Source organism: Hibiscus syriacus, unplaced genomic scaffold (genome assembly GCF_006381635.1).
Source record: "Hibiscus syriacus cultivar Baekdansim isolate YM2019G1 unplaced genomic scaffold, ASM638163v2 tig00117005_pilon, whole genome shotgun sequence".
In the NCBI taxonomy this organism is placed as follows: domain Eukaryota; kingdom Viridiplantae; phylum Streptophyta; class Magnoliopsida; order Malvales; family Malvaceae; genus Hibiscus; species Hibiscus syriacus.
In genome coordinates, this window is record NW_024063519.1 from 2,472,369 (window position 1) to 2,538,784 (window position 66,416).

Here is a 66,416-nt window from a genome sequence, read left to right on the forward strand (position 1 = left end):
ACAATTTTTTTTAAAAAAACTCTTAATATCTCAATATAAAACTCTAAAAATAAATGAAAATAATGAAAATTTTAAATTTTAATGGTTATATAAATTTATATTTCTTCCTTAGGTTTGAATTAAATTATAATAAAAGATCAACGGATAAAATTAGTTTGTTATTAGCACATACGTCTAACTGAAAAGTTGGATATATTGCCACTCTCTTCTTGCATTGGAGAATGGCTAATTAGTAATTGCTTCATTTAAACGTTTCTGTCTTTTGTCAGATAATACCTAAACTTGCCATAAAAACAAATTAACTATAAAAAAAGAAGACAGCTCCAAATCCAGATACGATTGCATTAATTTCATATCCTTAAAACTATGTTGTGAAAACAAGGGGCGTTGAGGAAATATTGACCAGTGAAAGTGGTAGAAAAGGCCTATTTGTGATATAAGTGCTTACATACTATTTCTTATTGATTTTAGGTGTTTAAATTTTTTTAAACAAACAAAAATGTCCAAAAAATATAATTATTATATGTGTCCAAACACTGATTCTTCAAGCCTGACCCAAATGTAATTGGGTGGGCTACTCGAATCCGAACCCCTGTGGCTAAAAAACCCAATCATGGAATTATAACTTAAGCACTTCTGATTTTTTTTTTCTTGGAATCATGATATATTCAATGCTGCTTTTTCAGATAAGTTGATAGTATTATATCCAAACGAAAATCAGCAAGCTGCTACAACAAAACTTGAGTATCAGCTAAAATACATTACTTAGTTCAAAAGGCCTCATTCTTATTCGTATCCCAATTCCCTTCCCACTAGCATGACAATTTGACAATCCTAAATACACCCCTCCATATTTCAGCTTCTAGAATAGACCATATGCCTATGAATTCAAACATGATTTTATTTAATTTTATAAAATTATTTCTTCTTAAATTGTTAAAATAAATGGGAAAAAAAACCGTGGTCTATAAAATGATATTACTAATAATTATAACCGTGTTGATGGTAGATTCAACCTACTCCATCCATATGTCCGTTACATTATATATATGTATATGTATATATATAATAAACAGTTAATGGTTTTGTAACTTTAATTCGTCTAGCAATGGATAGAAGTAGTAAAATTTAAATATTAAAAAGATTGAGTAATTATATTTGATCGACCGACAAACGCCTTACCTTTGTTTTTTGATATTCTATTAAGCTATGATTTTTATATTCACTCATGGTTTTTTTTGCCCCAATACCCCCATGCGGATCAATTATTTGGGGGTATTGGGCCTACCCAAAACTTATTTTTGGAGAATTATTTTTTACGGTGCACTTCGAACTCATTCCTTGGATATTATTTTTAATTGGTCCTTACGTAATGGGCCCCACATGAACTATTATTTTATTGGTATTATAATGACTCGTCACGTCGAGGTGACGAGTATATTAAAAAATATTTTTTAAAAAAATTAAAAAAATGAAATTTAAAAAATTTAAAAGGGGGAAAATTAGGGCAAACTCGTTATGTCGACGTGACGAGTTCGTTCAAATTCAAAAAATACTAGTTGTTTTCTAGCCATTTGTCACGGGCATGTGGGAAGCAATGTGCAACATCAATCACTTGGAACTCATCACCTTGAGGTGATGAGTTCGACTGACCATTTTAAATGTCTAGTCGTTTATAGTCGTTGAGTGTAAGGCTAAAAATAGGGATTTGGAGTTTACGTTTTTCACTAAAACCTTAATCTAAACAAATGAAAAAGAAAATCATATGTTGTGCGAAAATCTCGAAAAATGACAACCCGAGAATATATGCTACGCTTGGATAATGCCCATGTATCGTAGATCCAACGCGCATCGGACGGCGATGAATGAAGTATTCATAATCGGGGGATGACCACTAGAGAGCCACATTGGCGGATGATGACATATCTGCAACAACCCAGTCTATTTCTGGTGATATTTTTATGTGGCTTCAAGCTATATCCAATTTTAATCAAGGCTCTGATCGAACGTTGGTAGCCCGAGACGCAAATGTTCCATTTCCCAAGTGGTGAAGTGACGATTACTTTTGAAGACGTCATTTACCAACTCAGTGTTCCGGTGAATGGAGCCCCCGTGGTGAGGCAAAACATTTACGAACCCGCGACGTTGGTTTACAAAGTTTTGGGAAAATGGCCACCATTCGACGTCATGAGAAACTATCAGGTAATGATAACGTGGTTGGAGTCCTAATTTCGAGTCACAGACGAGTCTACCGAGGCAGACGTTGTTTTCGTGTCCCGAGCATTTATTTTCCAAGCGATCAGAGGGATATTATTACCTGGCAAATCCGATAATTTGGTGCACACACAGTGTCTGCAATACTTGGAAGACTTCGTTGTGTGCCATAATACCAGTTGGGGCTCGACAGTTCTAGCCTTTCTGTATTAGGAGCTTTGCAAGGCTACAATTGTCCAGCCGGGTCGAAAAAACTGATGTAGGAGGTTGTTTGATACTGCTACAGTCTTGGGCTTGGTATATATTCCCATTTTTTACGCCAATTATAACAACCTCGGTCGAGTTTCCATTGGCTGCAAGGTAATTGTTTAACTTCATTTATTTAAAATTTATTTGAATTTCATAAATTTAATTATTATTTTATTTGTTTATGATTTTTTTTAAATATTTTAGATAGTGCCATAAAATCTTTGAGACGAAGTTGTCGAGTGTCACTACACGAGATATATGGATGATGATTGACATCGTCAGGATTTGCAGTATGACATACGATATTTTTATTATTTTTTATAAAAAATTTAGCTTTATATATACGAACTTCGATATTTAATATTTACAGTTTTCTTAGCTTCTGTATTTCGACGAGGAGATCGCCTAGTTATTGTCGGACGATTTTTTTGAAGGATCTCACTTGTGGTGTACCGTGACGTCGTTGTTGCACCAAGCGATTGTTGAGTGGCACGTCACTGACAGAGTGATGCGACAGTTTGTGTTGCACTAGCTGATCCTATGCTTATGGTTGTTGAAATGAATGCGCTCGATACAATCAATACGCGTGGAAAATATACCGAAAATTGGCCGGTGAGGCACGCTTTGTACATTGAGGAATGGAATAAACATGACAATCATCATGCCGCATGCGCCAAGTCCAAGAAGAAAGCATCGTCTTCTTCTGCTTCCTCTTCAGCATCTGCCGCTGAAGAGTACTATTGTGCATCCCATACCAGTTTCATTTTCTATCATCCATTTCACACTTCAACTGAGACTCAACCGAATTAAGTTAGAGGTTCATGGGATGCACCGCAATACACTCAAGGATCTTCCACATAACATGCTGTTGCGGGTGAGTGGGACCATATCCTATATGGCCACCAAAGCCAAGTCGAAGCATTTACGGTGATGATGGTGTCAAATGTCATAAATCAATCTCTATATTTTGAAGGTGGATCGCAGAGTGTGTTAAGTACACCTCCTCGACAAAATGATGACGACTAGACCAAGGCCTACAACCATTACGTACTCGACAAACCTCATGACATTATTTTCTACAACTCCTCGGCATCGTCAAAAACTTAGAAGAGATAGATAAACTTTCTTTGTAATTTTCATGTGAATTCTTGCAATTATTTATTTTTTTAAAATAATAAATTCAATTTTCTTTTAATTTTATTTTTTTAAAATTTTCTCGGTCGAACTCGTCACCTCGAGGTGACGAGTTTCAAGTGACCGTTGCTGCCCGTTGACCAACGGCTAGAAAATGGATACTATTTTTGAATTTAAACAAATTCGTCACGTCGACTAACTAGTCATTATAATACCAATAAAATAATAATCCACTAAGCGGGAACTTATTAAAAATAATATTCAAGGGAATTCATCATCTCAAAGCGATGAGTTTAGAATATATTGTAGAAATGCCCAATACCCAAAAAAAAATTGATCTGCATGGGGTATTGGGCCAAAAAAAAAAAACCCTTCATTTCATTAGTAATATTTTTCTTTCTTTCTTTTGAGTCTCTCTTTTACTCTCTCTTTCTTACCTTCTAAATCATATTAGAATTAGATATATAATTTGCCAAGAAAAATATTAGGAAGATTGGATTTGTCAAAGCGGTGGGTCCTGAAATGCGTTTTTTATTCGGTCTTGTAGATGAATCTCCCTCGTCTTCTAGGAGGCATTTGGGCTAAGATTGCAATTTAATTAAAGGTTCGATAATAATTGTTTAACCAGATAAATGGCTGCTGAACAGTTTACTCCAACCCTTAAAAGTTATTAAATAATATAAACAAAATTATTTTAATGGAGGAAATGAAAATAAATGATTTATCAATAATGTGAATTTATTTATTAATTTCGAACTATGAAAATTGTTTTTAGGTAAAATTCCCGGATACTTTTCTTGGTTGTACCAAAAGCCATCAATGTGCTGGTTTAATAGTCGTCGTCGTCATCAAATATGAGTTTTATTTCGGAAATCGTTTAAATCACCAGAATAACCTCTCCATAAACATGATGAACATAACGTGAAAAAAAAACAATAATTTTAATATAGCATTACTAGGGGGTGATTAACGAGTTGAGTAGTTTGTCACAGCTTGATAAAAACTCGACTTGAGACCTTAACGAGTTTGTTCAACTCGACTCGATAAGTTCACAAACAGTTTATTAATTTTTTAATATAATTTTTTAGTAGATAATTTTTTTATAAACAACAAAGATTACTAAATTATTGATTAATATTTTACTGCACTAAAAATCAAATCTTATTTATTATTTTAATTATTTATGGATTGTTATTTTAGAGTTAGACTTTGAAATACTTCATAGATTTTTTGATAATTTTTGGTTAAAATTATTAATTTATGATTATATTAAGTTCTATATATTATTAGTATATTTTACTTATAGTTAAGAAAATAAAGTAAAAATTAAAGTAAGTTTAACGAGCAACGAGTCGCGCAATAAATTTTTAACGAGCACGAGTGAAGCAAAATTTTAACGAGTTTAACAAACAACAAGTCAAGTCGAACAATAAATTTTTTTAACGAGCACGAATAAAGCATTCTCCAACTAGCTCAATAAATATCTCTAATAATTACTATTTCTACTCTTGTAATAAAACGACTTCATTAAATTGACAAAATATTATCTTCATTACAGCTGTGGGATTAACATTAAAAGAGGAGTTGATCCCACCGGTGACATAATATGTGTAATTGTAAATCTTCTAACTAGTGTTTTTTAGCAATCATTTTAACTAAATTATTAACTAATGTGCTCCAAGTGTCATATTTATTGCCTTATATTTTATAATATATTCAAAACAATAAACTGTAAACATTGGTTATGGCAATTAATAACTCAATAAACCTGTGTACGTGTACAAAGTGACGAATACAATTTGAACAAAAGGACATGACAAAATTTTGAATTGATGGAATGGACTTTAAAATCAAAACACAAAGCATGACAGAAAAGTTTCTTGCACTCTAAAACTTGTAGCTCTACTAACAAAATTTATGTCTTTCCCACAAAAACATAATTTAATATTGTTATTATTTGCTAATTCAGATAAATCTATTAATCAACCAAAACAGACAATCGTAGTCGTGTTGAACGGAGGAAACACAATCAACATACATTTTCTTGATATTAGGGGGGGGGAAATCAAATGAAGGTTACCAAAGTACACATATGCAATTTACCAATAAAAAAGAAGTAAACCTAATTAGATTTGTCTCTAGACTGATAATTTGACTTAATTTGGAGTTGTCCCGCTCAGATTTAAAGGGTAAATTATATCATTAAATCAAAAAAAGGAAGTAAACCCAGTTATCATATTTGCCTCGTGTGGTGGTATTTGTGGTATTATTTTAAGAGGTTCCCTCGTGTGGTTGTGGTCTGCTTTCTGTGCTTCTCTCCCCATTTGCTCAAATCATAGCATAAATTATTCTCTAAGAAAAAAAAGAGTGTTTTTAAGTTTTCACGAAGCTTAATGCAAAGGTTTATCGAGATTAATAGTATATTACAAATGAAAACATTGATCCACTTATATATTGATAGTTCTTATTTATTCTTACATCACGGAACAAGCATTAGGGTTTTCGTCACTGAACATGATGGAGTAGCGGTCGTCCATGGTGGTCTCACTGATTTTGGAAGGGTCAGCAACCTTCCTCACGTGATGGGTGGTGCCTTCTTGTCATAAGCTTGAGCCACATAAGGGTTTGCCACCATCGTGTACGGCACATAAGGCCACAACTCCACCTTCTTCTTGGTCGTCTGAGCCGCCGCCAGCACTTTCTTCGGCTCCACGTGACCCGTCACCGTCGCCTTTTGCTGCTTCAAGTCCACGTCCACAGACTTGGCCCCTGCAAAACCAAAATCAAAGCAAATGTTTAACCAATAAAGAAACAGAAAAAGGCAATGAAAATGTAATCCAAGGTTCCTTCCACTCCCATTGTGCGTTAACTCGGATACAGCTTCAGAATAAAGAGGTGTGTGTGTGTGTTGATCTAAGCAAGTAATGAGATAGATTAATGAAGTTAGGTAGTTGAAGAGAATGAGTACTCCACTTTTTGTTTGTTTGGTCTGAAATAGTGAAGACTGAAGAGGAGGAAGAGCAGGTCGTCACTAGCTTCTATGGGTTTATAGTGACGAAAGTAAACGCGTCCTTAAATTTAAAAAAGCTTTAGAATTAAAATTTTTGTTTGAGATGACTTTAATTTAATTTCACTACTAAGATGTTAGGAAATGGGTCCTCCCAGAAACTCGTTTCACTACTCTTGCTCATTTTTTCTATGGACAGATACAGAGTGGAGCAGTTTAGTTTTACCCTTGGAAAAAAAACTCATAAAAATATAGAAAACGAAATATTCATATTATTTTTTAAGTTTAAAATAATAATCCAATTTTGTTTAAAAGTATAATTCAATTTTCTGTACGTCTTTAGCGAATTAAAATGCAAATCAATTATTTGAATAGGGAAAACTCATGTTTTTTCCAATCGATGTGTTCAATAATGGAGGATCGTGCTTGAATGACATCAGAAGTTGCCACGTACGAGGAGGACCGGAGGGACGTGGATATGGAAGATTCAAAGTGGGGTTAGCTACGGAAAAAAACGTGTTGGTTGCTATCCATCGTCCACTTGATTAATATTATGATTTGGCGGTGAGATTGTAGGAAAGGAACGTCCAATTGTTGATATCGAAAACCTTTACGGACGTAATTAAGCGGAGCTGAAAATGATGGGCTGCCTGACCCAAACTTTTAAGGCTTTGTATTTTTAAATTACCACCTTTTATTTTATGTAGTGAACCAAAAAAATGAAGTTGGTCCCCTTTCTCTCCATGCCCATGGATATATCTTGTTTTATTATTACTTTAATCATATTTATAGTAATGGGCTGTTCTAAATCCTACGACTCCATTCCTTCAGTAATCTAATTAATTAGACGACCATCTTTATATATATATATTATATATATATATATATATATATATTTAAATTATCTTTTAAAATCCAGCATATTTGTGAAAAAGCTGGCCTCCTTATTTACGTGATACAACTATTGAATAATCGATCCCACCACCAATTTGTTGAAAGGGATCAATTACTATCCGGCAACGTTTCAGTTCATCAATCTCTTTTATTTTTGTCCCTTCACATTTTTCAACAACTTGATGCACTTTGGATCATTTATCTATTGCCTGTCGGGGGTAAGTTTAATGTCAACATCAACAGAGTCACTCTACTTTCGAACATCATCAGATTGACGTATGAATTAAAATCCAATTTTAAAATGTTCCCCCCTTTTGAATAATTTTAAATCACATCAACAGACAAACGTGTTCCTGTAGTAATCTTGATTGAAGATTTTACAAGATCTTGCTTTAGGTGTGATTGACAAAAATGGTTTGCATATGCCCAACTTAGATTTACCGGGAAATAAAAAGCTTTTACAATGAATCCCAATCCTTAAAATTAAAAGAAAAAAGAAAAAAATGGTACGATGTTCGTGTGGTTGCATATGCCCAACTTAGATTTACCGGGAAATAAAAAGCTTTTTACAATGAATCCAATCCTTAAAATTAAAAGAAAAAAAAAAAAATGGGTACGATTCGTGAGTTGGACAATAATTAATTGGATTACAGGAGAAATGATTATGGACTTATGGCTAAAGCTTTTACAATGAATCCCAATCCTTAAAATTAAAGAAAAAGAAAAAAAAAAATGGTACGATGTTCGTGAGTTGGACAATAATTAATTGGATTTCAGGAGAAATGATTATGGACTTATGGCTAAAGTAAAACCTTGGCAGCAACAGCAGGAAGGAAGTGAATATGCAGAGCAGGGTGGGAATTTGGAGTGGCGAAGCCGAAGAAGGCTTTGCGGAAGCCCTTCCTGCGACCGCTGGAGCAACTGCATATGTATTATTGTTGTGCTGTTGCTCATTCGTCGGCAATGGAATCTGAGATCCACTGCTGGGAGGTGGTGCTAGATGTACGCCTGGTTTGTCACTCGCTTCACCTGCCCATGCAATTTCCATTTTACTTCTGTAACAAAGAACGTTTGCTTTTGCATAATGAAAGATTTAAAGTGGCAAAACTGAAGCATAGGGCAACTCCAGCGTTGCTTCTCACAATAACGGATATTCCAGGAATCAGGAAACAAAAGTACGGTAAGCAAGCAAGCTAATACATATCATCGTCATTATAGAAAATACTCTAGGATTCACAAAGCTAGGCTTAATAGTGCTCCTGTTTCTTTCAGAAATCAGAAGTTTGATGAAATTGTTATAATATCAAAACGATTATTGACGAATAAATAAATATGATCGAAAACAAAGAACAATAAGATTTATATAAAAACCCTAAAAGGAAAAACCACAGGCAAACAGAAGAATTTCACTAAAGAAAAAGAAAGAAAAATGCAAAGGATATTGAAGAAGAAAAAATTGATATCTAACTCTTCTTCTATTTATAGATAGACACTTAATTACAAAGTAAAACTAAATAAAGTATAAATCTACTCTAATAAAATTATTTACTTTTAATCAAACTAAGATTTTTAATCAAATTAGAGTCTTACTTTCCCAAATAAATATTAATTAATTTGTGTCACTCTAAATTCGAGTCGAACTCTAACATAAATCCTACTAATTTCCACTCTTACGCCTTGAAACTAATCAGTTACAAAACTAGACAAATAAACCCAAAATAAATAACAAGACGCAAGACATATCAAATAGACAAAGGTGGAAAGATCTACACTTACTTACAGTTGGAATGCGACCAACCCAACTTCATATTTTCACGATCAAAAACAATGTGATGGCCTGTCATGAAGTTTTCTGCAACACAATTGTTCATCCAGTGTCATTAAAATAGCAGACACCAAGGCTAGAAGATTGCAAAGCTATAAAACAATGTAAGAACATTCAAAAGTCAGAGAATAGACTCACGTCCGATGACACCAAATTCATCTTCTCCACGTAAAACAGTTAAACAGAATACTGTAAATACCTGCTCAAAAATGTCAGCACAATTTACGATTCCTTAGAAAAGATAAAATTTATTAGCTGTCTAGAGTATGCTCGGAAACCAAAAATCTAAAAGATATTAACAAATGAAAAGAATCAAAAACAATTAGTTGAATTTGTTAATAGTGTCAAGCAAGTACTGTGAAGTTCTTGGGGAGGTTGATTGTACTATGAGGACCTCTTACTGCCTCTAAAGAACAAACTGAGAAATGTGATACAGACCTCACACAAAGAAATTGTAACAAGATATGGCACATGCACAATTTAAGTTGCACACATCTAAGAATAGGAAAGAAAGAGAAGAAATTCATTGTATTCTTTCAAACAGTTTCTCGGGTTTAATGTAGAAAAGAAAAGAAGACTAACCTCAGTGTCAGTATAGGAATATATGTAATTATGAATTTCAAAACTCTGGTTCGTAGCAAATTTAAGTCTCATGCCAGGATATTGAATGGCTCCTCTGAACTGCTTCAAGGAATAATGTCAGTACAAAGAAAAAAAGAAAGGCTTCCAGGAATATTGAATGCCCAACATCCAACCTGATATTATAACAGTACTTCCAAAGATCATCTTGGCCGCTAATCCTTCTGGATTTTACTTGTTTCTCAAACTATAACAAAGGAAACAATTAAAATATTTCAGTCCCAATAACAAATGAAAACAATAATTTCTATATGATGATAAGCACAAAAAGCACCTCCGTACAACTATCATAGATTTCAGGAGGAAGATATGTGAAAGACGAGCCACTATCCACAAGCGCTAAGAATCCAGATTATTGAGACAAGAGTTCCCAACACATAGATGCTCCTCGTACAAAAATTTTTCACTGAAACAATTATTAAAAAGAAAATTACAGACCTTTCACCACCAGTCCTGTAGCAGCAAAGTATAATGCTGGACAAAAGAAGAGCCTTTTCTTATTTAAGAAAACAAAAAGAACATGACAAAGGGTTACACGTACTAGTTTCCTCCTATTGGTAAGAATGGAGTAGATTGTTGGGAAGGAATCCCTTTGTCACCAAAATAAATTCTTCCAGAACCAGCCTCATCTAAACAAATCGAGAACGAGTTCTGAATCAATCCTGCTTTAGCTAGCAAACTTGGAACTGAAACATTCCCTGGTCCTAATCCCATTAGACCATCAGGTGCAGCACCATCCAGGTAGCCACCACTCTGCTTTCTCCCACAGCTGAATTGAAATGAAGTGAAACAGGGAAGCAACACAATTGAGAAATATGAACAAGACAACAAATTTGGCCATATCAGGTCACATACATCTTTGGCCAAAGACAAACAAAAGAAAAAAAGAACACAGAACATCAAGAACAATCAAGACATACCCTATTATGACTGATGCTTGTACATAACTCTCCACTGCAGGGTCAATAAATGACTTCAAATGCAATTTATCCTCAACAAGATATCCAGAACTTGAGGTATTAACTGTGTCATATTCAATAATGTACGGGCAGGGATCATTTGGTTCTTTGCAGTATAAATTTGACTCACATAACCCATGGCTGCAGGACAGGTTTTTGCTACTCTTTGACAAAGATGGGGTATACTCACTAAGATCTTTATCCTGCACAATAGATGCCCCAGGTATGTGGGAGCACCTGCCAATCAATCATTGGAATTAAAATGCTTAACCGGTAACCAACTACCAGTTCTTAGCGTAATTAGTCCACTGTCAAGGAGGCAATCAGGTTAAGTCTTGTTGAAGTGTGGTCAGAAAGAAATAGTACTATCTTCCATTTAAAGTTTGCTTGCGCAAATTCAGTTTCAAATTTATTAAACGCAAATCGCTTCATCTTTAAGGAAAATGCCTATCCAACCTTATATAATCAGTGCTTTTAATCACAGTGAAGACTGAAGATAGAAGTCATTCTAACAAGAAAAATAACCATATCTGCTTTTATAATTGAAGCTATCTATGCCCCTCATTATTAAACCTAGGACATAACACTTCACAATATAAATACCCAAATAGAGGCAACTAGAAATCCCATGCAAAGCAGTTGAAAAGCTGGACAAATAGAAACCATTAGTAAATGAACATATACTAGACTAAACAGTGACAATTGAAACAGATAAATAAAAAGTAAAAATGGAGTAAATAAGAAGAGAAAAAAGTAGTGGGAAAAATGGGAGCACGCTGTTTAGGTTACCAGTGAATTATAGTAACTGGCAGATAAAGGAGCACATTGTATGCAATCACACGGGACCCAGAGCAAATCGCTGCCCGCATCCAATGCTACCAGGAATGAAACATTCGGTGTACCTATATCTATCCATGTGTAATGTAACCTGGAAATATTTTTTCCAATAAAAAAATGAATTATAGTAAACAATTCCCATCAACAGTATTACTACTATAATTTGCAAAAATATACCAATATTTTGTTTTCCAAAACTATACATATTAAAAATAATAATAATAACAAAGGTTGAATATTCTTCTGCTTTTTAGCGGCTGATTTCAATTTCTTTCTAACAAGAAAAAAAACAACTATGAATGAGTTTAAAAGAAAAAGAATGCAGAATAAACGGAAAATAAATTCAAATTTCAAAAAATAAGGAAAGTCGAAAATGGCTGACCAGTCGAACTCGTTTCCGAAGAAGAGGGTTTGGCTTCCTTGAGAAGGAAACAGTAACTGATTCGTGGAGCCGACTTTCATCCGCTGCCTCTTCCAATCGTTCCCTACAAGTAACTCCAAGTACTCTAAGCTATTCCTCTTTGGCCACGAAACAACACCACTACCGGCACTGCCATTCCGAGCTGTCCAAATCTCCTTCGCCTCGTCTGAAAACCTGTGAATCAATTTCGACGAAAATGTGGCCGCCGACGACAAATTTCCAAGTAAAAGCCAAACGGTTAGGGCCAAAACCACCGCGCATTTCTCCATACGACACTGTTTTCTAAGTTAGCAGCCTTGCCTTGAAGTTGAGAGAGCTCTTTTAAGCATTGCAAAATCAAGCGGCCACTAGCCAGAGGGGTGCGTAGTGCGCATAGGCTAGGAGAAGTCTAGTGTGTGCGGTGTCGTTTTGGGGTGGCGCATTCACGTGAAAGGCAAAAGCCAAAAGAGGCTGTTTTAGAAGGGGAGGGATGATTATAGAATTTGAAAAAGGGAAATTTGAATTCTTTGGATACGAGGATAAGCCAAAGGAAGATAGACATGTAACGTGGGGCCAGGTTGAATACGTGTCGGAAACAGGGTCGGTGATAGCACGTGGGGTTCTTTTAGTGGTGAAGCTTTTTAAAAATTGACGCGACTACGACTTACCAACCTCCACCAGTTTCGTTTTGATTTCGGTGCTTGTTTTTCTTCGTTTATTTTGATTACAATATCTATCACTTCTTTTTAAAAAAATTATTTTGATAAACACGTCCTTGAGCCGTTTCAACTATAACGGTAAACGAATCGAATATTCAATGTACGATTCATGAATCGTTTGACGAAAATTCTTTTATTTATTAAAAGAATGGATATAAATAATATTTTATATTCGTTTATTAAATGAACAAACACGAATATATGACTCTTTCGTTTATTTAAATTAGAAAACGTTCAATAATTCGTTCGTTTATGTTCATTTTATCATTTATATTCGTTCGTTTATGTTATTTTTTTTATATTCGTTCATATTCTCTAGACTCGTTTAAAATATAAAGACTTAATAAATTTTAACCTTAAACACATTAATATTTTTAGAGTCAATTAATTTTAAACTCAAATAAAAAAAATATCCAAAAGAAAATGTAAATCCTAATATTATTTGAAAAGAAGCAAAAAAATTCTTCTTAAATATAAACTCAATTAATTTATGTTTGTTCGTTTGTTCATTTGTGTTCGTTTAACATTTAAACGAACGAACACGAACAATAAATTTCGTTCGTTTAGTTGTTTGTTTTCGTTCCTTTGTTCGGTTGAAGTTAAACGAATAAACATAAACATACTCTCGTTCGTGTTCATCCGATTCGTTTATGAGCCTAGTTTCAACGGGCGGAGATTTTGGTTCAATATTAAAGATGGCATGTATGATAAAATTATATTCAATTAAAAATTAGCTGAATTTTGATTATGTATACATTATTTTTTGTTGGATTGGTGTATATTTACTTTTACTTCATTTTCTTTATATTTTTAAATAAATAAATAAACACTTGCCTAAGAATCGAACTCATATTATATATTGTTAAGCACACAATCTGTTATCATTGTTGGATAAAGTTTATATATATAAACTTACACAAATATGTAGGTGCCTTCATCTAGTTGAAGAGGAAGGATAGAAAAGACAAAATTGATCGAAATATTAAAGAGGGTCCTCGATCAACCCAGATTTGTTTATGTTTATTGGATACAGTGATAATGAACTAGCGGAGTGTAAATGTAAAGTATCGTTTTCAACTCACTATTGCCCTTTAGTCCGAAACGGCATAGGAAAGTTATTTTAGTTGGGCTCGGTTTTCTCTGGATCGTGAAATCTCTTCGGCTTTTTAATATAACTTTTAGGGTAATTACGTATTTAATATTTAAATTATTATTATTTTTATCTATTTTAATATCTAAATTTTTAATTTTTTTAAAATCATATTTAATATTTAGTTTTTATTTCGTTTTAGTACATCGCCGTTAAAAACTTAACAGATGATTTGCATGTTGCACCTTTTTATGGGTAAAATTATATCGTTCATCACTCAACTATCTTCTCACTCCTATTTTGGTCACTAAAGTTTAATTTTTTTAATTTAGCTACTTAACTTTCAAATTACTCTTAATGTAATCACTCTAACTTTCAATTTGATTTTTTATTTTTAATTATATATTAACAAAATAATAATAATAATAATAAAATGTCATGTCACAAAAATTATAAATAAAATAAATTAGAATGATTAAAATAGGAGCAATGTGAAAATCAAGTATTTAAATTGAAAATTTTTAAACTCTAGTGCCAAAATAGGAGTGAGAAGATAGTTGAGTGATAAATGATGTAATTTACCCATAAAAACGCATTGCGTTAAGTTTTTAATGGTGAGGTACTAAAATGAAGCAAAAACTAAACGTTAAGTATGATTGAAAAATTGAAAAATTAAGTACTAAAATAGATCAAAACTAATAGTTTAAGTATTAAACGTGTTTACCTGACTTTTAATAGTGTGGGAGAAAAATAACTTGTTATATATAATATGAGATATAGTATCTTTTTCTCATTTTTGAATTCCTATCACACATCTCTCATTCTTTTCCTTTTTCATATTTGTTCTTATAAAATACTTTTTGTGCATTCCATCTATATTTTTATCTTTTTTTAATTTTTATACAAAGTTAAAATTTTTGGGACGATTCTTCAATTGATTTATTTTATTTGTAATGTTTGAGTTTGAATTATGAATATTATTTCAAAAATTAACATATCGTCTTGTTAAACCAATAAATCATTATTTTTTATTCCTTTAAATGTCGTGAAAAATATGGAACCAAAGTCCGACGTCCCAAATGCAGGGAGGGGAGGAGTGGGTTCATGGCACTTTTGCTTTATCCTTATCTTACAGAGGGAGATGAATTTTGTAATTAATAAATGGGAAAGGGTTGAGAAATCAGAAGCTTGTAATGTCATAGAACCTAATTCCAATTATGCAAAGTAAATAAAGATGCTAAATCCATCTAACACTCGTCACAAAACGCATATCCCCCCCCCCTGAATTGTTGCCTAAATCATGTATCAATTGTTGACCACCCCCCCCCCCAAAAAAAAACGTTATGTTGATCAGAAACAGAATAATTTGAGAGCTTCAAATTGGAACGTGAAATTTCTTAGTCCACTAGTGGTGGGTCCTGGTAAAGCCAATCAGGTAAGGCAGGCTTGCTCATAAATAACTGATATTTTTTCTAATGTTGCTGTCAGCAGGAGCCAGTTGAACAAATATAAATAAGTACTACCAATAACAATCTCTCCATTATTTGATTGAATAGTGAAATTTCTTGTTTTACAAATTTTTATACATTACAGAAGTTGCACTTCATATAAAATCCAAGATCTAAGTCAGATGATTTTGTATTCACCGCATGAATTAATATTGCATATATTTTCATTTGATGGAGTATAACCTAGTGGGGTTATCTTAAGGGTGAAAATGAAAGTTTAACAGCCTACATAAATATCAATAGATTTTTTTGTTAGATTTAGGTAAAAGAAAACCCACTTTAAAAAGTTCATATTGTGGGTGGTCTCCATCCTTGTTTCTTTCAACATCAAGTTGCAAAGGCTTCTGATCCTTCTTCTCCTCTCATCTGTTCATTCTACAATCTACATTTCTGAATTCTAATCAGTCCCAGGACTTAGGTAGATATCAAACCACTAAAAACATACTGTTCTTCTGCAAAAAAAATCATCTAGGATTTTGGTAGTTTCTTCTCAAACGTTTTTCCCTCCAGAAGAAGCAAGGTTTTTAACTTCTTCTGCACAGAGAAAAGAAGAGGTTTTTAACAGTTAATCTGATTGAGGATAAAGAAAAACAAAAACTGGGTTTTTTTTTTAGATTAGGGTGAGAGTTTGAGGTAAGAGATTTCACCTATGGCTGGAGAAGAATTGGTGGAGCTCAAATTCAGGCTTGCAGATGGAACTGACATTGGTCCAAGCAAGTACAGTCCAGCTACAACCGTGGCATCTCTCAAAGAGAAAATACTTGCTCAGTGGCCTCAAGGTTAATTACTCAACTTTTTATTTTCATTTTTCACCTGTTTATCAATTGTATGCAATGGATTTTGTACTTTTATCATGTAAAGTGTCCTTTTGTTATTCATTGTTTTGAAATTCAAAATGATCTGTGTCAAACAAAATCTTGTATTGTTCCTTATGCTTGCAAAATAGTTTTGTGAACTGAAAAATGTGTGATATTCTTGGATCCATGCCATAGGAACTCAAAGGCAAATGGTTAAAGCTCATGAGAAACATTTTACCTGTTAAGATGCTCCATTACTGTGATTTATATCTGAATTATGGTGTTGTTTTATGTTATAACATATAGCCTAGAAAACCCGAACCAGAAGGTATCTCTGTTTTCATATGCAAAACTCCTGTTTCGCAGACAAAGAAAATTGCCCAAACACAATACAAGAAGTGAAGCTAATTAATGGTGGAAAAATACTTGAAAACAACAGTACAGTTGCTGACTGCAGACTCCTGGTTGGTGAACTTCCGGGTGGTGTAATCACGATGCATGTCGTTCTTCGCCTTCCTTTGTCAAACAAAAGAAACGGTAATCCATGACACGTCTTTGATTGTTACACTCCTGCTGTTGCATTTGCAGAAACAGAAAACTTGTAATAAGACATAGGAATTTGGTTTTATATTTGAAGAAGAAAATGAACATTTGCATTAACATTTTCTCTACAAAAGGAATCGCTTCCAAAATTATCATTTCTCTCATTTGATCTTGTGCATGAATTTCATAAGATCCATACTTGTTTAGATATTACTCTATGTTTAGGTTAATTTTAACATGCTAATAATGTATTCTATTTCGACACATCCGTGCGTCTTAACTCGTGAAATTTTATCCGCAGAGAAACAAGAGGATGATTCTCCAAAGAAAAGCTGCTGTTTATGCACAATCTTGTAGCTGCCTAATGAGATTGCTGATGCCACTTCCTGTTATATTTGTTGTTGGAATTGCCAATTCAATGTTTCAGGATTCCAATTCTGGTGGCAGCAGAAATAATTAAAAACACCAAAAGGCAAAAAAAAAAAAGAGGGGCGGGGCGCAAGTGAAGTTGGGGATGAGAAAAGAGAACACAAGGCAAACCCTACCCTGGCAAGGCAATAAAGGGCAGATAGAGAGGTATGGTGCAAAAGAATGAAACAGAGATTTTTTGGGGGGTGATATTGTACTTGTTTTAAATAACATAGTGGCTTTTGCATTTTAAGTTTTAACAAAGTGTAGCAATCTTCGAAACATGACTCTGCATTGATCTGGTCAAAACCTTAACTCTGTTCGGTCCAATGATGTGGCAATTCCCCAAGACTCAAGCCATTACTTCAGAAAAGTCAGAAACCAACGTATTACTATATCCTTAATAAATGCTCCATATATCAGTAAGATTCATTAAATGTTCCCTCCATCGCCAAACATCTTATCTATCACTATCAATAGATATTTACTCTTGGACTTATGACTTTAGAAATAAAACCGTGTTATACTTCTCCTCAACAAATAATGGTTCCTCCTCCTTAAGGGGGCCTCTCTCTCCTTCTCCAGAATTCTGTTTTGAGTTGCAAGAGTAATCATCTTCTCATACTACTCTATTTGTGATTTTCCATCTACATTAAAAGTAAGCTCTCATTAACATTCACAACAATCATATTTTTTTTACTACATTAAACTTGACACAAAATTCAAACTGTATCTTATTTGCTAATTTATATATATATATTATATATATATATATATACATGGAACAAAAAAACTCGAGTACTCAAGTTTTTTTTCATTGATTAACTGTGGTTCGATCATAGCCCAGTGCAACATTTATAGCCAACTTAACTGACTAAAAAAAAACCCAACGTGTTCCTCAAGCAACTTTTGCGATCCCATTTTTGGTTCCTAGAGAGGTTTTTGTGCAGAACCATAAGAAGAAACCTTGGCGGAATGGGTTTTCTTAGACCCCAAGAAGGAAAACAACCAGGGGTGCAGGGGTTTCCATTTGATCAAACATCTTATCATCACTCTTATTAGGCTCCTGCTCTTCCATTTTCTTCATCTTCTGCTTATATAGAGAGCGCATCACGTAAGCTTCTGCGAGGCTGACTCCTAGACCAGACGTTGCCATTGAGAAACTGATTAAAAAGAGAAGTCGATTAGGATTAATATGAGATATATAGGTAGGCTTTGTTTGGAATCACACAATTGTTAGTAGGAATGGGATGAACGTTTTGGCCAAGTATGGGATGTAGCAAATTTATAGGCCATTGTGGGTTGGAGTCGAAGATGGGCGAAACTTCATTAGGGGTCCATAGTCGATAAGCCTTTCATTTTGACTTGCTCGCCAAGGAAATCCATAGGCTGGCGTTGTCGAATTTCTCCTTTTTGTGGTGTAATTTCTGAGAACGTGCCGAATCTAATTTAATTTAATTTTAATGTTGTGAGCATGTAATCTTTTATTGGAGTTGGAGTAAAGTATTTGAATTTTAAGAAATAATAATGATGATAAAAAGGGTTAATTACATAATATGTTTGTGTTTTGTCTACTTTGATCACTTTCGTTTTTTAATTTAATATGCGAATCCTGTACTAATTGCCGTTAACAAGGTGATGTGATATTTTAGTATAATCACACATTTTATTCATGTTATTTATATATTCTCAATTTAGTCATATTTTAATAAATTAAAATAAATTTAACATCAAATCGAACCTGAGTCTCTTAGAAACCAAGCATATACCCAACTATTGAACCAAGACCAATGCTTGGTCTAACATAGACATATAATGTATATATTTTGTATCTTAGTATATAAATATTTAACTTAAATTCATAATATTTATATATATTAACTTTAAGAAATATATTATATTAACGTATTAAATATATTTTATTATCAACTCAATTTAAAAATCTTTTATTTTAATTTAAAAATATATATATATTTTAATTTATTAAAATAAGACTAAATTGAGATAATATGTAAACAACATGGACCAAATGTGTGATTATACTAAAATATTTAACGGCAGTTAACTCGTTGTGACCACATCTTAATAAAAATAAAAAAAAAAAATATATATATATATATATATATTAAATCAGTGAGAAAAAATGAACAAAATATAAACAATTTTTTTGGAAGGAGCATTTTGTATGCATTTATAAGCCGAGACATACAAAACAAAACAAGTGATAAAGGACTCATTAAAAAATTTCCTTAATCCTAGACGGAGGAAAACGTACACTCTATCGATGTCGACAAACATGGACGAAATCATATACTCAAACTGACAAACACAAACAAAATCATCCCATAATTGCATAAACAAACAGTTATAATCAGAAAGCTACAATCAATCATACAAACATAAGTGATCAATCACAAAATGTAATTAACCCTAAAAATGATTGATTTACACCCAAAAAAAATAAAGATAGAAACAAAACATGCGTTTTTCGGCAAAAAGAAGTTGGAAATTCGTCACCATTGGTTGTTTTTAGCTCTAATTTTCAGCAGTTTCATGGCATGCCTTGGAGAGTTTGAACTATTCAAACTTTGGAGAAGTCCATTTCTAACTCCTCCAACCAGATTCCATTCTGTTTGTATGGTTGGTGAAAAAAAGAAGTATTTGAAATTTGGAATGTGTCATCAGTGACGTGGCATGTTTTTGTAATACCCATAATTTGTATATGTATCGAAATACAAATTAAAAATATCACATCAATCTTATAAACATTCATTGAATATAAATGTTAAATTTTTTTCTTTTTAAAACATTTTTATTTCAACTTTAAAACTATTTTCTTGTCACATAAAATTATAATAATATAGGTATTCTACTCATTCATAATACTGATAAAACTAGACTATATAAATAAAATAGTCCTATTCACTATTACATACCCTTTTAAAAACAAATTTGATAAAAAAAACTACTGATATAATATGCATGCCACTAAAAGTCAAAAGTAACATCATAGATGTCTTATTGATACTGATGATAGGTATGAGTCTTCAAAAGATGCTCATGAGACTCCTCACTGCACGTCCTATTCTTAATTTGAACCTACGCATGAAAATCATCATGCGCTAAGTATAACTTAATGAGACGGTAATAGATTAAGGTGAGATAAAACATAAAAATATCATAAATGCATTAAAACATTAGAAATAATTTAAATAAAAAGTTAAAATTTTCAAACCAACTTGTTCAAGCCAATTTCTTCCTCGTAACATGAAATTCAAATTATTTCATGATTTTATAAATAATCATGATAAACAACATCAGATAACATAATCATATCATTTTTTCCCTGTCAATTTAACATATTTATAACTTTCATATTTCATTTTATACCCAAAGTATATTTAAGAGAATATAAGGTACGCGAGTAAAACATAAGGTGTGCACTAGGAACATCACAGTGGGCATATCTGATCATAAGAAGCACTTCAAGTGCAAATCATAAGCAACATAAGCATCAACGGTGCAATACATAATGTACGAATGTATCATAACTTAACTTGGAAGTACTCTACTTAATGGCATGCCAATGTACCTACGACTCTCAGTGCAACATACAATGTGTTTTTAAATCATAATATAGTTACTTATTAATCAACGTATGGAAATCATAAACACTTAAAAATTCATCATTATAAAAATTGTACTTGGGCAGTTCATACTCTAAATTATTCGTAAAACTTGATGAAAACATTATGAAAATAATCCACAATTAAAATCATAAATCCTACTCTAAAATAATAGGAGTTGACTTATCACAAGTAGTCATCGATCATAATAATTAAATAAATAAAATGCAATCACCTTGTCTCACTACCGAACCTTTTATACGATACTCCTAATCACGTGATTTATCATTTCCTTTCAGGTCATTCAGGTCGCTAGATTTATCGTAGTCTACAACATAACATAATAACATAGCATATTCAAACTATATGTTAGTATCGAACTAACATAATCCAAACTTCAAAATATAAAAGTCTATAAAATAAAATTGATACTTAATTAATACAAAACTAAGTCATGCTTTCATAAAAAAATTAAACTTCCATATATATTTATTTCGAATTTAACCCCTTGATTTTTTCCAATTGCATAAACAAGCCACTAGTTATAAATTCTCTCTAGAATTCACCTCAACTTTTCCATCAAATTCATAATAGCCCTTCACTATTATGATCATTTCATATTAATTACTAAAATTTCCAGCACCTTAATAAAATACTCAAATCAGTACTTTGACATTCAAAAACTTACAACTTCATCCTAAACTTTCTTATACTTTTCAAATTCAACCACCCAATTTGGTAAACTTGCAATTCAACCCCAACTCAATATTTAAATTAAAAAAACCAGCATACTAATAAAATTCCCAGCATTGCAATAATTTACCCAAATGATACGTCTATATTTAATAAACTTGCAATTAAGTCCTAATACTTATAGGACCATTCAAATTCCACCCTTTAAATTTCCAAAATTTACAATTTGGTTCCAATCAACTTTCTAACTTAAAATTCCTGCATTATAATGTTAAAAATTAACATTGAACACCCCAAATATCATATTTTGCAATATATCTCACAATTCTCAAAACTTGTATGTTAGCCCTATTACTAACTCAAGGTTCCAAATTGATCTCCAAATCACAAAGAACGCTTTTAATATCATTTATAGAAATTCATTCCTTACTTATGAACCCTAACTTGCCAAATCAACTTCTACATCATCATTTACACATCACAGCCTCAAATTGCATCAAAATTCAATCTTACTTAGAACCCTAACTTGCCCAAATCAACTACAAGGCTTTACACATCACTTTAATAATCACATGCCTTAGAATAATCAACACCAAAAACATAAAACCTTTCATTAAATCTTCAAAATCCATAAACCCTTCATAAACCCTAATCACCAAATCTTAACATCCAAGCATGTTTAACACGAATATCTTATACCAAATGATAGAGAATTTCAAAAGGATTAATTATCTATCTAATAACTTAACCAAATAATCAAGTATATAGCTTCAAAAATCAAAAAGAAATTTTTTACTATTGGATATGGCGTATTCAGCCCCAAGCTTAAAAATGGCTGAAAATATAACTTTTAAAAAAATACATTTTTGGTCCTGAATCTTTTACAAGTTTATAATTTAGCTACCAAAATTTTAAAACTTACATTTTAGTCACTAGTTAAAATTTGGGGTATTACATGTTTTGTTTAATGTAGAAGTTGCACTTTTTGTAACACCCTCAACCCGTACCCGACCCGGATACGAGTCCGAGGTGTCACATTGACTTTTCAAACTTTGACTCTGATGAAAAATCAAGGAAATTTAAAACTTCATTAAAATAAGATTGTTACTTTATACAAGTTAACCAAAACAAGACAAAACTGATCAGAGATTTGTAACAGACACTTTTCTTACATGCCACACTATACATAACAAAATACATACTTTATCGTTACTTCTGATCTGATCTTCTAGCAGTGCTGCTGTTCTTGCCACCCTATTTCCGCTCTTCCTGATTATTGGTACCTACGTGTAAATCACTTACACGCTAAGTCATAGACTTAGTGAGACATATAAATATAATAATAATGCATTCTGTATAAAGATGAGCATGCAATCTATCCATTCAATCATGTCATATACAATTCAATGTAAATAATAATAATATGGTAACATATAACTATAACAATTCAATTACCTTTGATAACCTTTTATAAGCCCATGTACATTTTTGAGAACTCAAGGTATTCGAGTTCATTGAGGTTGTGCACTATGCTGTCATCACAACTCGTATGGGTCCCACTAGGGGCTATGAAATTTGTCCCGAATGACCACTCCTTAAGAACCATATACATATTCCAGTGGATCAAATCTGTCTCAAAAGACCCTGTAAATGTTCCAAAGGATACATATAGTCTCGAAGGACCACGTAAACCCTCGACTCTTGGCATGCCAACTATACTATAGCTCTCATATCGTATACCATGGACATTATTCTTATATTTCATATGTTCATGTATTCATGTCATTTCTCTTGTGATCATATAACATATCACTTACCATGTCATATGTACATTTGAATATATTCACATATATCATTTATCAAATCATATGAACATATATACTTTATGCATGTATCATAATAATTATCATGTATGCATGTTCATAACTATTGTGCTATGAAAATCAACATAGGAATTAGACTTATCATAAGTCTTATTCCATTGTACCATACTTATAATATGTACTCACCTTAGCCTTGCTTTGACTCGATTCTAATCCTTCAATTATTCCGGAACGAGATTACGTTATAAATCTACATAGTAATACATTTATACATATTAGTATACTAATTGATATATTCCAAACTATAATTCCTTAGTCTAAAAAGAAAGGTATTTTTATCTTTTAATGAAGGTATGCATCGATGCACTACACCATGTATCGATGCATCCCTTGACGGGTGCATCGATGCACTATCTATGCATCGATACATAAATCCTATTCGATGTTGCATTTAAGGGGAGTGCATCGATGCACTACTTGTGCATCGATTCTGATGGCATTGATGTTTTATTTAAAGGAGTGCATCGATGCACCTTGAACAATTTTTGGGATTTATCCTTGATGTATCGGTACACATTGAATATGCATCAATGCACATAGCCCAGAAATTGTATTTTAAGCCCGAAAATCATCAATTCTTCACTCAATTATTCTCTTTTAAACCCCTATCATGTCATTAAACCCAATCATCATTACTTAAATCAACTTATATTCATGAAAATCATCTTTAACCTCAAAATCCTATCCCTCATATGTAAATCAAGAATCATACTCCAATTCCAATATGTTATAAATACAATTCTAACACTTCATATTCCTTAATTAGCATGATGACAAGTCAAATTTAACTTCAAATCCAACTTATCAACTCTTTCCATAAATTCATTTAAAAACCCATTTTCTTTAATCTCTTATAACTTCTTCATCTTTTGATTATAAGACAACTTAAGCTTTCCTTAAGCTTAGTTATCATCTAATGATCAAAACCTAACCTTTAATTTATCAAATAACCAACTAATCAGAAAACTCACATTTGCTCTAGCTTAGTTCACGATGGAGAGAAAGAGAAGGATGAAGAGAATTCTGGAAACTTTGTTTCCTCTCCCCACATTTCTCACGTGTATATATCATCTTTATCACCTTTTAATTTATTTATTGGTCAAATGACCATTTTGCCCTTCAATTCACTTAATAATTACTAACAATCATTCCAAATAAATCATTAAACTATTCAATCATCTTATTTTAATCACCAAATTCTGAAGTTTTATAATTTAGTCACTAACCCATATTTTGGGATGTTACACTTTTAGTCCATTAAGTTTTGAGTTGGACAACCTACCCCTAAAATTCCAATTGAAAAAAGAATCGAGTACTGTCAAGTTTATTAAAAAAAACTATTAATTGTATTAGCTTTGGCTGCTAGTAAATCTTTGAAGTTGTGTAGATGGACGTCAATAATGCTTATTACATGGATAACTTGAAAAATACATATATATGGAGCAACCAAGAGGCTTTGAGAACAAGATCCATCCCGAGTATGTCTACAAGTTAAAGAAGACACTCTATGGCTTGAAACAAGCTCCAAGAGCATGATACAGGAAGATCGGTGAGTTTTTGATACAAAGTGGTTTTACAGTTGCTCCTTCAGATTCCAGTTTATTTTTGAAATAAGATCAAGGAAAACTAGCCATGGTGCTAGTATATGTGGATGACTTAATCATCACGGGAGATCATTACGAGGAGATCCAAAGAACAAGGAAAATATTTCTATCATATTTTATATGAAGGAGCTTGGAGAACTCTAACATTTTCTTGGACTCGAAGTGGAGCAGACGAATGAAGGATTATTTCTGGAACAGCAGAAATATACACGAGATATTTTATAAAAGTATGGGATGCTTAATTGTAAAGCCATCTCAACTCCTGTGGATCCTAATATAAATCTACAAGCAGATGAAGGAAAAAATTTAGAAAATGTTACCATCTATCGACAGTTGTTCGGAAGTCTTATATATATCACACTAAGTCGACCAAACATAACTTATGAAGTTGTAGTAGCTAGTCGATGCATGATCAATCCAAAGAAGTCTCACCTTAACGCAATACGATGCATCTTGAGGTATGTTAAAGGCACCATTAATTTCAATATTTTATACAAGAAATCAAAGAAATGTCAGGGATTGGATATTGTGACGTCGATTATGCTGGAGACTATGATACACGACGATCGACAATTGGGTGCATGTTCAGTCTTGGATCGAGAGCAATATCATGATGTAGCAAGAGACAACCAGCAATATCCTTATTAAGTATCAAAGCAAAATATCAAACACTAGCATCAACAACACAAGAAAGTACTTGGTTGAAGCAACAAATGGAAAATCTTCATCACTTAACAGATTATCAAGTAAGACTTTTCTACGAAAACCTATCAGCTATACGTCTAGTAGAGAATCTAGTATTTCATGGAAGGACAACATATAGAAATACATTATCACTATGTTATGAGAAGGTCCTTGAAGGAGATATCAATATGGTGCCAGAAAAGACAGACGAACAAGTTGCATATATTTTCACGAAGAGTCTGAGTAGACCAAAGTTTGAGAAGTTCAGAGAAACACTTGGAATGATCTACAAATCATTTATGAAAGAAAGTTTGCATTGAGGGGGAGTGTTAGAAGATAATGCAAATCCTAAAGAATTATATGTGTCATTAGTGTGTGTGTGTATATGAATATTCTAGAATAATATGGAAATCTTATATGTGTAGAAATGTCCATGGGAAATCTATATTTGTATTATTTAATATTATATCTAGAATTATCTATTAGAAGAATCTAGATATTTTTAATGTTAAATGGCTAAGATGTTGACATGTGTTAACAATCTAATGGCCACTAGAAACTATAAATATGGGGTGATTTTTTACCATTATAGTAAGAGTGAAAGAGTGAGAAAATGGTGTCAAAGTGTGAGCTAGAGAAAGAGAACTTTAGAGATAAAGAAGAGTAAAGTAGTGGGGTAACTGGGTAATATTGTAAATGTTTGTATCAATAAAAGTTTTCTCTTCTCTTGAGGTTTCCTGGTTAAGCCTTAGTTGTTTCTAAGTTCTTAGTGCAGTTGTGTCAGTTCTATTATATGGTTGGCTCTACCGCGTGATTGATATATGGTCGGTTCTACCGCATGAATGATATATGGTCAGCCTTGCTGCCTAAGTATTATTATGCACTAAGAATTTAAAAGATAAAAGGCTAACCAACGTCAAAAGTGTTGGTGTAGTGTGAGTGGTATATTCTAGGTCCTCTATAGTGGGTATGTTGGGCTCGTCGAAGTTTCCAACCTTTTTTTTCTTATTTTCCCAATAATCATGTACCAGTTCCATTGAAAAAGCATAGCCAAAAAATAAAATAGACAAAAAAAAACCACTTCAATGGAAGTCATCAAGAAAGATCTCTGAGGCGATAAACCGACGGTAACTACGACACTGCTCGCCCAGCAAGCTTGAAGGGGATGCTAAACCTTCCGCGTTTAATGCCTTGTATTGTAACTTTTTATGCTTCCATTATGGTAGGTGTACCCAACATGATATTGGTGATGTCCGACATTGTGTTAATCGCTTCAAATGTTGAATCAACATGATATCATAGTAAATACTCATCGAAACGCAGATTTGGATGGTTAAATATTAAGAAAATTCAAAATTACTCAATAATTAATATACAAACCTTGTTAATTACCCCTGAGTATCCTTAGGGAGAGAGAAAATTACAGAGATATGAATGTTATTCACAAAGACTTCTAGTTGCAATGCTTTTACAAATCTTGGAAGCCCATATTTGGTGGCTGAATAAGTAGCATAACCATATATACCCACCTATATTTATCATGCATTGTGAATCATTCAAAATCACTTAAAATGACTAAAAATAGCTACATACATATTAATTGAGAAAAATATTATTAAAATAAAAAAGATAACAATTAAGCTAAAATTTTAAAACCTGGTCGACCAGTGAAGACATAAGAGCAATAGAGGAAGGTCCCGTCTTTTTTATTTTTCATCAACAGCAAAACAACTTTGATGACTTTGACATTTCCCATCAAGTTCATGTCTATCATTATCTTCTCCACAATTATGCCTTGTTTCTCAAGCTCTTCGATATAAAACACCTCACGGTTAACTACTATAACCTCGATGGGGTCGGACTTGTTTATTGCACGCTCAATCGAACAATATCATGAACATCGACAGAAAAGGTCGAGACCTCGACATTGTACACTTGATGAATTAATTGTTTGGCTTTTTTGAGCCGGTCTAGAAAGCGAACCAAAAGAGAAATACATGCTTCCTCCTATGCATCCACCTTGTTTGGCAATGGCAAGGCCAATGTCCATTGATTCACCAGTTATGAAAACATGACAACCTTTAATAGGTATGTTAACGGGGTGGGCCGACCAATGAAATTGAGGAGGAGAAAGAGAGTGAAGAGCACCATTGAAGTTGATTTGTTTATGCAAGGTGGATAAACAATTTTTTTGTTAAAAATATGTGTCTAATGTTTCTAACTTACACTTTTAGGTGTCTGGAATGTAACATTGTTAAATTCGATTATTAAATGACACACATTATGTTTATAAAATTTTAAATTTTTTATATATAAAAACATAAAAGTATAATTTATTTAAAAAACCCCAAAATTCTACAAATTACAACAAAAAAAACTAAAATCTCTTAAAGCCCCAATTTTAATCTCTTAGAACCGTCAACTGCCACAACGTCGTTAATCAACCTAACACTCAACATTGACCGTATAACCACCCAATGGTTGAAACCCCTTATTTTCATGATTGATTAAATACCCAACGACTGTGTAAATATAAGATTTTTGTGATAAACTAAAAAAGGTTCTTCGCGCTGCAATAGCCGATTTTCCACTGCAATCACAGTGTGAAGCTGAGAGTTACATCGGTGAGGCTTGAGCAATCGTACGCTGTCGGAGTTTCAACTGATTGACGGCGTTGGTGGCAACCAACGATGGTGAGGGATTGAAATTAGGGTTTTTTTAAAAGATTTTGGGGATTTTTATAATTAAAAAAATTAGGTTGTTTTGAAATAAGTTTTGATCTTAGGTGTTTTTTTAAATAAATTTTTTATGACCAACACGAGTTAGATAATGATATTTTTTAACGAACGTTACAGTCCAGACACCTAAAATTATAAAGTTGAAAATGTTATGACCTAAAAGTGTAACTGAAAAACGTTAGACTCATAATTTTTAATAAGAAATTTTTTAGACACTTAACAGTTACATTGGAAATAGTTTAACCCTTATTTTTATGTTAAGCCTGCCTATTAAATTAGTAAAATAATTTCATCTTTTTGTTTGAGTTTTATTGTTGGTTTCCGATTAAATAACTTGATATAGTTGTAAATTTTGTTAGAAATTAAATCGATTAATACAAATTAATTAATCTTAGTGGTTAATGGAATCATTATTGCTTTTAGAGGTTACGAGTTCGAGCACCATCGACTATAGTAAGGTGATTAAGCGTTCATTGTCAAATGGTTAAGAGTATTTAGAACATATAATACTTTTTAGACACTTTAGCTAATATATGTTTATGTTTATTTATTTTTTAGGTTTGAATTTTATTTATTTTTTTGGGTTAACTACATGATTGATCAATCATGTTTATGTTTTATATATTTTTTACTCACTGATTCCAAAAAATCATAATATATGGTTATTTTCGTTTTTATTTAATTAAGATGTGGTTACCACGAGTTAATTATCGTTAACAGTTAACAAATTTGGTGATGTGGCAGTTAAATATTTTGGTGATGTATCACCCTCTTATCAGTGGAAAAATAAATATGTTAAATTAAAATAAAGTTAGTTTTCCAACCGAATGATGACTCATGGCACGACACGTGGCACCAGTGACACGTGCCATTATTTGATTAGCGAAATAATTTATTTTAATTTATTAAAATAGGTAATTTATTTTAATTTACGTTAACAACAATTAACTCGTGGTGACTACATCAAAATTAAATAAAAACGAAATTGATCATATATTATGTTTTTTTTAAATCAATGAGGAAAAGTAGATAAAATACAAATATAAATGATCAATCATGTTGTTAACCCTTATTTTTTTATTTTATTCTTGGAGGTTTTAATATATGTATATATTACATTCATTATTATAAAAAATTAAAATTGCAAAAACAAAATAAAAAATAAAAAGGCTTAAATATAAAATAAGTGTATAAACTATATCACTTTTCACGAATAGGTGCCTAAAGTATTTTTTGACTCATCCGGGTCTCTAACATTACAAACGTCGCCAGTTTAGGTGTTCGGGCGATCAACGACGTTAATTTACTCTGTTAAGTGACATGTGTCATAATCAAGTAATTTTGGAAATCTACTCTTAAAAAAAACTTAAAAATATTTTAATTTTGAAAAAACGCCCCAATTTTTTAAAATACAAAAAAAACTCAAACTCTTAAAATCTCTTATACCAACCGCTGGTCATCTTCGGCCACCCATTCACCGGCGACCAACCACCCATCGTGATCGACTACCCAATGACTGGTTACAACACTTATTATCATCTTAAAACCTAAAATTCTCAAATTCTAATTCCTAATCCCTTATTTAAACATCTATTTATAAAAATAATACATTTTGAACACTTATTTTATATTTAAACCTAAAAATAATATTTAATATCCCAAAACAACCGGGGCACTTAATGCCCTGGCTGTTGAGCTGCTTAATACTCCGCTACTGCCGCAACCACCCCAAAAACCGAGGTCTAACTTTTCACCAATAAGTATTAATTTACTTTTTAAATGAACTGATTTCAGTACCACATTACCTTTCTAATTTTTTTTAACGTCTACATTACTTTGAGGTCAGTTGGTAGAGCACAAGGTTTTTAATCTTGAGGTCATGGGATCGAGTTCCACGGAGGGCATTTCATAATTCGGAGGTCTCTTACGGAAGCTGCTCTCAACCTGATGTTGGGGGTAACCTACTATCTTACCTCCCCTTACCTCATACATATGAAAAAAAAGGACAACCATTACTTTCTGATTTTTTTAGCATTCAATTTAACTTCTACGTTACTTTCTGATATTCTTTTTTTTTTTTCTTTTGCCCCGTTACCTTTTTATATGTACGAAGTTTTCCTTTCCTTTTTCCTTTTTCCTTTTTCATGTAATCAATTAAAATTTAATTTGGCTCTCTTTTCATCGTGGAATCACTGAAAATTCCAGTTGGATTCCCGCTACCGAATATACCCTCCACTACACCACAACTTTCTTTTGGGCGTTATTATACTAAAACACCCCAATACTTATTTTTCTTGAAAAATAATCTCCTTAGCAAATTTCTTAGAAAAATACCCCAAAGTACTCACGTATGATGATCTCGCTTTCTACAAAAAGTGAGGTCATACCTCACATTTTACAAAAAAACGAATTTCGTGCATTATTATTACCTTTATTTAAAATTAAATGACTTTGTCTAAAAAAAAGTCGATGGGTCTCACGTCTTATAAAACACGAGATCCATTAAACGAGTTTTATAGGACGCGAGGTAGTCCTACTTGATAGTTTAGGGGTATTTTTCTAACAAATCTGTTAAGGAGGTTATTTTTCAAGAAAAATAATTATTGGGGTTTTTATATAATAATCCCTTATTTTGTATATAACTCCTAATTTCAGTATAAACTCATAAATAAATTTATATTTGGATAATACATTTATATACATAAACAAAAAATTTCGAGTAATTCACTTTCTACGATGGGTCCATTTTTGTTACAAATATGAATAAGAAGGGTACAAAATCCTCCAATTTAGGAGTTTTGAAGTATCCAAGTATAAAAGTTTAAAAAAAATATCAAAGAACCAAAAAAGTTAAATCAATCAACCAAACATCACGAAAAGACAGCACAACTTTTGCGATCCCATTTTTGTTTCCTAAAGAGGTTTTTGTGCTGGATTATGAGAAGAAACCTTGGCGGAATGGTTTTTCTTAGATACCCAGAAGGAGAAACAACCAGCTGAGGCAGGGGTTTTCATTTCATCAAACACCTTATCATCACTCTTACGAGCCTCCTGCTCTTCCATTTTCTTCATCTTCTGCTTATGTAGAGAGCGCAGCACGTAAGCTTCAGCGAAGCTAACTCCAAGACCAGCCGTTGCCATTGATAGTCTGATTAAAAAAGGAAACTTGATTAGGTTGAAGATGAGATATTCAGATAGGCTTTGTGTTTGAAATAGGAATGGAATGAAGTTATAAGGGAGTATGGGAAGTAGAAAATTTATAGGCCGTTGTGGGTTGGAGGTGGGCGAAACTTCCATTCTGGGGTCCATATTCGATGAACCTTTAATTGACTTGCTCGCCAAGGAAATCCTGGCCGGCCGGCCGGCTGACATTGTTGAATTTCTTCTTTCTTTTTTCGTGGTGTAATTTCTGAGAAAGTGTCCAGTTTTATTTTATTTTGTAGTTTTTTGATCATGTGAATATTTTTCGTCAGTTCCGGTATTTATTTTACGTTATGATACTTATATATTTGCATATATTTGGTTCTATATCTTTGTCGTGTGTGTTTTACTTTTTTATCTTTTAAAAAAATTTAAGCACACAAATGATGACTGACTATAAGATATTATTTTATTAAGTCTCTAGACTATTAAAAGTTACAAAAGGGTACTTCTAATTTAGAGTGTTGCTTTGTTGTGTTCTTAGACTATTAAGAGTTACGAAATGATCACTCAACTATTCATTATGCTTCAAACTCGTACTTTTCTATTAAAATTGACTGTATTCTGAGCTGAACGTTAATCTACTGACTGTGATATAATAAAATTTGATCGTATAATCTCAAACAATTATCATACCTCAGTCACGTCCAGCGTGGATAACTGCCAACTTTTTAACAAAAAATGACGAGTTTAAAACATAATGAATAGTTAAGTGATTATTTTGTAACATCTAATATTCGAGGAACTAAATAAATCAAAATTCCATAGTTAGATGACTATTTTATAACTTTTAATAGTTGAGGGGCTTAATTAAATAATATCTTATAGTCGGGTACAATTTGTGTACTTTGCCCAAAAGTTAAATACAGCTATAAATAAAATGAATAACTTTATATAATTTTTATGTGGTGTGCAATCGTATCGAGTCTTCCAATGAATATTTGTAAAAGAAGTTAAACGGTTAATGTCATAAATAACTGAAGTTGGCTTGCGTCAGCAAAGACGTGGCACTTTTGTTTTGCTCTTTAATCCATTATTTTCGGACTTGGATTGCCAGGGTAGAGTACAAGTCCATTAATTTAGGAATTTTATTTTAATATTTTTATTAAATTTGATTCTTAACTTTTTTTAGTTAAACTAATATTTTTTAGCGAAAATGGTGATTAAACCATTAAATTTTATATAAAATTAATGTGTTTTTTTTAAATTGATATATATTTCATCATCGGTGTGACATAATATATACCAATAACTAATGTCCAAATTATAAAAAATGTATTAGATTTAAATTATTTTAAATTTGATATAACGAACATGATCTATATTAAAAAGTTAATAAATTTTCAACATACAAATTAATTGTATTTCATATCAACTTAGACGAATCATAAGTTTGAAAGGAATTTTTAGTATTCTCAATCTATTTTTAAAAGTATAATACCTCAGGTATAATCTCAAGACTGAAAGTCAATCTTAGGATTCATGCTAAATATTGCTTATTTTTTTTTAAAAATATTTTAACTTCGAGATCAAAGGTTAATTATCAAGATCACTTATCTCACAATATTGCCCACTAATCTCAAAATCATAGTGTTTTTAACGTTTAATTTTTTGAACTTCATTAAATGAATCTTTAAACGCTTTGTATATTGTTCAATTCTCGATATAAAGAGGTGCATTAATGCACAAAATTAACGTTTCAAACAACTATTTTTACCCCTCATTAGTTTTTTTTATAAAATTCGCTAGTTTTATTAAAAATAAAATATCTAAAATTACAATAAAGATTTGCAAGCATAACCGTAAACTTAAAATATAATTATGAGATTTTCATATTATCATTGAGACAAAAACTAGCCACCTAGATCATATAAGGACCAAAGAAGGACAAGGTTAAAAAATTGAATAAAATAAAGATACGAACAAATCTGATTGCATCGATAAACAAACTATAAAAGGATTGAAGCTACTGAAAGATCACCGTCAAATTGTAAATCAGAGTCAAGTAACGTGAAAAAACTATCCAAGAATGCAAAACGTGTATACAAATCAATCTGATGGTCCAAAGTATGGAATATCACCATGATAACAAATAAGCGTCATCTTGATCAGTCGTGGCGATTTTAAATCCAACCTTCAGAAAAAAGATAAACAAAAACAACAACAACAAATCGTAAGCTACCAAAACGCAAAGAAAAACATGCCACAAAGACAGAGATAAACGTGTCATAAAGGCAGAGAACATGTCACAAAGATATAATTATTCTTATTAAAAAATAAAAAAAATACATAAGACATAGATAAACTGTTAGAATTTAGTTAAATAATATAAATACAAGTTGAAGATACCCTACAATAATGGCTTAATGCCCAAATAAGTGCCTAAACTATACCTTTTGTGTCAAATAAGTGCTTATATCTTTTTTGGCCCATTCAGATGCATAACGTTACAAACGTTAGCACATTAGGTGCCCGAACCGTCAACGACATTAGTTTTCCCCATTAAGTGATACATGTCACAACCTGGTATGTAACATCCCAAAACTAGAGCAAGTGACTAAAATGGAAGTTTTGAACATTTGAAGTCTAATTTCGAAAGATATGAAAGTTCAAATACTTAATTAGGAATATTTTGAGGATTATTTGGTAAATATGTAAGGAAGTAAGAGTAAATTGGTCTTTGCAAAGAAAGATTTTTATTACCTCTTTATAAAAGAGATAACCACGTGTAAATGAGAAAGAAAATTATGGGGAGATGGGGTTCAGTTTCTTTTTCTTCCTGTGTCTTCATGTATAAGGTGAGTTGGATTTAATTTGCTTGTTTCTTCAATCTTATGGTTTCTTTTGATTCTTGAGTGATAAGAAAGAGTAAGGGAAGATTTATGGTGACCTAAAACTCCAAAATGAACAAGTTATAAGAGATTTAGTAAAAGGAGTTTTTAAGCGAATTATTGAAATAGAAGGAGTTAACAGAATTTGAAGTTAAATTTGACTTGTCAACAGGTTAATTAAGAAGTTAGAGGTGATAGAATTGAATTAAAAACACATGGAAAATGTGATGAAATTATTTGATTCAAGAATTATGGTGAATTATGAGGGATATTTAAGTATTATAGTGTTAAAAGAAGGTTTACATATGTATAGATGAGTTTTAAGGCATAAGGAGGGGTTAATAAGTAGAATTTGAGGACAAAGTAAGAATTTTTGGGCTCAAATGGAATTTCTGGGTTGTGTGCATCGATGCATCTTCAATGTGTATCGATGCACTCTCAAATAAATGAACATCGAATGCAATTAGTGCAACGATGCATAAGGAGTGCATCGATGCACCCCCTTAAGATTAAAACATCGAAGTTGATTTGTGTGCCGATGTATGGGTAGTGCATCGATGCACATGTTAAGGGATGCATCGATACACTGTAGACTGTACCGATGCACTTCAATGGGAAATGGAATAAATCTTTCTTTCAGACTAAGAAGTGATAAATTATAGTATATCGATTGGATACTGATAGTATAAATATATGATTGTGTAGATATCGATCGAGAGCAAGTTCCAGAATGATTGAAAGATTAGAATTGATCCAGAAGAAAAAGTAAGCCATAGGAGTAATTGATAGCAAGTGAGGCCAAGGTGAGTGCATATTAGATCGTATATGATATAAAATGGAAATAAGACTTGCGACAAGCCTATTTCCTATAGTGTCATGCATAAATTCATGAACATGAACATGTGCTTATTATGAATTATATGTTGTTGTAGGTATGATATGACTTGTATGAATATATGTTAGTGTGATAAGATATAGAAACCGATATAAGTGATATATATAGATTTACATAATCTACATAAATATATGTTTATATAATGAATAATATGCATATGTGATATATGAATATAAGAGATTAAGTGAATGAACATAGATGATATGCATGATTATATAAGAATAAGATATGAATCATATAATATAGGTTATATGAGAAATATATGTAAATAAGATATTATATATATGTTTATGAGAAACCATGCAAGTGACATGAACTATGTGATATGAATATGTGGAATTTGATACAAAGTGATGTGATTATATGGTCACAAGAGATAAGAGACAGGTGAAAGTGAACTATGTGATTATATGAATATGTGACATGATATATTGCTAATGCCCATGTTATGTGTAAAGAGAGCTAGAGGTATAGTTGGCATGCCAAGAGTCGAGGGATTTATAGTGGTCCTTCGAGACATAGTGGTCCTTCGAGACATTTCATAGTGGTCCTTCGAGACAAATTTCATAGCCCATAGTGGGACCCCATACGAGCTATTATGATAACATAGTGCACAACCTCAATAGACTCACATATCTATAGTTCTCAAAAGTGTACATGGGCTAAACAAAGAGATAGCAATGAAGATAGTACTTGTGAAGTATATGTTTTGTGATATGAATTGTATTATATGATGATGATGATGTGTGTATGGTTTGAATGAGTCATATGTATATATGATGATAAATAATATGGATAATAGAATAAGATTAATGATGAAAATAATGTGTGATGTGTACATTATATTATATATAATGATTATGTAACATCATAAAGTGATATGTTCATACATGTTTAAGTATTTAGAGTTTTCTTTATAAGTTTAATGCCTCACTAAGTCATAGACTTAGCGTGTGATTGTTTCACACGTAGGTTACAGAAGCGAAGAAGAGCAAGACAGGTCAACATCTCCCTTACAAAATTTCAGATTAGAAAATAGATTATTTAAATATGTTTGGTTATTTTGAATATAGTTGGCATGACTAATTGATTGTGTTGAATATGATCTGATCGATTTTGGTTATTTTGGTCAATTTATGTAAATAAACCGCTTTTATTTTAATGAAAGTTTTAAATTTTCTTTGAATTTTGTCAAGAGTCAAAGTTTGAAAAGTCAATGTGACACCTCATACTCGTATTCGGGTCGGGTACGGGTTGAGGGTTTTACATTTAATGGTATCAAAGCTAAGGTTTAGCCGATTCTAGGCTTAAACTGAAGTCAAATGAGGTTTAAAATGTGTGCATGCCAACTCAAAGTGAAAATTTCTGATCTGATAATGTAAGGAGTTTGTTGTCTTGCTAATAGAATAAGATTTGTATGATATATAGAAATTGATTACAGAAATTGTCGAAGTGAATCGATAACTGCCAAATCTAATGGTGATGGCAATTCACCTGCCCTGGCCAGGCAGGATGAAGAGCAGAAACCTCAGAAAGTGTCTTATAAGATTAAAGGTTGATTTTAGAAAGTTGAAATCATATCTGAATAATGATAGAAAGTTTTCACTGTTTTGAATCAGAAAAGTGATATGGATTCATTTTGTTATTTAGTGGATAAGATAGAATATGGCGAACAAGTGTCACCATAGAGCGTTAAAAGATCAAATGATGCAGTGAGAATTGGTAAAAGAGTTCAAGAATAAGTGTATTAGTGAAAAGCGTATAAGATGTATAAAGTCAGAGCTTATGAGTTTGAAACGAAGGGATAATATTGAGCATAAAAAAGAGTGTATATATGATAAGGGTTTGCAGTTAAGATGGAAAGAGTTAGCGTTGGCTAACCAGAGTATATGATAAAAATGTACCAGAATTATAAGATATTGTCAGAATAAGATAAATAAATATGAAGTGGATCTGGATAAAAGCTAAGGAATTATAAGAAGAGTTTAAGAATGGGTATATCGATGATCAGTTTATAAGACAAAGGAAGTCAGAATGTTGAGTTTGAACAACGGAAATTACAGGATGTATGAGAATAAAGGTGAATTTGATAAGTTATGTAAACTAATTTTGAGATAATTTCGATTGGAAATGATGTATATGATTGGTTGACTAGGGCTTGTGCCCTATATTGGATAGATGTTATTGACTAGATTTCAGAGTAAAGGTGATAGAGTTATAAGATTGGAAGAAAGGATAAAGTTGAATTAATTAATTATGATGTGGATATGAATATAGTTGTATATTCTAATCGGATAATTATGATGTAGATAAGGAGAAAAGTAATTGTAGGGAGCTTTAAGGAAGGAAAATACAAATATAAGAGATGGTAAAGAATGAAGTTCTGTATAAGTAAATTGGGTTATCAAAGTTACGAGGATGCAATGAAGATTGGTACACAGAGATGAGTATAGGTGATAGGACAAGAGTATATGAATATGAAAGGAAATATATGATTTATGTATAAGGAGATTTCAATTTTGAATGAATAAAGGAATAAAGAAATGAAAAGGATTGAGTTTAAGGGATCATATATGATGAATGTTATATGGAAGTGTAGATGATAAGTTTGATATAGAAATAAGAAAAGTGTACAAGGTGATGTGAAAAGATTGTTTGATTCCGTAAAGTATATGTTTAATCGTATTTGAAGAAGATTTAAGGTGGTGTTCTTGGTCAAATAGTGATGGAATAAAAGTTTGGTCATTGTTGTAAGGTAATTAGAGATAGAATTGTGATGTGAAGTGATAAGAATAGATGTTACTATTTACATGATGAGTGACATTATATTGAATTTTAGAAAGGTCAAAGAAAGATGTAGAATCAAAGGAGAGAAGAGACAAAAATTAATTGGGTTCTTTAGAAGTTGAAGGCAAATCAATGATTATAAATTTCGAAAGGATAAAGTAAAGAAAGCAATATGAGAACATTAGAAGAAATGTTCTTATCAATGTGTGCAATGAAAATTCAAGGATGAATTTTCTTAAAAGGAGGGGAGATTTGTAACATCCCAAAACTAGAGCAAGTGACTAAAATTGATGTTTTGAAAATTTAAAGTTTAATTTCGAAAGATATGAAAGTTCAGAGACTTAATTAGAATATTTAAGGATTATTTGGTAAATATAAGGAAGTAAGGGTAAATTGGTCTTTGCAAAGAAGATTTTTATTATCTCTTTATAAAAGAGATAACCACGTGTAAATGGGAAAGAAAATTCTAGAGAGATGGGGTTCAGTTTCTTCTTATTCCCGTGTCTTCATGTATAAGGTGAGTTGGATTTAATTTGCTTGTTTCTTCAATCTTATGGTTTCTTTTGATTCTTGAGCGATAAGAAAGAGTAAGGGAAGATTTATGGTGACCTAAAACTCCAAAATGAACAAGTTATAAGAGATTTAGTAAAAGGAGTTTTTAAGTGAATTATTGAAATAGAAGGAGTTAACAGAATTTAGAAATTAACAAAGGGTTAATTAAGAAGTTAGATGTGATATAATGAATTAAGAACACATGAAAATTTGATGAAATTATTTGATTCAAGAATTATGGTGAATAATGAGGGATAGTTATATAAAGAGGTTTATATATGTATAGATGGGTTTTAAGGCATAAGGAGGGGTTAATAAGTAGAATTTGAGGACAAAGTAAGAATTTTTGGGCTCAAATGGAATTTATGGGTTGTGTGCATCGATGCATCATCAATGTGTATCGATGCACTCTTAAATAAATGAACATCGAATACAATTAGTGCATCGATGCATAAGGAGTGCATCGATGCACCCCCCCTTAAGATTAAAACATCAAAGGTGATTTGTGTATCAATGCATGAGTAGTGCATCGATGCACATGTTAGGGATGCATCGATACACTGTAGAATGTACCGATGCACTTCAATGGGAATGTAATAAATCTTTCTTTCAGTCTAAGAAGTGATAGATTATAGTATATCGATTGGATACTGATAGTATAAATATATGATTGTGTAGATATCGATCAAGAGCAAGTTCCGGAATGATTGAAAGATTAGAATTGATCCAGAAAAGAAAATAAGCCATAGGAGTAATTGATAGCAAGTGAGACCAAGGTGAGTGCATATTAGATCGTATATGATATAAAATAGAAATAAGACTTGCGACAAGTCTATTTCCTATAGTGTCATGCATAAATTCATGAACATGAACATGTGCTTGTTATGAATTATATGTTGTTGTAGGTATGATATGACTTGTATGAATATATGTTAGTGTGATAAGACATAGAAACCGATATAAGTGATATATATATATTTACATAAGCTACATAAATATATGTTTATATAATGAATAATATGCATATGTGATATATGAATATAAGAGATTAAATGAATGAACATAGATGATATGCAGGATTATATAAGAATAAGATATGAATCATACAATATAGGTTATATGAGAAATATATGTGAATAAGATATTATATATATGTTTATGAGAAACCATGAAAGTGACATGAACTATGCGATATGAATATGTGGAATTTGATACAAAGTGATGTGATTATATGGTCACAAGAGATAAGAGACAGTGAAAGTGAACTATGTGATTATATGAATATGTGACATGATATATTGCTAATTCCCATGTTATGTGTAAAGAGAGCTAGAGGTGTAGTTGGCATGCCAAGAGTCGAGGGATTTACAGTGGTCCTTCGGGATATAGTGGTCCTTCGGGACATTTCATAGTGGTCATTCGGGATAAATTTCATAGCCCCTAGTGGGACCCCATACGAGCTGTGGTGACAACATAGTGAACAACCTCAATAGACTCACATATCTATAGTTCTCAAAAGTGTGCATAGGCTAAACAAAGAGATAACAGTGAAGATAGTACTTGTGAAGTATATGCTTTTGTGATATGAACTATTTTATATGATTGATATGATGATGTGTGTATGGTTTGAATGAGTCATATGTTGATAAAATATGATTAAAGGATATAAATGATAATAATATGGATAATAGAATAAGATTAATGATGGAAATAATGTGTGATGTGTATATGTGTACATTATATTATATATAATGATTGTGTAACATTATGAAGTGATATGTTCATACATGTTTAAGCATTTAGAGTTTTCTTTATAAGTTTAATGGCTCACTAAGTCATAGACTTAGCGTGTGATTGTTTCACACGTAGGTTACAGAAGCGAGAAGAGAAGCGAAAAAGAGCAAGACAGGTCAACATCTCCCTTACAAAATTTCAGATCAGAAAATAGATAATTTAAATGTGTTTGGTTATTTTGAATATAGTTGGCATGTACTAATTGATTGAGTTGAATATGCTCTGATCGATTTTGGTTATTTTGGTTAATTTATGTAAATAAACCGCTTTTATTTTAATGAAAGTTTTAAATTTTCTTTGAATTTTATCAAGAGTCAAAGTTTGAAAAGTCAATGTGACACCTCAGACTCGTATTCGGGTCGGCTACGGGTTAGGGGTGTTACATGGTAATTTTAATTTTAAATTTTTATATAAAATTTAAAAATAAAATTATATATTTTTATAAAGAAAACATATAAATTTTGAAATAAACCCTAAACTTTGAAAACCTTCATTTCAACTCATAAACTCACGCCGACCGTCACCCTTTCCCGTCGAAAAGCTCCACCCAAACTCTTCTCCCCCGACGACCAAAATCCCCAGTGTCATAACCGATCGATGACAAATCGACGTTTTAAATCCCGCAAACCCTAGGATGAAAAGTATGATCCCACGCGATTCCGATGGTGATTCGTCAACAACTACGGCAGCATATAACTAGGATGATGGCAAGGACTACGTTGGCAGAGGTGGTCGTGGCCGGAGACGGCGACGACGACGGATTAAGGTTAGGATTTGAGAATTTGGGGTTGTTTTATAATATAAGAAAAGTTGGGGTTTATTTATAAATATAATAATATTTTAATTATTTTTAAAAAAATATAAATTTCAAAATTACTAGGTTGTGACACGTGTCGCTTAACGGAAAAAACTAAAGCAATCAAAAAATATAAACACGTTATGTACCGGATGGGCCAAAAAAATATAAACACTTATTTAGCACAAAAAATATAATTTGTGCACTTATTTAGGCATTAACCCTACAATAATAAACCAAATCAATCAAAGTGCAATCAAATTAACGTTCTCTTGTATATCAAAAAAAAAGTTTAAGTTCTCTTATATTTTGTTTTTGTCTTTTCAAGCACTTGTGAGCTTTGATTCATTCTTTCATTTAAGCGTTTTATTGTATTTCTGAGAGCCAAAATTGTAATATTTAATCTACTAAAGGTTCATTGTTTGTGCAAATCTTCATTCTTTTAGATTAAGTATTGACTTAAGAAAAGGATGTTCATATAGAAAAAAAATTCTAGTTGACTCTCCTTTTTTTTCAACTTAATTTTCTCTCAATATTTTTATATCGTTTTTTCCTTTGATTTTTGTTTAACTGATGGTGACACTAATCTTAGAATCGGTGGTCGTGGTTGTGGTCGTGGTAATACGTGTCTTCGACACGCCCGCGCGAATACTATCTTTTTAGAGAAAATTCTTAAGAAACAAATGCAATACCACCAGTCGTTACGATTTTGGAACTTGGACTATCACAATGAACTTGGAATAAATCGCAACGCGAACTTCGACTATCGCAACGAACTTGGAATAAATCGCAACGCGAACTTCGACTATCGCAACGAACTTGGAATAAATCGCAACGCGAACTTCGACTATCGCAACGAACTTGGAATAAATCGCAACACGAATTTCGACTATCGCAACGAATTTGAAATAAATCGCAACGCGAACTTCGACTATCGCAACGAATTTGGAAAACCGCAACGCGAACTTCGACTATCGCAACGCGAACTTGGACTATCGCAATGCGAATATGTAAATCGCAATGCGATAGTCGAAGTTCGCTTTGCGAATCTGGAAACTGATTTGCGATACCGGAGATCGCGTTGCGAATTATCGATCGCATTGCGATTTAGTTGGTCATTTTGGTAAATTAAAAAGTTGGTTAAAATCATATATTATAAGACATTTTTGATCACTGAGGTTGTTTTCTCTTAATGAAATCCAATTGCAATATTCCAAAAAATTATTGATTATATATTCTCGATTCGAAAATATAAAGATCGTAAGGTTACGTGTGATCCTTGTTGGAATGTAGTTACAAATAACTATAATTAGTTGAAAATTTGTTGGTAGTAATTAGTTAGTATTTGATGGTAATTTGTGCTATATAAAGCCCAGCCGAGAAGAGGGTTTTTCACCCAAAAATTTTAAACATTTTACTGATAATAAACTCATATTTCTTCATTTCAATGTTTGTAAACCAAATCCCAAATACAACCATGGTCACTCTTTACTTCTTCCCACACTCCGGCCACCGGCCGTTCACGTTCCATGCCATCAATGGCACCTTTCTCACAATCCTCAAAAACGAGAAAATCATTAATAGATTGAAATTTTCTTAGTTGTAAAAGTTATGGTAAAGGAGTAATGTACTTGGGACCTGATCCACTGTAAATCGTTTTACAGGAACATTGAGTGGATAAATCGTTGCAATACATACATTGGATTTGCCTTCTTCCTTTTTATCTTTTGGTTTTTTTTTCTCAGCGAAGGAATTGAAATTCCATCTATAGATAAAATTTGAGCCGCCTCGATGCCTCTAAAATTTGTTCTCTTGGACCAAAGGCACTGATCCTAATATACTCTTCGCCTGCAGGACCAAAACCCCTGCCTGGAACAGTCACAATGTCGTTTTCTTGAGAATTTCAGTGAATACATTCCATGAACTCAATCCTGGAAAGTGTACCCATATATATGGTGCATTCTTCCCACCATAAACTTTCAAACCAAGTGATTCAAATCCATCAACCAGAATTTTGGCATTCTCCATGTAGTATTCAATGACATTACATAGTGCCTGCAACCATTGGGGGGGGAATTAAAATTTCTGGGAATAGTACAGTTTTCAATTTCATAATCCTATTATTTTTCGTATTTTTAACTATTTATGTTTAAATATCATAATCCGATGTTTACCTGGTAGCCATCGGTTGAAAGGCATGCAAGGCCTCCAGCCTGGGCAATATTTGAAGCGCCATTAAAGCAAGTGCAAACGATGCGGTTGAAATCTTTATAACAGGGAAGCCGTTAGAGTATTTGAGGTCTTCAGGGACCACCGTCCACCCAAGTCTCACGCCTGTGAAACCGGAAAATTTGGAGAAGGATGAAACTTCAATGGCAACCTGCAATGAAACAAAACAAAAACAACCCTTTTTCAGGTTAAAAATTTGCAGCAAATCTTTCGCAGATAAACCGAAACTGACCAACCAAACCAACCTCTTTGGCACCAGGAATTTCAAAGATCGACCTAGGGCTTCCGTCTCTGATATAAGCAGCATATGCAGAGTCATAAATTATGATCAACCCATTGGCCTTTGCAAACTCTACGAGTTGCTTTAGTTGTTGCCGAGATGCAGCATGGCCAGTGGGATTGTTTGGTGAACAAAAGAAAATGACATCTGTCCTTCGAATTGTTGATAGATCGGGGAAGAAATTATTCTCAGGCCCACAGTTCATATAGATAATGTTCCTATACTTGCCTGATTCCTCTTCTAACTCACCAGCTTGACCAACAATGACACTTGAATCAATATAAGCCTGTCTCAAAATTTGATCCATCAATGTGGTGGCAAAAATGCTTACATATAATGAAGAATGACTAATAGGGTTGAAATATGGTAAATGAAAAGCCTTGATAAGCTTACAGGGAAAGATGGATCTTGTACAGCCACTGTAACATTGGGTCCTAGAAGCAGCTGAAATGGAGAAAGCTACATCAGTTAACATAATGAAAACTAAATGGAGAACAAGGTGTTGAATTGAATCACTTGTATTGATCTGCTAATAGCCTGATAAAACGAGCATGAAACGCTTGTTACCTGAAGGCGAGAAATGTCGCACTGTGCACCGTCCGATACAAAAATCTCATCATCTTTTATACCCATATCCTGGTAAAATTTTCCTGCAATCGCCTTCCTTAATTCCTGCAGAAAAGTGAGGATGGTCCTTCTTCATTTGCCTTTAGAAAGGACACGGGGTAAGTTTGCTCTCTAGGATTAATAATACCATGTTTCCTTGTTCGGCACCATATCCTCTATAACCATGAATCGTCGATAGGCCACGCACATGCTGCAATTGTTTTTTAAACCAGGAAAAGGAAAACATGAAGAAACGGGAAGTATTCTTAATTTTAAGTGCAACAAAAGACTAGTTGGTTAATTTATACCTCGGCCATTGCTTGTGTTATGGTGTCTGGTATAGGTTGTGTTGTATCTGTTGCGGAAGACGGCTATCGGATAGAGCAAAATCGCAACTGATAATTTGAGAAAATAAAAATGAATATAAAAAGAGACACAATTTACGTGAAAAACCCCTAAATTAAATAGGGTAAAAACTACGGGCAACGGTAGAAGAATTTCACTATGAGAAAATAGGAATTACAACCTCTCTCGATCTACCAAGGAGAAAACAATGATAATTCTCTCTAGATAAAAAGGAGAAAACAACTCTCAAGAAACTTCTAAAATCTCTCTAGTATTGGAAGAAAGTTAGAATGCTTTTGGGATGGATTTAAAGCTAAATGAGCTAGGGTATTTATAGTTGAAGCTTTAAGGACTAATTTGTAAATACCCTAAATTACAATGACTAATTGCATAGTTTTACCATCCAAAATTTTCAACAATTTGGTGGCCAAATTTGACCAATTTTGCCACCCCATTAATGCCACCAAATTACCACCCTTAATGTTGACAATTGATGCAATTTGGTGTGCCAATTTTCAACAATCTCCCACTTGAAGATTTGATTGGAACAATCATATCTTCACGTCATTCTTTCTACCTTGTACCTTTCATGTTGCTTACGTTTCTGACAGGCCACAAGAGGATCGACACCAGGTAAATTTATCAGCATTGATTGCCTTCGTCATGAAATCTGCTATGTTGTCTTTGGTATGGATCTTCTGCATATCTACCATTCATTCTTCCACCTTTTCACGAATGAAATGGTACTGAACTCGTATGTGCTTAGTCCTTGAATGAAATGTTGGATTCCTTGCTAGATGCAAGGCGCTTTAACTGTCACAAAACAGATAGACATACTCTTGATTGTGCACAAGCTCCTCCAATAGCATCTTCAACCAAATTGCTTCTTTACTGGCTTGTGTAGTTGCTACATATTCTGCCTCTGTTGTGGACGTAGCCATAACTGACTACAATTTTGAAACCCAACTTACAGCTCCACCAGCAACTTTGAACACATATCCTGTAGTAGATTTGCTTTTATCCAAATCCCCTGCATAGTCAGAATCTACATACCCATTGATTAGTAAGTTTGATCCTCCGTAACATAATGCAACATTTGAGGTCCCTTTGATGTATCTTAGGATCCTCTTTACAATATTCCAATGCTCTTTGCCTGGATTCGCCATGTACCGACTAACCACTCCCACTGCTTGTGCAATGTCTGGTCTTGTGCATATCATAGCGAACATTAAACTTCCCACTGCTGATGCATACGGTACTCGAGACATCTCCATCCTCTCTTCTTCACTGCTAGGACTCATACTGGATGATAATTTGAAGTTAATAGGAAGAGGAGTAGAAATTCGCTTACAATCTTGCATGCTAAATCGTGACAAGATTTTCTTCAAGTAATTCTTTTGTGAAAGCCAAATCTTCCTATTACTTCTGTCTCGGTGAATTTGCATCCCTAGAATCTTGTTTGCTGATCCCAAGTCCTTCATTTCAAATTCCCTAGCCAGTTGTGCCTTCAATTCTTCAATATGATCTTTGTTGGGTCCTGCAACCAACATGTCATCCACATACAACAACAATATAACAAAATCGTTATCACCAGACCTCTTGAAATAAGCACAAGGGTCTGCATTAAGTCTGTTGTATCCAAGGCACATAATGAAGGAATCAAATCTCTTATACCAACACCTCGGCACCTGCTTTAGACCGTACAGAGATTTGTTCAACCTGCAAACCAAGTTCTTCTTTTCGTCTTCTTCAAAATCAGGCTGGAGCATTTAAATCTCTTCTTCAAGATTTCCATGAAGAAAAGCTGTTTTAACATCTAGATGTTCCAAATGTAAATTCAATGTAGCACACATTTCCAAGACTACTCGAACTATTGTTAGTCGAACCACAGGAGAAAAAATTTCATTGAAATCAATACCTTCTTTCTGAGCATATCCTTTGACCACCAGTCTTGCACGATACCTCTCCACTTGATCGTCACCATTTCGCTTGATTTTGAAAACCCATTTGTTACCAATTGGCTTCCTTCCTTGTGGTAGTGGCACAAGGTCCCATGTATTATTTTTATGAAGGGCTTCGATTTCTTCTTGCATCGCCATCATCCACAGTGAAGCATCTGAGCTGTTTATTGCCTCATGGTATGTTGATGGCTCACCGTCCTCTGTTAAAAGGCAGTATGCAATATTACCTTCTATAACATTATCTGAGTGCCAATTGGGACGTCTTCTCATACGATCTGATTGACGAGTTGTTGGAGCTTCAGAACTCTCTGGTTCTTGTTCATCATGTGCTGGTTCTGCTTCAGAAGAATCTCCTTCTTCAAACTCTTTTTCCACATGTATCTGAGTAGTCTCTGACTTTTCAGCGCTATCATCGTCTTCTTTTCTTTGTAGTTTATCTTCTACAAAGATAACATCCCTGCTAATGATTACTTTGCAGGCAGTGGGATCCCACAAGCGATACCCCTTTACTCCATCAGCATACCCCAAGAATTTGCATTTCCTGGATTTTGGATCCAGCTTTGAAATTTCTTGGGCGTTGTACATCACGTACACAATAATTCCAAATACATGGAGGTTTGAATAATCAACTGGTTTACCAGTCCACATCTCCATTGGTGTCTTCAGCTCTATTGCAGTTGATAGAGCTCGATTCACCAAATAACAGGCGGTATTGACTGCTTCTGCCCATAATGATTTTTTCTAGGCCTGCGTCCCTCAACATTGCTCTTGTTCTTTCTAACAAGGTTCTGTTCATCCGCTCTGCCACTCCATTTTGTTGATGAGTGTTCGCCACTGTGAACTGTCTTTTGATGCCTTCTTTCTTGCAAAAGTCATCAAATTCTTCGCTTGTGTATTCTCCTTCATTATCTGTTCTGAAACACTTGATCTTATTTCCATAATCAAGTTCCACCCGCGCCTTGAAGTTTTTGAAAGTTGAAAACACGTCTGACTTCTTCTTGATAGGGTACACCCAACATCTCCTGGAGTAGTCATCAATAAATGAGACAAAGTATTTTGCTCCACCTAGGGATGTAATTGGTGCTTGCCATACGTCAGAGTGAACCAATTCTAGAACATTTTTGCCTCTAGAATATATGATTTGTTGAATTTCAACCGGTGCTGCTTACTTGTTATGCAATGCTCACACAAAGGAAGTGTTACCTTTGTTAAGCCTGGAATTAGTTTTTGCTCCAGAAGGACTTTCATTCCTTGTTCTGACATATGTCCAAGTTTCTGATGCCATATCATTGTAGAATCTGAACTACATGAGGCAACAGAGGCTTATGCTTCTAGCAATGTCTCTCTCTTCAGTATGTACAAGTTTGCAGCTATCTTTTCACCTTTCAACACCACAAACGCTCCACGGAACACCTTCATGATTCCTTTCCGTGTTTCAATCTTGCTTGCATTATTATCCAACAATCTGTAGGATAATAAATTTTTCTTTAGGCCTTTCACGTGCCGCACATCTCGAACAACTTTAATTGTTCCATCATACATCTTCAATTTGATGGTTCCACGCCAATGATCTCTAAGGCATGATCATTACAACTATACACAGATCCTCCTGAGACAGGTTCATATTGATGGAATCATTCTCTTATTGAGGTCATGTGATATGTTGCTCCTGAATCAATGAGCCATATATCTGCAAATCTTTTTCTTCCTTCCACGGTGGTTGACGCTTCACAACATAGTGCATCTCCATCATCTGAAGTGTTTGCGGTATTACCTTGTGGATTGGAGTTTTTATTTAGACTCCAACAATCCTTCTTCAAGTGACCCTTCTTTCCACAGTTGTAGCACTTTAAATTCTTCTTGCTCCTCGACTTCGATCTACCATGTTTGTGACTGCTGCTTTGGCCACGTTCTGTTGATCTCCCTCTCATCGTTATCAATGCCTCTGCTTGTTGCAGATTTACTTGTCTGTCTTCCTTGTTCTTGCACCGATTTTTTTCTTGGAGAACAGCAGCTGCAACGTCATCGAAGACTAGACTGGTGACATTACTGTTTGTCAAGTTGATGATGAGTTGATCATACGAATCAGGTAGACTTTGAAGTAGAAGTTCAGCACGTTCTTGTTCTCCTATTGTACATCTTAAGGATGTAAGCTGAGAAAATAACGTGTTCAGTGTGTTTAAGTGCTCCGTCACTGAAGTAGATTCTGGCATACGGAGAGTGTACAATTTCCTCTTAAGGAAAATTTTATTGTGCAACGATGTGGCCTCGTACAATTTGGTGAGATGATCCCATATCTCCTTAGCTGTCTTCTTTTCCTCGATGCTTGATAATACTTCATCTGCTAATGCTAGATGAAAGTTTGTCATAGCATTCCCGTCCATTTCGATCCATTTGTTGTCATCTGTAAAATCTACCGACCTTTCACTGATAGCTACTAGACATCAATCTTTCCTCAGGATGGCCTTCATCTTCAATTTTCACAATGAGAAATTTCTCCCATTAAATTTTTCAATATCAAATTTCGTTACCATATATTCTATTACGGATAGCTCTCACTATTTCACTATCGTGAATAGTTCTCTGGAACCTTCAAAGAATGGGTAATACCTTCTTACTTTCTTATGTTGGAGGATCCACCCTTTGGTGGCAGACAATAAGCAGATATTACACACTCTAATCTAGCTTTGATACCAATTGTTGCGGAAGACGGCTATCGGATAGAGCAAAATCGCAACTGATAATTTGAGAAAATAAAAATGAAGATAAAAAGAGACACAAAATTTACGTGGAAAACCCCTAAATTAAATAGGGTAAAAACCACGGGCAACGGTAGAAGAATTTCACTATGAGAAAATAGGAATTACAACCTCTCTCGATCTACCAAGGAGAAAACAATGATAATTCTCTCTAGATAAAAAGGAGAAAACAACTCTCAAGAAACTCTCTAAAATCTCTCTAGTATTGGAAGAAAGTTAGAATGCTTTTGGGATGGATTTAAAGCTGAATGAGCTAAGGTATTTATAGTTGAAGCTTTAAGGACTAATTTGTAAATACCCTAAATTACAATGACTAATTGCATAGTTTTACCATCCAAAATTTTCAACAATTTGGTGGCCAAATTTGACCAGTTTTGCCACCCCATTAATGCCACTAAATTGCCACTCATAATATTGACAATTGATGCAATTTGGTGTGCCAATTTTCAACAGTATCACCAATTCCTAGTCTTATTAATCTTGCATCCGGGTTCTTCTGCAAGTGTTCAGACTCGTGCCTGGATGTCTGAATCAGAAAAATATCAAAGAAAAGGCGTTTGAAGAGTCCGACAAAGAATATCAGAGAATCTCATTATGTCATATTTGAATTAACTACTGCATTTCATGCATACGTTAGCATTCGAGACAAATAAGGTAAAAAAATTGACATAGTAACTTAAATATAAATGCACCAATGAGCTCGATTCAATTTACCTCAGGAAAAAGATATCCGCTACGTGGTTTTTCCAAGTTCACATTTCGTGGAACGTTCGAGCAATGAACTACATTCGCATCAAATTCGTACTTGTTAATTACTCGTTTCTACGTATTATTCTTACTCTAAAAATTTTGAACTAAGAAACAATAAATCTAAGGTAATGATACTCACCAATTTTGATTCTGACATTCGATTTTGAACTGTAAAAATAAATAAATAAATAAGTTTCATGCTAAACATATTGGCTAACATTAACGATAGGAAAAGCAAAGAATTCAAAAGATGATGCTATATAAGCACCATTTGATTAATGTAGTTAATAACCTGCTCCAACTTTTAGGTTGTAATAACTCTGCATGAGCCATGCAAACGTGTGATAAAAACTGGGAACAATACATTGTTGTTTTTCAGATTTGGGTTCACTGGATAATGTAAAGGGTTTGAATATGGGATTGATGGCATTTACAAATCTATATATACTTGATTGGGTGACCAAATAAACATCAGGGACCATCTCAATTTGTGGATTTGCAACTGAATTTTTCCGTGGAGGCTCCTGGAAACAAACAAAACATCTGATCAAACAGCTCAAGCCACCAACCATCATCACAATGCAAAAGTTTTCTATTTTTTTTCGGTAACATTATTAATATTGGAGCATGACAGTTATATGGATGCATTTAGCCATTTAGCTTCCCAATTGTTTGCATGGAAGTATATTTTCCGGTAAATGATTTGAGTTCGAAAAAAAATAGATTTTTGCTTATATTTGTTTGTTTATTTTAAGCATGTTCGTTACAAACTTTAAAGTTATGTTCATACTTGATTATTAGAATGTGTTTATATTCGTTCATTTAATATTAGTGAGCATGTTCGTTTAGGATTCACAAACATATTCATTTAACATGTTGACAAATATTAAACGATCATATACTCAAATAATTAAAAATTTATTCATAAATAATAAATAAACAAACCGTAAATGAATGTATTTCTCATATTTAGATATAAAATAATCAAACATAAACATTAATAATTATATAATAATGTACAATATCTTTTATAGTAAAAACATAAGCTTTAATAAAATGAACTAACGAATAAGTTAATAAACTAATTGAATACACATATGCTTGAACTCATTTGTTTAATAAATGGATATGTTTTTTTTCATACTCATTTATTTTGCTTAATAAGCTAACAATATATAAACAACTCATGAGTAATTCGTTGAAAGTTGTATTCATTTACATCTCTATTATTTTTTTTAAGAGATTTGCCAGAAATTTTTTAAGAAGACCGAACTTGAATTACAAATTTTTATGAGAGTCAAAATACAAATTTACCATTGTATTGACGTTTACCTTCACAATTTTAAGAATTAAACTATTTTTAATTTTAACAGGGGTCAAAATATAATTATTTTACTATTTTAAGAGAATCATGAGCTACAACAAAGCCCCAACATTCAACGGGGATATATACCGAACATAGACATCAAATATGATTTCCCACGAGCATTGTGAAAACTAGATGCTGTTAACTTCAACCCTGAATGATTCCATGAACTTGCCTCTGTTTTCATGTCCGTTAATGAATGTCAATTTAACTAACCAAAAAGAAAGAAAGAAAGAAAGGGAGATAAAGTCTACCCTTTGCAACAGTTTTCAAACTGAGTTTCTACTAATCTAACAAAAAGAACACACTTTATGTATCTGGCCTGGCTGCTAATTAAGGAGTGGACCAACTTTATGGAACACTTGATTTCCCATTGTGATGCGTTCAACAATGGGAAATTGATTCGTATCTGGCCCGCAAATACTACCAAGAACAGATGTAATTTTATGTTAGAAGGACGAACTTGAATTTGTAAAATTTCATAACGGCGAAAACATATATTTTTTTAATAAAAAATATATAAAAATCTAAAATATATAATAATTTTAAAATTCCAGGGAACACTGCCCCCACCCGCCCCTCGATTCTCCCTGAATACTGAGTTGTTCCTTAATTGCCCCATTTCTCCAACTTTAAGACTTGTAACCATTAACCCACCCCAAGTGTAACCATAAAGACTGATCTCTAAATTATTAATTCAAGTATTCAATAAATAGTCGGATATGGATTCAATTTATTAAAAATAAATTACATTTATAGTTTTGAAATATGTATCGAATTTAAATAATTAATATGGATATCAACTCAAAAGTTTGAAGGCACATGCTTGCCGCGTGATGGGCTTGAAAACAATGAAAAGGTCCAACTAAAGCAGAGTAATAGACCCTCCGCCGCCACATATGCATGAATTCCCACTTGAGTCTTTATAGGATCATTAGGATGAACACAGGGGATGTTGAGGTGCGTTCGCGTCCATTAAAAATTCTAGGATAAATTCCATCACATACCATTAAATTTTCAGCCTGTATCATTTACACCTCCAAATTTTTTATTTTTTCAATTATAATACTAATTTTTAATTTTTGCTTCCATTATGCACTGGGCCATTGAATTTTAACAGCACAGTGACACATATATCTTTTTGTTACTATGATGGTGTGGACAAAACGTTTCCATTTTGGCAACAACTACTTATGCCCAAAATGATGTCAACACTAAATTTTAGGGGTATATCGTTTTGCCATAAACTTTTAAACAAATTACTTTTGTGGCATCGCACTTTCTAGCCACTGTATATTGCGAATCATTGGTCATCTTCCATTCTCTATGATTATTTTTCACTAAACTCGCTCAAAATTGATGAAAATCTATTTATAAATCTAAAGTATTAATACTATGAGCTTTTTCATTGATCCAGTGAGGTTAGTTTTGAGTTATGTTTTTCTCTTTTCAAATAGTGTTTCTCTCTGTTTAGATTTTTGATCAACCACAAATCTTGTATATCTAAGAAAGCCTTCAAACTCAAAAAATGGTAGATTTTTTTTGATTTCGTCACTTTTGAGCATGTTTCACGAAAAATAAATCATAAGAGAAGAAAAATGAGTGAAACATGAACATTTTGATACTAATCTTATCGTAAAAAATGATCAGTGACTAGCGGTGATTGATTAATGGTGATGACCGAAAAAGTGCACGCCAAAATGAATTTGTTTAAAATTTCAGTGACAAAACGGTACACCCTGAAGTTTAGTGTCTAAAATGACGTTGTTTTAGGTATCAATAGTTTATACCAATGATGTTGTGTTGTCCATGTCATCATACCCTTTGGATTTTTACTATCCATGACATAATTGCAGCGGAAATCAAATTTTAGTGCCATAATTGAAAAAATTGAAAGCCTATAATATAAACAATACACACTTAAATTCTAATTGTATCATGTGTAGTTAACCTATTATTTTTAATAGAATCATTAAACCACTTATAATGTCTCTCTTTCAATACAACTACTTATAATCGCTAAATTAGAGACAAATATACTTGAACATATTCATCGAATTTAAAAATACTAATCAAACTAAGATTCATGAATCAGTTTTATTCTTAATTTGCAGTCTACCTTCCCCACGCTTCGACAGTCGAAATAGATTCACTGAATTAAATAAAAAAAACATTACATAATTTTGGTAGGGTAGTCGGAAATGGAATATCATTCTGGTTCTGGATAGGACATTACAATGATAAAGAAGGCGTTGCCTCAAGGGATCTGGCTGGACTTAACTCCCGATAACATATTTATTCAATTATAATCCATAAAGAAACAATAAGAAAAACATAAGAAATTACGAGTAATGGTAAAAAAACTCATTATATCGATTATAAAACACCTAAGACATTATAAGAAAGTACAGCAAAATAACTTAAATACGTCACAATACATACTTATTATTGTATCGACATAGAAATGAACAGAGAGGGATCGTTAAAATTTTAAATTTTTGTATAATATATATATTATATCTTTTATTAATAATTTATTTTAATCCCTTAAAATTTTACAAGTTCGTCTCCTAATATATATCATATATGAATCCTTATACGCACACTTAAAATTATATTTTTCTTCTCTCGTTTATTTCTTCACTGAACATATCATACCGTAAATATTTGAAACTGCCAAACGAAATTGAATCTCATAAACTAACAGATTGCATTTGAACAAAAACTTTGAACGCTCCTCGTGGTTGAATTGGGTTTTTTCCCCAACCTGCGGCTAAGATTAATAGCTACTTGTTAAGCATACTTCATCTCCTAAATAGTAACATTAAGGCTTGATCGATAAGGCTAAAGACGAACTTGAAGATGCAACCAAAAAGATCCATTGATCAACATCTATAATCGTTCCATCTTAGACCATCTTCTTTGTAAATAATAATAATAATAATAAGGTTTAAAACAAAAAAAATTATCCAAACTATATTGTTTTTCTCAAAGTGATATCTAATTCTTTTTTTATTCATCAAGGTCCCTAATGTTATAAACGTTACTACTTTAGGTGTCTCGTCCGTAACAACCATTAAAAAGGTCCCTTTAAGTGACATGTTCACGTTCTAATAATTTTGAAATTTTTATTTTCTAAACAAATTAAAAAAAATTATATATTATATATATATATATTATATATATATATATATAGATATATTATATATATATATAACCCTAATTTTTTCTAAAATTATAAAAAAAAACTCCAAATCCCTAAAAATTCTCTCTCAACCTACCCTTATCTCTCTTGCTGATCACGACCACCGACACGTCCTTGACATCTCTCTATAGCCATCGTCAACTTTGTCTTCGATATGGCCGTCGAAATCGTTGTGTCGTGATTAGGGTTCAGAGATAGCTATACATATTTTAGGGTGTCAAAATTTAGTGTTCATCAACAGTTATTATGGTGACTAGTCGTCAAGGGAGGTACGATCAGGTCGAGATTCAGTCAACGACAACAGTAGCGATCGATGTGAGTTTAAGGATTGAAATTAAAATTTTTAATATTTTGGGCTTTTTTAAGATTTGAGATAATTTTGGTGTTTTTTCAAAAAAAATATTTAAAATAAATTTTTTGAAATTTATAAATTGACATGTGTCAGATAACATAATTTTTTAAATGATCGTTATAGACCAACACCTAAATGAATAAATTGAAAAAAGTTCCATAGAATCACTTTAAGAAAAACGAGTTCAGACAATTTTTTATATTAAACCTCGTAATAATTGAAATCATAGTTTAGACAGTTTTTATAGTATTTATTACGGTATACGTAGATTCAGTTTCGTCATTTGCTATCAGTCAAGGAAAATCGAAAGCATACCTACTGGTGAGTGGTGAGTTGCATATACCAACTAATTTTGAACAATAACTCACTTCAGCCTACCAGATCTTTCGTAACCATTACACATGATAAGGATCGAACCAAAAAAACCCAGAAAGCATATGTAAAGTAATCGTATTGGAATTAAATATTCAACAACACTATAACCTTTAGTCCACTTTAGTATTTCATTTGACAAAACTGTAACCTGACTGACATATAATGTTGCATGTAATCTTCAAGTTGTACGATATAATAATCGATATTGGCCTCATTAAAATCATGTAAATCAGGGAGACCTGTATGATCATCGATCAGTTGCAAGGAGAGTAGGAAAAAGGAGTCAAACCCTAGCAGTTCAAGTTCCAATCATATGGCTGGTGTATCACCTTCAACTCACCATCAGCAATCATCCCCAGCAAAGCTTCAGACTTGGTTGGCTCCAAGTAATTGGAGGCATGTTTCAATACTTCTAACTCAGTCTTGCCAAAATCAACTATAAAACCTGTTCGTTGATTAATACAAGCAACATAAGTTATTTTCCCAGAACAAGTATATGAACCAATCTTACTGCATCATCTATCTTCTAATTCAAAGAAATATCAATTTACTACAGCTTGGTGTTTGGTGCAAAGTCCATGGCTATCTTGCGTATCTTTTGTGTATTGTTGAAGTGAACTTCACCTATATTTTTATATAACGAGAGGTTATAACTGGTACCTGCTATTGCCAACACAAATTTGAACCTTACCAAAATGTTAAGACAATAACATTGGTGTCATTTAGTAACATGTCACTAAACAAAGCATCCATCTTATTACTATTTCCATGTACATAGAAGGGCGCAATAGGCAACTGGAAAATTAAGCATTATGCGTGCTGTAACTTTAGCACTAATCATTGCTTGAAGCGTCAAAACTAATTGTCCCGCATTTATGTTGCTTCTGAATCCAACTTTGGAAATCAAGACTTGGATGATTCATCAACCCTTCCTATATATCCGATAGAAAAGGATCCCATGATCTTAAACCGATCTTACCTGGGATGGCAAATCCCAAGCTGTCTATAAAGAGCGGTGTAATTATTAGTGTCTATAATTGATTTCTTCTGTCGAATACTAATCGATAAGGCCACATTGGTAAGAATTTCTATAGGGTTAAATAAGCTGAAAAGAAAGCAGCAGTCTCTAGAAGTTCCGTTTCCAAATGCAATGAGTTTTAGAGTGCATGCATGCGTCTGTTAGTGTGGCTGTGCATGTCTTTTAGTGTGCGATGCAAGTGTTTGGAGAAAATTCTAGATCTGATTTTGAATTCCATAACAGTAAATAAAGTCTAGGGAAGAAATATGAACTTTTTGCACTAAGAAGTTACTTGAATTAACTTACCATTTGAGGATCTTACTAGCATATGCAACCTTGCCGTTCAAATCAGCAATAAGCCCACCAGCTCTTAAGAAATCCCGTGCAGCATCCATCAGCTCTTTATCAATGTTTCCGGAATAGCACCGAAGAGAAGGCCCTGATCGGCACCAGAAACTAGGCAAAGTGAACTAGAGGCTCAGGATAGGGTAGAGCCACCTGAAAAATATATAACTAAGAATGAGCTACTCTGAATTTCACATGAAGCATTCACTCTTGAGGATATATTCTTTTTTGGGTACCATATAATGTGATGTTTTAACAAAACTCATTCAGGTTACCCTTACAAGCCGTTGTCAACCTAATTCACTTGAAAAGGGGGGGGGGAATTGCAAGGTGAAATCAATAATCAATAACCCCACAGCGCATTGTGAGGCCACTTTTATGCACAACTTTGGTTCAGCCTTCTGAAACAAAGGAAGAATTTAGAAGAGCATCAAATTTTAAGGATAAGAAATCTAGTAGTTCCAGATTCTGAAGCCAACAGATAAAAGCTTTGTAATTTCACCGGTTTGCATAATTAACACTTAAAACTATAATAAGCTAACCCAGAAATGCAAGCATCCAAAACAGTGCATAGAACTATTATGCAACCAATAAGCATCAATTTTACTGTCTTACCTGAGATCGTTTATCTTTACAACAAATGGTTTTCAGAAGATTGTATGTGCCCTTTGATTTCCCCTTAAAATGCATTCTGAATAGATGAAAGCGAGCATGTACACCCACCAACAACATCTTGAAGTCTCCAAACAGCTTCCTTCGTTCCAAGAGACCAGCAGGATGACCCCACACTAATATTGCATGGATAGCCATCATATTGTACAAATTTAGAAGAAGGCAAGTTTCTCCTCCCATGGCATGTACTGCATTTTTCTCGTTGGAGCTCTTGAACTATTCTTAAGTACCTAAATTTTTTTGCCATCAATAATGAGTCCTTGATCATTTAAAAGAAGCGAGCGAGCACATCATTGGATCGAACCTTGCAAATTCCTCACTCCATTAATACTTTTATAATCAACATGTCTTCCATCTTTTGATGCATAGGATTCAAAATAGCATAGGACAAACTCTCTGCCTTGACGCAATTTCAGCAATAGGCTTTGGCTTCAGTTCAATTATACCACTCGGAATGTCGTGACATTGAGATGACACAGTAGAAGATCATGGTCCAAGAACCGATACAAGTGGTCGCCCATCCTCAAACAGATTCTCACTATTATAAAGCATCTCGGAAAAAAAATGAGAAGATTTTCTACATTCTACTACATATTATAAAGGTTACAGAAGAAAATAAAATAAATGGGAGGTTAACGGTCTATAACTACATCTAAACATTACAAAACAAGCAAGCACACAATTATAAACTCAAACCAGTGGTCCTCTGGTTTGACCAGTGAAAAGCCAAAAATATGCAAGAGATAAAATCTCCCAATACCACATATGTGAAACAGAACACAGAAAGAGAAGTTTGAAATAGCAATACGTATTACTATTTTCTGAAACGTCATGATATGGTCAGGGACGGAGCAAAAATCAAGCTCAGGGGAGGCAAAGTCTAAATAAATTAAATTGGCGTCCAGATAAGTAAATCCCTATAACATAACTCCGTCCCTAGATGTGATACCATAAGAATTCATGCTAGGATAAAATTGACATCCAAAATATGGATCTTCCAGACTGGAATACATCCTTAAAAGCTATACTCTAGAGTCTAGAGTACATTTTAATATGCTAGGATTAAATTGAAAGCCATCTACTATAATGGGAAACTAGTAGCAGTCTGAGAAATCATAATAAACTCCAACTAACCTCTTCTCTTTCAAGGTATTGATCTTCAGATTGAAATCTACTGCTTCAGAACCTAGGAAACAATTAGTAAATCTACGCATCTTGTATAACCGATCCTTAACAACAATAGTTGCTTTCATTTTTTGAACAATTAGAGCTAGTTCATCAACAACCCATCTTGGACACATCATCTTCACCAGAAAGAGGTGGTAAAGGAGCTTCAGTTGATGGTGCTTCAGAAACCAAAAAATCAATCTTCTCATCAAGCTTTCCAGACTCATCTAAGTCTTTTAGTTCACTCATCCTACACAGTCAATACTTCATTAAAGAAGACCTTAGGAACGGCACAAACCCGGAGAACTTCTCTAGCTCCAACTTTCTACTGGGATATACATCTAAGTTGATCTCAACATACGTAAGCCTTTCCTTTGCAAAATAACCTAATTTCTCTGCAATCTGGCATCCTAACCTTGTATACAATATAATTCTTCCTTTGTGACAATAGTTGAAGTGATTCTTCAAAGATATTCTTACCTGCTCAGCTTTGCTTTCTAATCAGTATCACGTGAAATCTTAATGTAGTTTAAGGGATTCCAAACATATCATTCGGCAGTCCTTGGTATGCGGTTGCTCTCCAAGTTTAACAGATCTGAACTTTCCTTATCTACATATCAACAACGGCTTGTTCAAACTCCATCCCTTTTGAAAGAAAGACGACGCAGTACACTGGTCACTGCAGCACCCTTTTCCTTAACAAAATGCTTAAGTGCCACTGCTTTTTCAGGCCACACAGATCCCTCTTCCTCCTGGATCAAAATCCTTAACAAAATTGGTAGTTTGGCTGAGAAAAATCAACTTGATTCAGCATTGCTGCTAATGATCACTAAACTGGTCAGCTGCCAAGGAATCTAAACATGACAAAAGATGAGGGTACTGTTGCTGATTTCATGGAGGAAAAACCCTCCTCTCTATATAATCTTAGGATGGGTGAACTATATGTTTTTTTTTTATGACTTCGTGACGGCTCAAAGATGAACCCTTTGATGATCTTATAAATTAATGAAATGATAATCAGATTCAGGGAAGAAAATTCTCCAATGGCCAATAATTTGAGTTTTTTCTTCAATCTATTTAAAGAAAATGGGAGATTGATAAAAAAGCTTAATTGGTTTCAGGAGGTGGAATCATAGTCATTTGTGGGAAGCCAACTGATGTATAACTTTTGAAAAGCAATATTGGCTGCCTGAATTATGAACCTTTTCCCTCTTATTCTTTTTGTTTTTCTGTGTTGTGCATTCAATATTCGATAGGATAGCTCATTTGAGCACTTGGGGCCAATAGTTTTTGAAAAAAATTGAATGTTATGATAAATTTGCAAGTGTCTCAGATCAATGCTTAAAATATCTATGACCCTATTTTCTCAATTCCAGGTAAAAAGACTATTGTACCACTTGTATAGGACTGCTAGAGGTAATCTACAGAGGCTCCCACCAAAGAGATTAGGATTGTGAAGTATCTTCTTACGATTGAGGATCCAGAGCGACTGTGTGCCTTAAATGATGCGTTTACACACGGAAAAGAACTTGAAGGGGTGGATTTGGACAACCTTCACACGTATGTCTGTTGCTCTGACTTAATTTTGTCAAAACTTGTATATGACTGCTAGAGGTAATCTACAGAGGCTCCCACCAAAAGAGATTAGGATTGTGTAGTATCTTCTTACGATTGAGGATCCCGAGGAGCGACTGTGTGCCTTAAATGATGCGTTTACACACGGAAAAGAACTTGAAGGGGTGGATTTGGACAACCTTCACACGTATGTCTGTTGCTCTGACTTAATTTTTGTCAAAATTTAGTACCATCTAGGAATTGGGCTTTGCAATGCATAGGCTTAATCTTCCAAGTCAGTTTTCCACCTTCAGTGCCCTGTTTTTTCTTTTCTTTTCTTTTTTAAAGAAAATCACCTTGCAAGAGTTTTTAAATTGTTTTTTTCCAATAGTATATGTGGAATGACACACAAATATTCAAGTGCAAATCATAGGTTGGGTTGGTACTAACCCCTGAAATGGATGGCATTAATAACGGGTTTCTTGCCATTTACATAAACATAATATCGCTTGATTTTTGTATTATCCTCGTTGTTGGATAATTATGTGCCTTTGTTTAACTCATCATAATGAAATTTCAGGACCCCGGAGAAGCTCCATACCATGATGAGAGTCGTGGTGGATGCTTATAATTTCAGCCAAGAAGACTCTCTCTTGATGGAAGCTAGAGATTTGATGAATCCAAAGATAATCCCAAAGCTGGAGGAGTTGATAAAGATCTTGGAGAAAAACTTCATGTGACACGGAGCTAAGTTGTACTTTCAATAGCTTTACATATATTTCTTTGTCCAGGAATGATAATCTTTAATGACTGACCTGATAATCTGAATACACGAGTGATAGCTCTAAATGTTGGGTTAGCTTTTCTGCTAGATAGAATGAACTAGATCACGTGGTTCATATCTCGAGCAGTAATACCGTCGTACCTGAAATCAAAACTGATGTTTCCTAAATAAATATTAGCAATAGAAGAATGCAGTCTCTAGATGTGAATGTTGACAACTATCTAGGAGAGGTACCAACGGAGGCCTCCTTAGATTGATCTTGTAGCAGTCCTATAGTTATTTAAACCAGATTTTATATGCGTTACTGCTAATCATGTGATACATTGCTTCATATGTTGCTTTTTAAGAGCTTTATCTGCATACCTTGTAATGCAGGATATTATTTGGTTTCATAGTTGAACAATATTTGAATAATATCAATTTCCGAGGGCTATTAGATTAGAATATATGAACTCGTTCCTTAAAAAATATAAACAAAAAACTTTGTTTGTAGCCCCCCAGACCCGGTCTGTAAGTTAGACCCAAAACTAAGTGGTCACATATCTCATTCAGAGGTTTTTTTTATATTACAATACATTATATTAATACAAACCAAAATATTAATAATACATATATATCCAAAACGATAGCAAATACATGTCACCAGATACAACGGAAAACATGTAGAGATATATGTTCGTACAAAATAAGTAGTTGATCTCTCCTGATACCAAATCTGCTAGCTTACGGTCTGCTGTTATATGAAAAAGGTAAAAACTACAGAATGAGCTAAAAAGCTCAGTGTGCTCCATACAGTGTTTAAAAACATATTAACAAAATATTTTAATAAAATTTGTTTATACAATATGTTTTGAAAACATGAACACTACCCCCATCCTTTCACAATCTGTTTGTGTAGGTTCCCCAGAACCATACACCCCGCACAACCAGTAAGGCTCTGAGCACACAGCCGAGGAGCCTGCAGATAATCTTCCTCCAATAATATTCCCCCCAATGATAATAATGAACATGAATGTATGCGCGTAAAACAATGAATAATTCTTTAAAAACATAAGAATGTTTCAAGCTTAAAAACCATAAACAGAAATACAGAAATCAAAAATCAAATTAGTAATGTATGGTAATTCAAATGTTGGATAATCAGTATTCAGAAAACGGTATAAAATACCGTAACCAGAAATCATATCAGAAATATACAGTAAATCAGAAATCAGATACACAGTATTCATATATTTATATACTTTAAAACAATAATATAACACTATCAGGAAACACACCTGTAATAGTCTGAGAAATCAGATAGGGAAGTCTATCACTGGGTTTGTCGATCACGCTCTGCTGCAGCGCTAGATCCTACGAATTGGAAAAATCCATATTGGAATCCTAATATAAATAATCTTTATTTAAATAATATACGGAAACCTACGGGTAATTCTTGTAGTACGCGATTCAAGCTGATTTGACGAACGAACAACTCCAGACCTAACTGATCCTCGTTTAGGTGAAACACGGGTACCTTCAAAAAATATTTTACTGAATCAATTCCTTAACCAATTCTCAAATAAATAATCAAAATACTAAAATACTAAGCCTTTTTGGGTTCACATGCTTGATTCGGGGATTTCGGGTCAGAATTTGACAAAATGGACTTCGGAATCGGATTCAGGACGTCGAAAAACATAAAGTATGACCTTCCGAAATTCTGAATTCTTGGTCAAAATCAAAGTTAACGGGTTTGACTGACGATTCGGAGACTTTCGGGTTTGAATTTTGTGAAACCGACCCCAAAAGCAGATTCGGGACGTCAAAAAATATCATGATAGGTATTCTTGGAAAAGATTAACGGTTGTTTAATGGCCGGTCAAAGCCGGCCAAAGTTCTGGTCAAAGGAGGTCAACAAACTGTCAACAATTTTACAGAAATAACACCTTTTTTTAAATAATTACCAAAATAGCACCATTTTCGAATTAATTCACAAAATATCATTTCTCGAATTAAATTCCCAAAATAGCACATTTTCGAATTAAATTTCCAAAAATAGCACCCATTTCGTATTAATTCCCAAAATGTCACGCGTGGGGGCGCGTGAGGACTCTTCTGACTACGTAAAATTCACGGAAAAATTTCTAAAAATTATTTTGAGCGATTTCGAGATACTTACAAAGATCGGTTCAAATTTTTGAACGGCGGAGAGCTCGATTTCATCAAATCGGAAACTTTGACTGTTTCACCACCACACGCGCCGCCGCCGCCGGAGAAAAAAGAGGACACATGTGGACTCAGAACGGCACAAGGAACACGATGGTGCTGGTGGTGTCGTAAACGGAGCAACGATCGGCGATGAATTTAAGATTTTCTCGACGATTAAGCTAAAAAAAACGTCGAGACTTTGACTGGAAATTTCCGGCGTTTGGCAGCGTTTCGCTTCAATTAATTTAAGGGAATATTTCCTCACTCGATAACGAACATGATGGTGGTTTCAAAACGACGATCGGAATTCGGACGGCGTCGGGATCGTGGTTGGAAAATGGGCTCTGGGAAGGGAATTTGGGATGAATTGGTTTCTGATTTTCAGAAACCAATTCACGCATATAATACCACATACCTAACATTTTATGGTAAATTCAAGGTTTGGTCCCTGAATTTTCTTTAACTCTAAAACATGCTACGAAATTTTTAAAATCTTTCAATTTAGTCCCCAAATTTCACCAAATTACTTAATTAAAACCTCAAATTACAAATATATATTTTTTTTCAAATTTCCGGGTTGTTACAATTCTCCCCCTTTACAAGAAATTTCGTCCTCGAAATTTACCTTATGCAAATAGATGAGGAAATTGAGCCTCCATTGACTCCAATGTCTCACAAGTAGCTTCTGAGGGACTACGATTACTCCACTGAATTTTGACCATTGGAATTCGCCTATTTCCGAAGAACTCGTTCATCTCTCTCTAAAACCTGAACATGCTCATCCTCATATGAAAAATCAGGCCTCAGCTCTACCTCATCAACTTGAATGATGTGATCTGGATCTGGACGGTATCACCTCAACATAGACACATGAAAAACATCATGAATATGACTGAGCTGTGGAGGCAACTCGAGCTGATAAGCAGCAGGTCTAACTTTCTTCAAAATACGATACGACCCAATAAATCGCGGACTCAGTTTACCCTTACGTCCAAATCTTAATACCTTCTTCCATGGAGATACCTTGAGAAAAACTTGATCTCTAACCTCAAACTCGATATCCTTACGTCGCTTATATGCGTATGATTTCTGCCTATCGAATGCCTCTTTTAAGCGATCACGGATCAATCTGACAGTATCTTCAGTCTCCTTAACCAAGTCTGGACCCAAAGTTTTTCTATCATGTAAGTCTGTCCAACATATAGGAGTACGACATCTATGTCCATACAGAGCCTCGTACGGTGCTATGCGAATACTTGCCTGGTAACTATTATTGTAAGCAAACTCAGCTAATGGCAAGAAATCTTCCCAACTACCATGAAAATCAATCACACAACCTTGTAACATATCCTCCAACACCTTAATTACTCACTCAGACTGTCCATCAGTCTGAGGATGAAAAGATGTACTGAAATTCAAACGGGTACCCAAAGCCTCGTGCAAAGCCTTCTAGAACCTGGAAGTGAACCTCGGATCTCGATCAGATATGATAGACAACGAAACACCATGAATTCTAACGATCTCAGAAATGTACAACTTAGCCAGTTTGTCAAAAGAATAATTAATCCGGATAGGAATAAAGTGCGCTGACTTGGTGAGTCGATCAACAATCACCCAAATAGAATCTTTTTTAGAAGGAGTCAGAGGAAGACCAGTAACGAAGTCTATTGTAATGCGCTCTCATTTCTACTTAGGAATCTTAATTGACTGCAATAATCCAGATGGATGTTGGTGTTCTTCCTTAACATGCTGACAAGTCAAACACCTCGCCACAAAATCTGAAATATTCTTTTTCATACCAATCCAGAAGTAGCGCTCTTTGAGATTATTGTACATTTTGTCCCCGCCATGATGCATAGCATAAGGACTACTATGAGCCTCCTGAAGAATAACTCGCCTCAAATCATCATCTTTAGGAAAGCAGTAATGACCGTGAAAACACAAAATACCATCATGATCCACAGTATACTCTGAACTCGATCCTTGTTTAACTTGCTCAATAAGGGAAAGCAATGAGCTATCCAGAAGTTGTTTGGTCTTAATCTCCTCGGCCAAAGTAGGCTTAACCTGCAACTCTGCTAACATACTATTATCATCAAATAAACTCAAGTTGGCGAATAAGGCTCTGAGATCTGATATTGCCTTACGACTCAAGGCGTCTGCCACTACATTAACCTTCCCTGGATGATATTCTATCTCTAAATCATAGTCCTTTAGAAGCTCCAACCAGCGACGCTGTCTCAAATTCAATTCTTTCTGAGTAAGCAGATACTTCAGACTTTTATGATCAGTATAAATATAACACTTTTCTCCGTAGAGGTAGTGTCTCCAGATCTTTAAAGCAAAGACCACAGCAGCTAACTCCAGATCGTGAATAGGATAGTTACGCTCATGCGACTTTAACTGACGCGACGCATAAGCGACAACCTTCCCATCTTGCATCAAAACACATCCTAATCCAGAATGAGAAGCATCACTGTAGACAGAGAAATCTTTCCCAGATTCAGGCTGAATCAACACTGGAGCTTGAGTTAAAACAGTCTTCAATTTCTCAAAGCTAGCTTGTTGGTCCTCAGACCAGACAAATGAAACATCCTTCCTCAATAGTTTCGTCATAGGAGCTGCAATAAGGGAGAACCCCTCAATGAAACGACGGTAGTAACCAGCTAAGCCCAAGAAACTACGGATCTCCGAGACGTTCCTGGGTTGCTTCCAGTTCAGAATAGCCTCCACTTTTCTCGGATCCACCTGAATGCCATCAGCATAAACGATATGTCCAAGAAAAGTCACTTCGCTGAGCCAAAACTCACACTTGCTCAACTTAGCATAAAGCTTATTCTCCCTGAGAATCTGTAGAACAATCCTTAAATTCTTATCATGTTCTGCTTCACTTCTAGAATACACCAGTATGTCATCAATGAACACAACTACAAACTGATCCAAATAAGGTCGAAACACCCGATGCATCAAATCCATAAAAGCAGCAGGGGCATTCGTTAACTCGAATGACATCACTAAAAACTCATAGTACCCATACCGAGTACGGAAAGCAGTCTTCGGAATATCCGAATCTTTCACTTTGAGTTGATAATAACCAGACCTCAAGTCTATTTTTGAAAAGATAGAAGCCCCTCGAAATTGGTAAAATAGA

At 33.6% G+C, this 66,416-nt stretch overlaps 1 protein-coding gene and 5 pseudogenes across 1 annotated transcript; 2 read left to right on the forward strand and 4 right to left on the reverse strand.

The window, feature by feature from the left end:
- Positions 1 to 8,183: 8,183 nt before the first annotated feature.
- Positions 8,184 to 12,658, reverse strand: LOC120195063 (annotated as a pseudogene).
- Positions 12,659 to 15,756: 3,098 nt separating this feature from the next.
- Positions 15,757 to 17,440, forward strand: LOC120194914 (membrane-anchored ubiquitin-fold protein 5-like). Its single transcript, XM_039197084.1, has 4 exons — positions 15,757 to 15,895; positions 16,102 to 16,254; positions 16,639 to 16,809; positions 17,117 to 17,440. The coding sequence occupies exons 2-4, from the start codon at positions 16,125 to 16,127 to the stop codon at positions 17,170 to 17,172; spliced, it is 357 nt and encodes a 118-aa protein (XP_039053015.1). The 5' UTR covers positions 15,757 to 15,895; positions 16,102 to 16,124; the 3' UTR covers positions 17,173 to 17,440.
- A 768-nt stretch (positions 17,441 to 18,208) lies between these two features.
- LOC120195065 lies at positions 18,209 to 27,864 on the reverse strand (annotated as a pseudogene).
- Positions 27,865 to 43,023: 15,159 nt separating this feature from the next.
- On the reverse strand, positions 43,024 to 50,621 carry LOC120194945 (annotated as a pseudogene).
- A 5,204-nt stretch (positions 50,622 to 55,825) lies between these two features.
- LOC120195066 lies at positions 55,826 to 59,289 on the reverse strand (annotated as a pseudogene).
- A 15-nt stretch (positions 59,290 to 59,304) lies between these two features.
- On the forward strand, positions 59,305 to 61,132 carry LOC120195067 (annotated as a pseudogene).
- The last annotated feature ends 5,284 nt before the right edge of the window (positions 61,133 to 66,416 follow it).

Excerpts from the sequence above, each read along its gene's own strand:
- LOC120194914 (XM_039197084.1), top strand. The coding sequence starts at position 16,125 with ATGGCTGGAGAAGAATTGGTGGAGCTCAAATTCAGGCTTGCAGATGGA. Across the intron at positions 16,255-16,638 it reads ACTTGCTCAGTGGCCTCAAG|ACAAAGAAAATTGCCCAAAC; the intron begins GTTAATTACTCA and ends CCTGTTTCGCAG. Across the intron at positions 16,810-17,116 it reads TTTGTCAAACAAAAGAAACG|AGAAACAAGAGGATGATTCT; the intron begins GTAATCCATGAC and ends TTTTATCCGCAG.